This window comes from Macaca thibetana, chromosome 4 (assembly GCF_024542745.1).
Source record: "Macaca thibetana thibetana isolate TM-01 chromosome 4, ASM2454274v1, whole genome shotgun sequence".
Classification (NCBI taxonomy): domain Eukaryota; kingdom Metazoa; phylum Chordata; class Mammalia; order Primates; family Cercopithecidae; genus Macaca; species Macaca thibetana.
Genome location: NC_065581.1, coordinates 11508128 through 11569075, shown reverse-complemented (window position 1 = coordinate 11569075; position 60948 = coordinate 11508128). Strand labels below are relative to the sequence as shown.

General features: G+C 37.4%; 1 protein-coding gene across 1 annotated transcript; it reads right to left on the bottom strand.

The window, feature by feature from the left end:
* Positions 1 to 1080: 1080 nt before the first annotated feature.
* TMEM170B (transmembrane protein 170B) lies at positions 1081 to 37860 on the bottom strand. Its single transcript, XM_050789610.1, has 3 exons — positions 37710 to 37860; positions 12230 to 12400; positions 1081 to 2682 (listed from the first exon to the last, which is right to left on the bottom strand). Exons 1-3 carry the CDS (start codon positions 37804 to 37806, stop codon positions 2552 to 2554), a joined length of 399 nt encoding a protein of 132 aa, XP_050645567.1. The 5' UTR covers positions 37807 to 37860; the 3' UTR covers positions 1081 to 2551.
* Between the last annotated feature and the right edge of the window lie 23088 nt (positions 37861 to 60948).

Sequence of the window (60948 nt, the reverse complement as noted above, 5' to 3'; positions counted from 1 at the left end):
AAAGTGTTCATTGAAAAAAAGCTTTCCAAGTAGACTGTATTCATATATAGCAGCTCTCTATATATGTATATAATGATATATATGTGTGTGTATATATATCATTAAACATTTCTTGTGTCTATAGGAAAGCTACTAACTTTTAAAAAATCTCAGCATATAAATAGCTATTAAGACAATTCATAAACTCACACTATTCAACTGCATCTCAAAACATCAAAAGAGTGACAGTTGCAAAAAATCTCCATGGAAATAACTGAAAACAGCAAAGGAAACAAAAATAACCCCTAAAATTGAAAGTATATACATACACACACAATTCATAATGTAAAGCAACTTGATAATGAGATAACTGCAGGACACTCTACAAACCATTAACCATTCAATTATACTTTCATTCTAGAGTAAAAACAAGAGTTTAAATCTCTTTGGTCCACACATTAGTACATTTAATGTATCCAAGTTATTTTCTCGTTAATTTTGGATTATGAATCGTGCTCCATATTACTTTACCATGATAACTTTCTTAAATCATAAAATAACCATATGTTAAAGTAAGTATTCCTTCTGTAGATCTGAAACAATTTCCACATGCTATTGGTAATTCCTCTAGAAGAATATGAATGCTTTACATTATTCACAGAATAGCCAAAGTAAAGGAAGAACACAATTCAAGTCTGGCAGAAAAGAAAAAATCAGATCGACTTGGAAAAGTTATGCCTATATTTAATTTGTAAAAACAACAGGAATATAAAGAACACATGAAAACAATTTCAGGCTTGTACATAATAAAAATAATCAATTTTAAGATTTACTTCAAAGATCCATGCATAGTTGCTTATTATTTTTTTTAAACGAATTTCCAAGCCAGTGTTAGTAAATCCCCTAAATTGCCTTCCATACTGGGAAAAGTACTGCCTCTCCAACTTCTCATTGATAAGTTGTGGATATATTCTGCGTCTGGCTAGAGAAAAAGTGGTACGGGTAACAAAGTTCTTAAATTTGAATGGAATATAACCAAGGCCTACCTTTACAGCAAATTGGATTAAACAGCAAGGCTACCAGGTTATTTTTTGATTATCCTTAACTTTAACATTCTCTGCAATGTCTCCTTTGAGTTAGCACATTATAACTGTATCTGGTGCCAAAAAAAATCTCATTAGGAGACCAGTTCAACCCTACTTCCTATACTGTTACAATTACGTATTGCCAGAACCTCTTAAAATGTTTTATATAAAGGGCATTTCCACTTTTAACATACACCCTCACAGATTCTTCTAGTAAACTTAAATCATAACTTCCTATCACAAATCAAGAACTGAATAACTGAAATGAATTACTCAAATACACGTTCAGTACTGTATTGATATGCTGAGACTGCCAAATTTTAAAATTACCTACTATATTTCCCAGTTTTCACTTAGCAAAATTATGATGTTGCCACATGTCCAAAGTAAAAGTTTATTACTCTTCCTGTATAACTTACTTGTTACTTATATCTACAAATGAGGTCTTTATTTCCAGAGCCTAATTTAGGCCACTCTCTAAAAACAGTTAATACTCCAGAATGAAAGACTGTTTATGTTTTGTCAAAAATCAAGATATATGCAACACGTAATATAATCCCACTGAGATACTAGTTATAAAGATGTTTTGTCCGTGAGATACAAGGCAAAAACTTTCTTTAGAAGGGTCAAAGAATGCAACATGCATTTCAGACTTTTTTCTTACAAAATTTTTAAGAAAATTTTCAAATTACATTTTTATGACACACAAACTACAATCAATGTGTATGACCCTTCAAGTTTCTGAATTTGTATAAACAGAATATGTATGCGTGAGGGAAGCTATTAAAAGGGTGTTAAGTTAGTGAAAAGTATGCACCCTATAGAGCTACTCTGAGTTCTTAAAACGGTTGAGCTAGTCTTCAGTTAAGAAGACTATCTTCCACATCAATTAAATAACAATAATACCTAAACATATTGAAGCCCTAAATCCCAGAAACGCGCAACATTAAAAACCAAATAATTTCTCTCATATTAAAGAATTCAGTATTTAGCACTCATACGGGATTTAGTGTTACGGAACAAAAATCTTAGTACATTACCTGAATTCATGTCAAATATGTTCACAGCACTCAGCTACATCTACGCTTGCAAATTGTCACATGATCAATGTTAACAAAAAGAAAAGAGTTTGGCACATATATCAATACCTCGAAACGTCCCTGTAACTTAACACAACACTGTTAGGAACGATGATTTCAACACCAATGTTAACCTGATAGGCAGCTAAACAAGGTGCTTTTTCTTGTAACTTTACATAGTGTCTTAATGCACCTTGCCTGAGACAGAGGCACATAAGGTGCAGTGCGGTAGTGCAATCACTTGAACACCAGAGGGCAATCTTTCCACACAGCTCAAGGTCTTCCTTATGCTTTGACCTGCTCAGTCCACATTCTTGCACAATTTCACTTCCACTTGTTAACAACGCCGTTTTCAGGGAATCTATACATCTGTTTCCTTATGTGAAGTAAGACATTCCCACAGAAACCTCAAAGTGTAGCGAGGATCCTTGAAAAGGAGATGATTAATGTCAGTACAGTCTGTCCAACGCCCCATACCAGCGCTTCCAAAGGGGCCATGTTCTTCCCAGCTACTCTGTAAATGCCCGCTACTGCTGCACCTAAAGAGAAACGGGAGAAAAATGAAGGGACAGTCACTCGTTTTATAACACACTGCATGCTGCACCTTAAGAGCTCTTTTCATTTCATCAAAACTTAAGTCATCGTATTTTTTCATTTTATCCACTTTCTATGAGAAACTTTCCCTGTGACTGGTGAAAGTTACACCTTACCATAATACACTTAGCCACTTATTTGAAAAACAGACTTTTCTATTGAACCAAAAGATATGTATTTATGGTATATGCTCCATACTTGATAATAAATACATTCATAAAAATAATTCATTATTGCAACCTCTCACCTGGGCATTCAATTAGCTATACCTCTGTAGCATTTTTGTAAACATACAACATAACATACTGATACTTACAAATGATAATGCAGAAAAATAACATAATTTAATGTAATTTCTAAATTAATATTTTAATATTAAAGGTATCTTTTTTGAATAATATGAATTCTTAAATGTCATGTAAAATATAATACCTGACTAATCCATCTCACAATTCTCACAATCTACCATATAAAATAGTTCATTGCTTTTTAAATAAACCATCCAACTCTAAGTTATCTGGAGACTAGTATCTTGATGTCTAATAAGAATAGAAAATGAACTTGACATCTATTCTAGTGAGGTTCCTATTCTAGTGAGGTTCCTTAGGTAACGTACACTTCCAAGAACGGGAGAATCTCAGCATATGAGGAACCTCAGTGCCCATCTGATTCAACATCTGATCTTCACAGACCATCCACAATGATGTGGTATCTAAGTGGCTAACTTTAAAAGCACATTTAGGAACCAAAAAGGAGGAACCATTTAAATTATAATACGCCATCTCACAGATGCAGATGGCCTGAAAACTATTTTTCTAGCAAAACTGTCTATATATCCTAAAATGGTTAGATAAAAGAACATAAGAAAAAGAAAAGAAGTTATCTGAAGATACTGAATTGACAATTACAATTAAGACTGAAACCTAGTCATGAAAATTCGAATATAATTTTTACTTGTCAACTTAGAAAAAAATTAGCTAAAGATTAATTCTTTGTACTTCACCCAAAATCTTCCAAATAAAAGTTATTGTATTGCTTTGTAAGAGATGTAAACAGGAAAAAAAAAATTATTAACCTAAGTCAAGGACTTTCATATACATGTTTTAAAATAAAAGGAAATTAAAATAGTGTACTTACCATATACTATGTATTTTGCTAGGAACTTTAAAAATATTTTCATATTTAAATATCATACCACCCCCTCAGTATTATAATCTAATTTAAAGATGAAAGAAACAGAGGTTCAGAGAGGTTCAGTTACTAGCCCCAGGAAATACAGCAAGTACAAGAGCTGGGATTTTTCAATCCAGGTTAGTATGGCTATAAATCCCAAAATCATTCTATCACTTCATATTTATACTAAGTGAAAATGAGAACAAAGAATTCAGAAAATGATAAAGTAGCTAATAAGCATCTCAAAACTCCTAGTAGCACCAACATTTACTTAATCAAACAATAAAATCACTTGTATAATTGGTCACATATCCAAATTGTAGAACTGGATGACATTCTTTAAAAATATTAAGTATCCTACAACTTTGTTATCAGAAATTATGTTAAAATAAATTAGAGTAATACTCTTTCTCTTTGGATGCATCCTAGATTTATGTGACTATCTTCCATTTTAAAAACCACCATTTGGCCTCCATCCCTCTGATACTGTTTTCAATCAGGATACACAAGAAGGGGAAAATCAAAGCAATTACTAGCTCAGGCTGCCACGAAATGGAAAACAAATGTATCAATTCAAACGTTACATGCTTACATAAGGTGAGGAGCATGGGTTCTGGAGCTAGACTCCTGGATTAAAATCCAAGCTCCACTACTTAGCAACTGTGTTACACTGGGCAATCACTTAGCCTCCCATGCCTTGCTTCCTCAACTGTAAAATGGGTGGGCATGAAGATTAAGAGATGACACTTGTCAAGTGCTTAAAATAGTGGATGATCCTAGTATGTACTCAACAAATTTTGGCTAGCAGTTGTCATAGTAGTAAAGGATAACGATAATTCCAATCAGTGATTCAGCATTCAATAAATGGTGTTGGAACGACTGGTAGCCATTTCAGAAAAATAAATTTAGGTCCCTGCTTCACACCATTCCCGAAATAAATTTCAGATGGATTAAATAACTAAATGTTAAAAACAAAAGTACATATCTAAACTTTAAAATGTAAGATAATTATATTTATGATCCTAGGAAAAGAGATCTTCTTAAGACCACAAAAAAATAGTAAAACCCATACAGGTTTCACATCAAGGAACAGACTGGAAAGTATTTGCTATATGCAAAACAAACTGATGATTAGTATTTAGAAGATAAACACACACATACACATGCATAAACACATAATCAATACAGCACTTTTGTAACCAAACAAAAACAAATGTCCACCATCAGTTGGAGATAAACTATATGAAGTCCACACCATGAACCCATCCAATTTCAAAAGGAAAATATAGATCTGTATGAACTGAAATAAAAATAACTTAGACATATCATCTATGTAACAAAGAAAATAAAACATAAAACAATACGTATTCTCTACTAGTACATACATACATATGTATGTGTGTATGTATGCATGTATGTATGTAAATATGTATGAGTGAATGTAATGCATCAACAAATATCTGGTGGATATATACCAAACTGAAAATAGGGCTTGCTTGTGAGAAAAGCACTAGTTTGAGAGTGTTGGTCAAAAGGGACTTTGCTTTATCTACAATGTTTTCAGTTTTATATAATGAATATAATCATATATTACTCACGTAATAAAATTTTTTAAATCTAACTTAACTTCTATACCTAACTTGCCTGAAATGTCCCTAAAATTCCAAGAAACTTTCATCTTAAATGTCAGGATATGAAAGATATTTCATTTTAAATGCCAGGATATCTTTCAATCCTATTTTTCAAACAAAAATATTGGTATATAATGAAAAAGTTAAATAAATTCTTGATTTAAAAAAGCAGGGCACAAATATATCATGGAATATAATAAGAAATAACTATATTCCTTGTATGCAGCTATAACTTATTCATTTTCACTGCCATACAGAATTCCAAGTATGAATATACCACAATTTATTTATCCATTCTGTGGCCAACAACATTACTTTGTTTTCAGTCCCTTACAATCACAAACGCTGCTCCTGTTCTTGTCCACGACCCCTAGCACACACATGCAATTAAGAGTTTCTCCATGATCCACGGGTAAAACCGGAATTGCTCAGCCCTGTGGTATGGGCCTTTTCCACTTGACTAGATAGTGCCAAATTATTTTTCCAAATTAGTTGTACCAATGTATATTTCAGTTACTCCATATCCTCAGAGGCAGGTGATATCCATTTTTTTTTTTTATTTTTTTGCCAATCTAGTGAGTAAGACATATTATCTATCTGATTAATTTATAAATCCTTGGCAATTAATGTGATTAAGTTTCTCTTCACATATAATTAACCATTAGGATTTCTACTTCTAGGAAATGCTTAAGTCCTTTATTCATTTTTCTACTGGGTTGTCTTTTTACTTAAGTCACAGGGTTTTTAAAAAATATATAGTCTAGATATTAATCTTTTGACAATTATATGAAGTTATATATTGTTTTAACAAGTATCCAGTTTGTTCTTTAGTTTTCACTCTCCTTAGGGTGTCTTGCTGAACAACAGCTAGCTGAAAGAATACATTAAGATCTTTATTTTCATGGTGATATGAGGCTATAATATATGCAGGCATTTAAAGAAGTGGGATAGGGTGCTTGAAATAAATAATACATGTGGATCTGCCACTATGAACAGTGGCCAACACAATCAATTAGACATAAGGGAAGATCCCAAATGAAGTGGAGAAAGCAATACTGCCAAGATGACTTGAAGGTGAGTAAAAGATACAAAACTACAAGGATGAAGAGGAATAGAAGAGTCAACAGTAGACAGAAAACACTGATACACAATATAAAAGTGCCTGCAAATGGGCATTCCAATAAAAAGTGATGTGATCTGCCCTGCGTATTTCCTGACAGAAAGCAAATGATAGCCTGTAGTCCTAGCGACTCAGGAGGCTGAGTTGGGAGGATCACTGGAGCTCCGAAGTTCAAGGGTACAGTGAGGTATGAGTGTGCCACCGCACTCCAGCCTGGGCAGCAGAGCCAGACCCTATCTCTAAAATGGAAAAAGAAAAAAAAAAAGCAAGCATATCATAAAGGTTAAGTGTGAAGAGACATAAAGAGCTATGGGTAGAAAAACAGAAAAAAAATAGAACAAGGATAAGGGAATAATTAGTTTTAATAATATGTTCATTCTATCCGTTTGCACAGTTAGATCGAGGTTGGCAAACTACAATCCACAAATCTGGCCCACCCACCTATTTTGTACAGCATGTAGGCTAAGAATAGTTTTCACATTTTTAAAGTGATTTTCTAAAATCCAGAGAATAACATTATATGATACATGAAAATTATATGAAATTCTGATTGTAGTATTCATCAATAATGTTTTCTTGAAATACAGCTGCACTCATTTCTGACATTGAATTATCTTTTGCATCCCAAGAACAGCAATTCCTAAGGTTCTGGTGTAGTCCTCATCTTGTTCAGCAACAAGATTCCACTGACCTCTGCAAATAAGCTGTGCACAGCTTTTATTCTATTTTCTGCAGTAACTTGGATCAAATATGAACTAGTTGTTCTTGAAAGTTTGGTAGAATTCTCCTGTAAACCCCTTTCGGCCTGGAGTTTTTTTGGAAGAAGGGTCTGTAATATTGCAATTGGCAAAAATAATTATTTTCCTATTCACATTTTCTCTATTTCCACTTATGTCAATTTTGACATTTTATATTTAGGTACAGCTGTTCATAAAACTATTTTATTATTATAATTCTCTATCTTCATTACTGAGATTTAGTTATTTCTTCTATTATGCTCTGTATTTTACTCTTCTGCCTTAATCCTTTTTTCTTAGTTTGCCAGCAGTCTATTCATCTTATCTCTCCAAAGAACCAGTTTTTTGTTAATCTTTCATAAACCTGACTTACAAAGCTTAATAGTATTTCTCCACACCAATAAAACTAAACAATGTAATCAAAAGATATCCATGCACAATAGCCGTAACAGGTGTTTAGGAATTAACTTAATAAAAAACATACAAACTTCCTATTGAGAAAAGCATTTTTAAACTCTAATAAGAGACATAAAAGATGATCTCAATAAATGGAGATACACTACATGTTCCTGGGTGATATAATATGCCAATTCTTCCCAAATTATCCTCTATATTCAGTTAAATCCTAATAAAAATCATTATCATACTTTTTGAGTGATCCATAGACACAGTCTAAAATTTATATGAAAGAATAAAGCTCCATCAATAGCTATAAACTTTGAGAAAGGAAAGCAACAAGAGGGACCTATTCCTGACAGATATTAAGATATACCACAAAACTACTGGGATAAAAAAAAGTGACCCTTCTATAAGAATAGACAAAAAAAAAAAAAAAACCAATGAATCAGAATAGAGTTCAGAGACAGATCCCTGTACTTTGAGAATGTAATATACAATAAAGGTGGCACTACAAATCATTAAGGAAATGATGATTTTTTTAAGTGTATGGTATGATAAAAACTGATTTACTATATGGCAGTGGGGGAAAAAACCACATAGAATCCTATCTAATACCTAAAACAAAGGTAGACTCTATATGGAGGATAAATTATGGCCTGAATGCCCGATGCCTTTTTTGTAAATGGAAATAAAGTTTTACTGAAACAGGCCATGTGCATTACTGAAACAGGCCATGTGCATTCATCTGCGTATGTCTATGGCTGCTTTTGCACTACCTTGGCAGAACTCAATAATGTGACAGAGACCAGTAGCCTGAGAAATCTAAAATATTTATTACTTGGCCCTTTACAAAAATGTTTGCCAATTCCTGCTACAGGCGAATTAAAGACCTTAATACAAAAGGAAAAACTGTAAAATTAATGGAAGAAAATATATCAGAATATCTTTTGGCACTGGTATGGAGGATAACTTCTTTAATAAAATCTTTATGAACCGTAAGGCAAAAACTCTTTAAGCTGATCACATCGAAATCAAGGATTTCTGCTCTGTAAATGATATCATGGATGAAGGTAACTGATAAAAGACTGAGATAAATTATTTGCAAAGTCCAAAACCAGAGGTCAATATCTCTAATATATAAAAATATCTGTAATTTAAAAAGGAAACAAGAATACCAAAAGAAAACCACAGAATATAAAGAAGTCATCTGTAGAGAAGAAAACCTAAATATATAATAAACATAGGAAGAGATGCTCAAACTCATTAATAATCTCAGAAATGCAAATTAAACCAACAATGAGAACTTACTTTACACCTTTAGACTGGCTAAAATTAAACAGCTAAAATTAGACATTATATAGAAACAAGTTTCTCCCAATTCTGGTATTAACTAAAAATACTATATGAAAAATCACTCTGGTTTCAAAATAAAATTTAAGAAGTAGCAAAATATAATGAACATGTAACTATATTCAGTCAGCAGCATCTTATTGAATATAGATATTTGGCAATCAATAACTAAACTGAAGATACAGCTATGAGTGCACTAGTATTCATAACTTGTATTAAGAAAATAAATATCACTACTCACATTGGCTAGTTTTCCTAACTCACCTGTTTGCAGGTCAGATAATTAGCCAGAAAAAAATTAAATGTTTTATTGCTAATACACACACAAATTTTTACTTGAAATTGTGTCAGACTTATATTTTTAAGGATTTAAAAATATAACACTGCAGTTTCTAAAATCACTGGCTTACTTTATTCTTGACTGAATTGCAAATGGGTTACATATACACACATATCATCAGAGATAAATGGAAGAATTCAATTTCTCATGCTCTCTTTAAAGTTTTACAGTAATATATGCAAATAAATACATATATATACACACGCACACCACTTAAACTTCCAAACAAGCTGCTCCTTCTTCCTTCTCCTCTGTTAATGGTTCCACAATTACAACAGTGGCCATGTCGAAAACTCCTGGCAGCCCCTTTCCTATCTCTTTGTGTGCCACCACAATTAATAACTAACTTAGATTTTTTGTCCTTTGTATAGTTCTCACATTAACTCCTTCCTTCCCAACCTATGGCCATCATTGTAGTTCAGAACCTGGCCTCAAGTATAGATTACAGTTAATGCCTCTTAATTCCTCTTCCTTCCTCTTTATTCTCTCTCCCTATCCCCTCTTCTTTATTTCCTTTCCTCCCTCTCTTCCTCTCTCACTCCTCCTATCCATCCAACCTATATGTTTTGAGTATAAATTATGCTCTAGGTACCGTTTTATTTTTCGGGATCGAGCAGTGATGAAGACAGACCAGGTCCCTGCTCTTTCAGGGTTTTCTCTTGCTTCTATACATTAATTCTGTATTCAACTATAAAACAAAATTTACCACTGAACTGCTTTGTCCCTTGCCAACTGCATTCAAAAATATCCATTTGTTTTCCATGACCTGCAGGATAAAAGCCCAAACTTCCCAGACAGCTTTCCAAGGCCCTCTGGAATCTGGCTCTGTTCTACCTTTCCTATGTGCTTTAGCTAAACCTGAGTACCTGTTTAAAACCCTGTCTATGACAAAGCATATGAGGTACCATTCATATCATCAAATTATAGGTTGAATGCAGAAACAACAAAAGCAATTATAAAAACTTAATACAAGATAACACAGAAAAAAACAGCAACTGAAGAATAAGAAAACAGACTCCTCCCCATTTCCCACAAGTATTTTATGGTTGCCTTATTAGTGCCTAGGACATACCCAGGGGCATGGGAGCAGGGCTCTCCTCTCAAGACAAAGGATGTCAATCACTCTGGAAAGGATAAAGAAGGGAATCCCTTGCATCATAAAGATAAGGTTGCCTTCTTATCTCTGAGGCAAGAATCAACTAGAAAGGAAGAAGAAACTGTCAGAGAGTCCCAAAACAGATTCAGTGGTGGCAGTGAGCTGACCCTAACATATGGGAATAGGCCAGATGTGAAGGGCAACAGACACTTGTACTCTGCACTGGCAGTCACAGAACCGACAGCAGCACAGAGTGGCACCCGGTTTCTGGCACAACCACACTAAGCAAGCAGATGTGGCACACTCCAGTCTCAACAGGGTGTACACCTAAGCTCTGCTCAACCAGCAGCTGTAGAAATTGTTACACTAGGTAAGTTGTCAGCAGTGGAGCAGGAGAGGAATGTCAGGTGACCATCAGGTGATGGTCCAGCAGTTGTCACACTAAAATAATTGGTCACAGGCACCAGGGAAAGGCAATTTTCCAAAGGATAAAAACACTTGAAACTGGTAACCAGTAGCTTCCAATGAAACCTCAGGAAATGGGTAAATGGGCTCGAGCATGTGCATTAAGACAAAATGGTAGAGTATGAGCCTCGGGGGCATTCCACTGGAAAAGGGAAGAAAGCCTCAGATGAGCATGAATACAACTTCTTAAACACACTGCGCATGCTCGCCTCCCAAGTGTAAGGAGGGCACCGCACATGCGGGTGGCTCACCCTAAAGGAAGAACGAAGGAAAAGGGGTGCAAGACACTGGAAATGGGCCAGCAAGTCATAGGACCAAGGTTAAATGGGACACTTGACCTCCAAAGTGCCCGCCTGGGTCTCTTCCAAGTGTACGTTCCTTTCTTTCCTGCTCTAAAGCTTTGAAATTCCACTCCTGCTCTGAAACTTGCCTCGGTCTCTTTTTCTGTCTTACACCCCTCAGTCAAATTATTTCTTCTGAGGAGGCAAGAACTGAGGCTGCTGCAGACCTGTCTGGATTTGCTACTGGTAACTTGGATACCTTCTGCTGATAACAAAACCATAACTAATTCTTTGAAGTCAGGCTGGAGTTTGGGCCTAAGTACAGTGTTAAGCAGAGAAGGCCAGAGGGGATGAACCTGAAAACTTGTCTGAAAAAGCTCATGAGGCAGCACAGCAGGGAACCTGCAAAGCACTAGAGGACACTCTAGCACAGCTTATTTCTAGTAGGCCATAATAATGTGTGCATAAGAAGAAAGTGCAATTTTGTTGTGTAGTCACAGGCAGATGACAGTAAGGACCTCAGGGCTATACTTCTGCTTACGATAATTATCACTGACATATTTTCATGCCTTTCCTTTTTCCTAGAAAGTGAGCAACTTTAAAGCAGAAACTATAATGACTGTGAATTTTCCCACTGAACTGCCTTGCCTCTTGCCAACTGTTATGAATTTTTCTGTTTCCCACAAAACCTTGTAAAAGGGCTCTTCACATTGCAGAATTACAACTATCTGTTCAGTGAATAAATCAGCTCATCTTTATCTTCTAGGTGGAGTGTGTTAAGTGTTGACAAATAATCTACATAAAATATCTCACTAATGTTACATGTATAGTAAGAATGCAGCTACCAAGATGGTAAGTGCATACAAACTTACATCCTCAGACAAAACAAAATCAACTTACTGGTAATCATCGCTCCAGTTACAGAAGCCAGAAATCCAGCGCTGACTGCAATGACCGAGATGACTCTTCCCTGCCTATGCCTCTGCAGCATCACAAACATCAACACTCCTGCAGCGCCGTGGACAAACAGGGAAGAGAAGAGAGCCCAGAGGAAGACCCAGTACCACATCTCTGAAAGGAAAAGCAAAGTGTTAATCATCTGTCGACACACAACTTAGAAAATTCAGTCTAACAAATAGTGAGCGCCTATGGTTTGGGAGGTTACATGACATGATACATAGAAAAATGCCTCACACCGTGCCTGACACAAGCAGCACGGAATACATTAGAAGGTTTACCATCATTGCTGACGCCTGATGGGGAAATATTCCTCCTATGGCTTCAAAAGGTTAATACTATAGTCTAATTTTTTCTAAATGTCCCTATTATATAGCTACCATCCATCAATTTCATATTAAACCTCTGATATATGTGTAAACTTCTTAGGATAAATTATAAAAGCTAATTCCTATTTGAAATAGAATCTTTTATTTTCTACCCTAAATAACAGTGTTAAGAATGTTTTTAACTCCCTTCTAATTCTAATTCAAATCATTCCAGAAATCAGTCAATTATTTTTACCTTTTATTTTTAAGAATTTCAGGCATTTTCTCCTTGTGGCCCTGACCTTGGTATACTAAAAAATCAGTCAGATTTAAAAAAAAAATCATTTGCCTCTAGTCATCTTAGTGTTCCTTACCAAGAACTTTTCAAGCTCCAATATTATCTCCCCAGTGTGACCTCAATCGACTGTTCACTGACATCTCGGCTTAGAGACAGTGGACGAGCGCACTTTTCATTCGCTCTCCCACACTCATTCCCTTTCCTTCTGGCCACCTGACTGCCTGCCAGTCACTCCATATAGTTTCCACAGATGTCCCTGCACTGACTCCTTCTCCCTGACCATACTGTAGTGAGGTATGAAAGAAAGGCAAGGGATCCAAGCTGGGCCAATCGTCCCCTTCCCCTGGGACTTCTGGATTGGGGTCAACTGAGCGTCCTTGCTCTTTGGGTAGCTAAAGCTGAAAGGCTCAAAATTCGTGAAGTTACTTCATCATCGCAGGATGAAAGCCACAGTACAAAAAGAAAAAGATTCATCAAAGACAAGAGAGAATCAAGTCCCCTAATGAGTTATTTCTAAGGCCCTGACACATTACCATCCTTAGATTCAATGTCACATCCCAGTTCCCTTGTAATAAAATCCCTCTTTTTACTTAAACTGTTCAGGTAAGGATTCTCTCACTGATACCTGAAAGAGCTGACTCTAAAATATTTAGATGTTACCTTGAGGGTCATCCTTGATATGCAAAAACATTCCATAACACAAAGTATCTCATCTGTGATTTGGGCTAGGTAGTCACTATCAATTGTAAAGAAAAGTCAGTAAAATAGTCATTAATAGAATTAAAATGGATGAATCAAAACCTATGTATCTAAATATCGTTAAATATGGATATACACTGTTGGTAGGAATGTAAAATGATACAGCTGCTGTGGAAAATAGTATGGAGGCTCCTCAAGAAGTTAAAAACAAAACTACCATATGATCCAACAATTCCACTTTCTGGGTATATACCCAAAAGAACTAAAAGCAGAATCTCAAAGAGATATTGGCACACCCATGTTTATCAGTATTATTCACAATAGCCAAGAGGTGACAGCAACTCAAGAGTCCCTGAATGGATAAACAAAACACAGTACACATACAATGGAAAAATTACTGAGTTTTAAAAGGGAAGGAAGGAAATCCTGTCACATGCTACAACATGAATGAACCTTGAGGACATTATGCTAAGTGAAATAAACCATCACAAATGAATACCATATGATTTTTTTTTTTTTTTTTGAGGCAGAGTCTTGCTCCATCACCCAGGCTGGAGTGCGGTGGCGTGACCATAGCTCACTGCAGCTTCCATCTCCTGGGATCAAGTGATCCTCCCGCCTCAGTCTTCCCAGTAGCTACAACTACACATGTGGGCCATAAAAATATTTTTTGTACAGACAGGATGTGCCCGTGTTGCCCAGACTGATCTAGAACTCCTGGCCTCAAGTAATTCTCCTGCCTCAGCCTCGCAAAGTGCTGGGATTACAGGCGAGAACCACCACACCTGGCCTCAAGTTGTAACCTTTAAAATCAACCAGTAACCATAACCAGTGAAGTGGCTTTCTACTGGTGTCTAAATGGGAGTCGTTTCTGGGACTGTGCCTTTAACTTGTGGGACTGGATGCTAACACCACCAGGTAGATGTCAGAACTAAATTGAACTGTAGGACACTCAGTTGGTATCCTAAATTGCTTGGTGTGGGAAAAAAAAACCGCACATCACTTGTCACAGAAGTGATCTGTGTGAGGGTGGAGAAAACAGTGAGTGCCTTTTTTTGGGGTGGAGGGGGCCTGCAATAGAGTGATCTCAGCTCACTGCAACCTCCACCTCCTGGGTTCAAGCGATTCTCCTGCCTCAGCCTCCCAAGTAGCTGGGATTACAGGTGCCCGTCACCATGCCTGGCTAATTTTTGTATTTTTAGTAGAGAGAGGGTTTCACCATGTTAGCCAGGCTGGTCTCGAACTCCTGACCTCAGGTGATTCACGCGCCTCAGCCTCCCAAAGTGCCAGGATTACAGGTGTGAGCCACCACGACCAGCCAACAGTGAGTGTGTTTCATCAGATATGTTTTTACCAATTTTTTTAAAAAGGTAAAAAATTTAAAAGCATGGATATAAATTTGAAAAATAATTAGGTCAAGACCACAAATGACTAAGAATTTTAAAACAAAACAAAAACTCCTTAAAAAGGAAGGAGGGTATGGTTATTAAAAAGCAACTGAGCGATCTCTGTGGTAATGGATTTCTTCTTTGACTACAGTGGTGGATATACATGTAAGTGATACAATTGTATAGAACTAAATACATATAGAGAAGAGTACAAGTGTACATGAAATACTAGCAAAACCTGGATAAGGTTGGTGGATTGCATCAATGTCAATATCCTGGTTGATATATTATACTGTGGATTTCTGAGATGTTCCTATTGGGCAAACTGGATAAAGAGTACATAAGCTCTCTACGTGTTGGTTCTTACAACTGCGATTCTTACAATCTCAAAATAAAAAGTTTAATTTTAAAAAACGAAAGAGGGAATAGAAAGATTTTTTTAAAAATCAGCTTTACCCTGCCAAATTCTTAAGAATTGGCACATAGAATGGACTCAGGCAATTTGAAATTATTTCAAAGAAGAGACATCTGATATATTTTACAGTGTGTGTTAAGCTACCATGCATGCTTCTCAATGGCATAAGAGATAGAAGCTAGTGATTACAGATAAATAGACAGTGTTTGCCTTTTAGAGGCTTTTCTCTTCCAGCATTCAGGCAAACAGTATTTCAGACCATCACTCTCAAACACATGGCTTCAATTTATAATAAATACATTAAAATTTAAAAACCCCAACTTGCTCAGAAGATATTTGCATATTGAAAGATACAGTTTTCCTAAGTGAACCTAATAAAGTAAAAATATAAGGGAGTATAATATGGGGGTGTATATTTTCATCAAGGGAGCTCTTTTCTCAATTTACCCTGAGACAAGGAAAGGCTCTGCAACAACCACAGACTCTTCAGTACAAAAGTCAACAATCCACCTTGTACCTCGAGCCCATTTAAAAAGTTCTTATAATACAATTAGAGGAAATAATTTATTGACTATATTTAACACTATGAACAGGAGATTATCTGACATTATAAAAAAAGTAGTGTTGTTTGACTACTGAATATGTAGCTATGATCTCAACAATAAATCTACCTAATAGAAGGCAAAGTAAAATTTCAGTTTAATGTTTTATAAAAACCAAAGGCATAAAAATAATCATAAAATTAAAACAGAATCTTAAATGGTCCTCCAATGACCAGTCCAGGATTATTCCTTCATCAGACTCAACATCAACAAAGTACCCTAATGTCAGATTTACTTTTACATTTCTTTCTCTTTTAAAAAATCATACTCTTTATGATGGAAAAAATGGACTACCTTGAGAATATTTACAGTTATGTTAGGTTTTGTGTTATTACTATTATTTTGAATTACCTGACAGATCAACATAACCTCCTGAGTGAACAGGGCCTCTAAAGATTTTGATCAACTCTGGATAAGCAAGACTGTCGAAAGCCCAATCACTATTGGCAAATACATGAAACCTACTGGATTAGTTCAGGTGAAGAGAACTGCAGGATCCTAAGGACTAGAGCAAAAGCAGATGCCTAAGATCCTGGGAAGAAGAACACCTAGTAAAAAGACAGGAGTGGACTATCACAGCCTTTCCTTAAACTGTCTATGCTAAAGTGAACACCCAGAGGCTCACAGTTTTCTCTCTCCACCCGTACCCCACCTCATCCAAGCTTCTAGCAAATGGGTGACAATGAGCGGAGGAAGCCAGAGAGACTCTGCTAGTGCTGAAAAAAACACAAAACAAACATTTAAAAAATGTAATACACAAAACAACAGAAACGTTGAAGCATCCCATGCCTACAATCACCATGATTCTCTGGAAGGGAATATCCCTTCTTTCTGAACATATCTCAGAAATTCCTTTTGTAACAATTCCCCACTCAAGACTATCTACAATCCTCACCTTAGACTAATTTTGTCTGGATTGTTGCAGTGCGTTACCTTTTGGTGGGGTGAAAGGCAGCAGAGTTATGATCTGTTCCAGCCTCCAAACAATACTAGAAATAGCTCTGCTCCCAATCTGTAACTTTCATCAGCTCTGGTTGCCAAGCCACTAAAAAATTATCTTCTGTGCTTTTGTTTTTAATCCTTCAACAACATTATTTATGAGAAATGAATTTCTCTAGATGTCTAAAAAATACTGAGTAAAAACAAGTTAAAGAATGGTACGTATTGTATAATCCTATTTGTTTAAAAAAGTACATTTTCATATCTGTACAGAAAACGTATAATCAAATGGAAGAATACCTAACAATGGCTATCTTTTAGAGATAAGATATGAGATGAACGATACTATTTTATACATTATTTACTATTTTAAACAACCAGTCTGAAATATTTTACACACATTTTTACTGCAAATATAATATTTTTAGAAATTAGCTTTTCATATATATATTTTTTTTTTAAAGAGATAGCAGTCTTGCTGTGTTGCCCAGGCTGAACTCAAACTCCTGGGCTCGAATGATTCTCCTGTCTCAGTCTCCTGAGTAGCTGGTACTACAGGCATGTACAACCATGCCTGGCTCTCATTCTATTCTTATCAAAGGAGAAGATGCTCTACTACACTAATAACCATTAGTTATCTACTACACTAATAACCATTAGTGTAGTAGAGCATCTAATACACTTGGGCTGCTCATGAGAACGACTGCATACTGGGTATGCAGTAGAGACAGAAATCACTACTCTAGGATAAAGTTACATAAGAGGTATTTTTTTAAAACTCCAAAAGTCATTAAAACAACAAAACCTATCTCATGAGACTAATTATTTTTTTAATCCTCAAAAATACAGAGAATCCAACTTCTCTACTAAAAGTCATTAGCAAGTCAATACTGAACACTTACTGTATACTAAACATTCTAGAAATCAAGCTGAAAATACCATTTATATATCTCATATATATTATTTCTTTATACCACAACTTTCTTTATAGAAATGCTCCATATTATATATTTAAATAATCTGTGTCCAAATTGGGTTATTTCAAGCTTTTTGTTATACCAGCAAATCCAGTGTAGAACTTGCTCCCATTTTCTAACAGCAATGACTTCTGAATCTGGGGACACGTCCCACATAGGGGATTAGACTCTCAGAGAGATGATACATTTACAATTTGAAAAAGTGTAATATAGATGAAGGGGTGGCAACATATAGCCCATGAGCCACATCTAGCCTACCACCTGACTCTGCACAGTCTTTGAGAACGGTTTTTAGATTTGAAATGATTTTTTAAAATCAAGAAGCTGGGCACAGTAGCTCACTCCTGTAATCCCAGCAGTTTGAGAGACTGAGGCAGGAGGGCTGCTTGAGCCCAGGAGTTCAAGACCAGCATGAGGCCCTATCTCTACAAAAAAATAAAAAAATTAGCCAGGCATGATGGTGCGCTCCTGTGGTCCTCACTACTCAGGAGGCTGAGACGGGAGAATCACTTGAGCCCAGGAGGTCAAGGCTGCAGCAGTGACCCATGAGCATACTACCACACCACAGCTGGGTGACAGAGTGAAACCCCATCTCAAAAAAAATATATATATATATAGAGAACAATAATTTGTGACATGTAAAAATCAGAGGAAACTCAAATTTCAGTGTTCATAAAGTTTTATTGGAACAGACACACTCATTCATAGTAGTCTATGACTACTTTCAAGCTACAATGGCAGAGCTGAGTAATTGTGACAGAGACTATATGGCCCATGAAGCCAAAAATATTAATATTTACTACATTTTCTATTTAAGTAAAATAAAATACTACTGCTAAAAGCAGAATACTGCATTTACAGAAAAAGTTTGCTGACTCCTGGGCTGGGCTTGGCTGTCCCATCCCCCATTGAAAATTACAGTCAAGGTGGTTTCATATATTAGGAAGAGTTGGCACTTTGAGTGTTCAATTAATGATATTTCAATTACATATGTTCTAATTCTTCAGTTTCTACAGAGTACAGTATGCAGGTTATGCTATGGGGTACATAGCCCTGTGCAAGGATGTGGGTTGTCAAGAAAGGTCCCAAGAAGAGTCATCATCACACATGAATTTTTAAAAAATTAACAAGATTTAAACAAATTAGATAATCACGTTGAAGGTGCAGTAAGAGTGGGGAGTGGGAGGTGGGACTTGGCTGTGTGCTGGAGTCCCCTGGGAGAGCCTAAAATAAATGATGCCTTGATACCACTGGCAGACATTCTGATTTAATTGGTTTAGGATGTAGCTTGGGCACTGGAATTTTTGAAAGTTTCCCAATTTTAAACGTTTCTTATGCTCCTGTATAGCCAAGAATGAGAAACCACTGCTCTAAAACACAATGTTCAAATCATGAAATTGTATATAATAGAGAATATGAAATTGCAAGAACTCTGGGTTTGACTAAAATCAAAAAATATGGAAAGATGAGGCTGTAAATTACAGTGGTATGAATTTCTCTAGATGTCTAAAAAACACTGAGTAAAAACAAGTCAAAATTACTCTGGCTAGAGCCAGTAATTTTGGCGAAGAAAGAGGAGAGGCTTATAGACCATACAGAATGAAGAATTTTGGTGAAAACTGAAGACCATGAGGACCCAATAAAGGCTTTAAATAAAGAAGTTATAGAATCATATCTCCTTTTAAAAAGATGACTCTGGTAGATATGGAAAAGTGGGACTGGATGGAGATGAGAGACTATAAGAATATTTCAAGAGTACAAAGAGATTAGCCAGGTGTGGTGGCAGAAGCCCATAGTCCCAGCTACTCAAGCAGGAGGATTGCTTGAGCCCAGCAGTTTGAGGCTGCAGTGAGCTATGATCGTGCCACTGCACTCCAGCCTGGGCAATGGAGAGAGACCCTGTCACTATTAAAAAAAAAAGTAATGATAATAAATGAGTAAATAATAACAATTTTAAAGAGTACAAAGATAAATTAAGGCCTGGATTTCTGTACTGGACTTGGGATTGAAAATAATTTGAGAAATATTTAGAACTTGCAGATGGCCTGGATGATAGAGATGAGGGAGGTGTGATGTCTGGCCTCCCAGATTTCTTGTGTGAACACCTGGATAAATGATAATTCCATTAGGTTTGGGAGTATAAAAACGTACGTTTAGTCCATCTACCAAACAGTTCAAACGTTGGTGAGAAGCAAGCAGTAAAGAAACTTAAAGTAGGAAAATAACAAGTACAAAAATGTGAAGATTACCTGCACAATTACATTACTGACCATGTTCTAAAAATATCTAAATTTCTTTTTAAAATTATTTTATTTTTTTAATTTCTGGGGTACATATGCAGGATGTGCATGTTTGTTACATAGGTAAACGTGTGCCATGGTGGTTTGCTATACCTAACAACCCATCACCTAGGTATTAAGCCCAGCATGCATTAATTTCAGGTTTGTAGTGTCCCTGATTTTTTCTTAAATCCATGATTTTGTTGAATTTAAAATCTATGATTACTAAAACAGTTCAGTTATTCTATTTAAATTTTAATATAAAAAGTTGCAAAAAAGTCACTCCCATCCAATGAGAAAAAGATAAAATTATAAAATCATAACTTTTCCTTAGCTCATTAGTGAGGTGAGGATGCAAAAGAGTGGGGGACACGTGTTACCTGGTAAAGCACAAGAGCAGGCAGTGGGCAACATACAAGTGTGTAAGAAGAAATCTGCTACAATTTTTACAGATTGTTAAAGACCAAGCATGGGTTAACATACCAGCCTTGAGTTAATGACACAAGTGACACACACAAATGCACACTCGCTTGCAAGTGCTTTTCCACAGGTCTCTACTGGGTGCTCCCTGGAAAGACTGGATCAGAGGCCGGGACTGGAGAGAGCCACCACTGGCAGTGTAGGCCTGCGGGAGGTGACACTGGCTGCTGGGGAAACAGAAATCTTGCTTCTTGCGACCCTTCTCTTATTCAAGGCAAAAGTCTTAGCCATTAGGGGAGGGCAGCAAATCCTGTCACCCTAAAGGGACAGGCAAAGCTATAACAGAACTCCAGTTCAGGGAAGGGGAGAAGAATAAAACCTCTATTCCTGGGGGAAAAGCAGAAAACCATCCAGGATCCAGGACCCAATTCCAAGCAGAGGTCTGTTACTGCTGATGGAAGAACGGGAAACTCCTGCCTAAGAACAATCACGAATGTAAGAAGAGTTTGGCCACCATGGTTCAGAAAGGCAGGAATGCTGACAAAGCTCCCCACTTCCTGAGATCCCCATACACAGAGCATGCCTAACACAAAAACAGGACAGCTCCCCTCAGGAGCCCAGCAGCAAGTAACAAGCATCAGCATTCCACCACTGGGGGAGGCCCCTTCTGAGGCACAGTTGTGAACAAATGGCTAAAAGCTACAATGGAGCATGGCCACCGAGAATAACCCTGCAGTACAGAGCTCCCACCCTAAACACAAGGCAACAACAGCAACCTTCAGAGAATGTGAAGCGTGCGGTGCGCTGAAGGTAACCACAACCACTAAATTCAAATTCGGCTCAACTCTTAAGTAGATTAAATCAACTGTCACACTACTGGTCTAACAGAAGCAACAGACCATCTCCAGACATAAACACTATGTACCTCAGTCTTTAGTGAGATTTTTCAATTAAAAAATTATAAGAAGCACTCAAAAACAGGAAAAACAACTCACTGTTGAGAGATAAAGCAATCTATAGAACCAGAGTCAGAGATGGCCCAGTTTGTAGAATAACCAGACATGGACTTTATAATAATTATTGTTAATACGTTAACGTCTCTAGGGGAAGAAGCACACAACACACAGGAACAGATGGGGAATCTCAGTAGAGATGGAAATTCTAAGAGCCAAATGAAAATGCCAGAAGTTTAGAGAAAAAGATATGGAACAATTTCAAATGGTTTAACATATATGTAATTGGGGTCCAGAATAAGAAAGAGACAATGGAGAAGAAAAGACACCTGAAGGGAAAGTGGCTAAAAATTTTCCAAAAATAATAAAAGTCATCAAACCACAAATCCAAGACTCTCACAGAATCCTAAGCAAGATAAATACCTCCCACTTCCAAGAACCAAAAAACAACAAAACAAAAATAAACCACACATACACCTAGACACATCATAGTGAAATGAGTGAAAACCAAAGATAAAGGGAAAATACTGAGGGTAGTCAGAGGTTAAAAGACATATTACAAACGGTGGAACAAATATAAAAAGTAAAGGAAACTTCTCGTCAGAAACTTCTGAGCCAGAAGACAATAGAGTGACATCTTTAAAATATTGAAAGGGGAAAAAAAACTATAAAGCCAGAAATGTATATCCAACAGAAATGTCTTTCAAAACTAAAGGTGAAATGAACATTTATTTGTCAGAAAGAGAAAAGCTCGGAGAATCAACTGTCAGAAGATCTATGCTACAAAATATATTGAAGGAAGCTCCTTAGACAGGATTATGATACCAGATGCAAACTTTACACCAAGAAATAATCAACAAAGAAGGCTAAAATGAAGGTAAACATAAAAGACATTTTCTTCTTATTTTTAATCTAACGTTTCAACCAGATTTAAAAATAAATTGTATTTATCAACTGCAACCACATTTAATACATAAGGTAAAGCTACTGGAGATATTTAATAGTTTTCTACTTTTGCCTCTTGAGAGCAGAAATACTAGCTTTTAAACTTAATTATGACACCTTCACAAGAGCTGCTTTAACATAGTGCCCATCTTAAAATTCATGGCGATACTGTTTATTACCCACTTAAACTAAAATACCCTTTTGCTTGCTAATTATATAATTTCAAACTGTAAATAACAATAGCCATAATTAAATAGAAGACGATCCTTAGAAAAACAGGTTTTTAACTAAAACCAATCAAAATATCATTTGCTTTAAAGAAATCAGGTTAAAGCTATTTAAAATAGTTCAAAAATTGCTCTATATTTAAGCCACAGCACTATCTTCCTAAAAGATGCCATTCAATTTGTTCTTCCCCATAACTGATTAACTGAATAATTAATCAATTATAATTCCAGTGATTTTTACTCAGATAAAAAGTGTCAAAATCTGAAGCTAGTATGAAATTATAACAGTAACTATACAATGGTTTTAATTGTTATTGTGTGCCCTCAAGCATCTTAAATTATATGTATCATACAAAAAAATATTTTTTTTGATTCATGGTTTTTTGAATCACTGACCTAAAAAATCTTCTCAATGAAGAATAAAATGTTTTACAATCTCATGATATAATATTTCCATGGGATATTTATACTAAGTACTGAACATTAAACTTTTTACACCGATGAGCATAACTTGTAATGAAATTCTCAATATAATACATTCCTGAAACTAAATATAAATAGGTGACCAAATGAATGACAGATCAGGAAATACAAGCATAACCAGGAAAACTGCAAATAATGCAAAGTAAAGTCACAGTAATCACACCTTAAATATCATTCTGACTAATTGTAAGGAAGTAATTATGCTGTACTGGGATTAAAAGAGAGAGAGAGAGAATTTCATAACTGGAAGGAATCTTTAAATATTGAATCAAGTTTCCTAAACCATATTTCAAGAAGGCCTAAGTCTAAGAGGTCAGAGGTGTTCAGAGAGCAAAGATTTTCTTGGTTCTAAACCTTACCCTACAAATAAGTATATTAAAAGTCTGAAGAAGTCCCACTTGAAAAAGAAAGTTGCTTAACTTGAAAGATTAAAGAAACAAGTTTAAGTACAAATGCATACATTTTTCTTAACTCCTAGTAAAACTTCTAAACTTTTTTTCTTAACTCATAACATTTCTAGATCAGCTCTCCTTTAATCAATATGAAAACTGTTTACATTAGATAGTATTATAAGTGAGGAAACAGGCCTGGGAAATACATGACTTTCAAGGATTCTATTACTTCTTTAAAATCTTTATTTTTAGGAAAAAAAAAAAAATAGCGGAACTCCAATTACCCAAGAAGGGAGGTGGAAATTCCAATAGCTGCTCACCTAACATTTTTACATCAACATTTTTAACGTTTGATTCTCCCATATACTTCAGATTTAATATAACTAAAATGTTTAGAATTTTTAAGATACAGTAGACCCTTGAACAACACAGGTTTGCACTGCACGAGTCTGCATACATGTGGAATTTTTTTTTTCAATTAAACATGGAGCAAAAATACTCTCAGGATGCAAAACCCGCCTACAGGCAGGGTCGACTTTTCACATCCAGGGGTCCTGCAGGGCCACTGCAGGAGTTTGGTATACGCAGTGGTCCTAGAATCAATCCTCCATATATACTCTGAGACCAAAATAGACACCTCTTTATCAACTAAGACTGACCCTAAGATTAAGGAAGCAAAGTTACCTACAGGTCAAGGGTTCAGGGCCCAGGTGGCATGGCAAATTTCTAAAGTCCTATGGCTCTAAACTCCCTGACAATAGGAGCTATCAGACCACCCCTAACTGATTTACAACCCAGACCACAACTCTGATTAGACACAGGACCAGCCTTACAAACATTCTTTTCTGATAAGCAATTGTAGACCTTAAGCCAGTCTCTAACAGTTACAGCATGCCATAGAGACTGCGCACAGACTGCCTTTGCGTCCCATAGTTCACCTTTTGATGTAGTCAAATTCTACCTTATTTTAATGCTAAAACCTTGCCCCAAAGTTAACACAGAATGTATGTTACACGTTTACCCACTGAGCATGCACTCAGCTCCTCTCATAAATATGTATAGCTTTTCCCCCAAACCTGCTGAATATGTATGACTCTATTGTGTAACACAAACTCTGAGAGGCAACAAAACCCAACTCAACTTCCCTTCTATGAAGAGAGTGTCTTCTGCACATGCACATGCACATGGCAGAGACTGTCTCCTCCTGGTTTGCAAATTGATACTGCTGATAAAACTATCCTTTCTACTACTCAGCCAGCCCAGGGGTCTTTTGGATGACAATACTGAGGGATAACTGTATTATAATTTAATAAGGATAATTTTCTATGGCTAATACCACATACAAATGAAGAAAACATTCTCAAAAGATAAATTTAATATAATCTGTTAAATGACAGTCACTTTTTTAAACAACTGGGTTATTATATGCTCTTAGAAATAAGTGAGTCATTTATACTGAATTTTAGTAAGTCTCAATCGCCCATATTGACTATTATACACCATAAGATAGCTATAAGTCTGTTACAAAAAAAACTTTTTTTAAAATCGGGTGTTCAAAACCCCTAAGCTCTCAATAACAAAATCTCCTCAAGAGTTGGTTTACAATGCAGCATCCTAGGCCTTGTTCTAAGATCCTAATTCCACATATATCGACTGGAGCCACGGATCTGTATGAAAAGCTCCAGGTGATTCTGATACGTAGGCCTGGAAACCACGACAGATTCAAGTAATTCATGGGTAGGGAGTGATAGAAGGAAAAAACTGTATAATGAAAATCCAGTTTCATGTTACTGATGAAAACATCTTTGCTATCCAAGGCACCCAAGAGCAGCAACATAATCATGTCCTGGTAGTACCAACCCACAGGCAGTTCACATCTCCTGCCTCTCTACCCTCCCAGAAACAGGTTCCTCCTCCACCCTCTACCTCTTCTTGTGCTGTCTTCACAATTCCATTGCCTGGTTCTTCTGAACTCAACAAGCCACAAAAGAACTACTCAATCTAAAGGTTAGCTTCTCCAGATCACTGAGCTCCTTACTGATGACTGACATTTTCACTTCTGTTCATCAGTGTTTACCACAGAGACTGGCATATAACTCATAATCAAGAAATATCAGGATTAATCCTTGAAAATGCTAGACTGTGCTATTTAAACATGATTCTACCTATCAAGACAGCTTTTTGCTTTTCTAACCACCTTGTTTTTACAGACACTTCATCCCCTCACCTGCTATGATGTCCCTAGTCTTCCCTTAGCCTCATTCCTTTCTCCCCATACCCACCTTTAACACTGTCTTAGCCAGTGTTGAGCAGGCCCCCAGGAGTCCCCACCACACCCTTGTGCAGTCTGCTCGCACAATGTTCCAGAGCTGGTCTGCGTATGACCAACAGAATACAGCAGACAGGATGGTGTATCACTTCCAAGATTAGGCTATCAAAGACTGTGGCTTCTGTTTTGGTTTCTCTTCCTGTGTGTTTGTATTCATGTGTGTGTGATCTCTCACTCTGAAAAAACCATGTTGTGAGTAACCCTATGGAGAAGGCCTCCCACCGCCTGCCAAGAGCCACAGGAATGCACCTGGGAGCTGACCCCCCAGCCCCAGGTAAGTCTGCAGAGAATGCAGTAGTCCTGTCTGACAGCCTGACTGGACACAGTAAGACCCTGAGCCAGAACCAGCATTCCTGACCATCGGAGACTGTATGAGAAAATAAATGTGTCTTGTGTTAAGCTGCTGAATTTGGGGGTAATGTCATTCAGCAATAGATAACTAATACGAAGATGTGTAAGTTAATACTCAAGAATATAAGCTTCTTGCAAATAGTCACCATGTATTTATCTTTGTATCTCTGACATCACCATGTCCACTGTAAAGTTACTCAAATGTTTGCTCAACTGGACTGACAGTGGTAATTTTTCAAGTCACGGCTTAGATACTCTGTAAGCAAGGGCAAAATATTCTCTGCCTGTTTCCTCACTTTTAAAAACCGAATTAATAATAGTGTCTATCTTGTGGGATTATTGTGAGGCTCAAATGAAATAATACATGTAACATTCTTAGAACAATGCCCAACACATTAAAAGGTGTTAAAGAAATGTTAACTACTAAAAGTAAAATTTCTAAGAAGGAAATCACTTTCGTTCCTTAGTACTGAAACCCTGGGTATATATTTTTTTATATAAGAATCATAAAATCTGTCAGGGTAAAGTGTTGGTTTAAAAAAAAAAAAAAAAAGATGTGGCTGGGCACAGTGGCTCACGCCTGTAATCCCAGTACTTTGGGAGGCTGAAGCGGGTGGATCACCTAAGGTCAGGAGTTTGAGACCTGCCTGACCAACATGGTGAAATCACATCTCTATTAAAAATACAAAAAATTAGCCGGCCATGGTGGTGTGCACCTGTAATCTCAGCTACTCAGGAGGCTGAAGCAGGAGAATCACTTGAACCCAGGAGGCACAGGTTGCAGTGAGCCAAGATTGCGCCACGGTACTCCAGCCTGGGTGACAAAGCGAGACTCCGCTTCAAAAAAAAAGAAGAAATTATATAAGCCATGGCAGGATTATGAAAAAAAATTAGAGGCGGGGTACAGTGGATCGTGCCTGTAATCCTAGCATTTTGGGAGGCCAAGGCGGGCAGACTGCTTGAGTCTGGGAGTTTGAGACCAGCCTGGGAAACACAGTGAGACCCCGTCTTTATTTCTAAAAAGTTAGAAAACCTGATGTACATGTAACTATATGGGATAACATATCAAATGAAGGGGAGTAATGGAGTATGTTAATAAGCTAATGTTAATTGATCTAGTAACCTACATTCCTCAAAACTATTTTCATTTTTTTCAAGTCCTACTACAACAAGTAGACAAATGCTCTTAGATTATATTCCATGATTATCATAACACAAGCAGCTGGACTCCAGTTAGAAATTGTGTTCTTCCTATTTGCATAAAGTTTGATGAAAAAAGTCTGTTTCTTTCAAGGCTTAATCTACTTAGCTAAAGTCAGGAAATGGAATGTGACAGTCTAATGAGGCGTCCTTTAAATGTGTTGCTACTGCCACTGTTTATTCCATGATTATTTTATTGTGCATGTAGTCATTAAAAACATAAAATTAACTTATCACACTTGATATAATCACATATATTAAATAATAAATTATATGCTCACTTTATAGAAAATTAGATGCATGCAAAATGCTTTATAAAGTGTCTGATACATAGTGAGGGTTCAATAAATATAGCCACCAGTAGAATTATTCATCTGATACTATAGTAAGTTCAACACGCTACACTCTCTGGGCTCTCCTCTTACCTCTGACCACTCTTAATTCCAATTTCCTTCCTTAGTTTCAATTCCTTGTCCCCATCCCTACCTCCTCCCTCTTCTGTTTAGGTTTCTTTTCCATAGAAAATATATCCCTAGAAATTGTGACTCCTCTTCATGAACTATCTTACTTTCTTAGACCTTCCTTTCAATCACTAAGCAAAGATAAATATATTTTATTATCATAGTTAATATTAAAGAATCAAAATTATAACTCAAGCAGTCCCAATACTTATCCAGAAAATGGTTCAGATCTAAGAAATGTCATGTGGACCTTGCACTTGGTATTGCTAGAGGATATGAATTTATGATTCAAAAATAATGAGACAGAAATTAAGAAAATAAAAACTTAATGACAAATGGTAAAAACAAAAAACAATCTCTAATGACAATTTTGGTTTTTAAAAATTATAGCATCTTCATTCTCAATAAGATATATAGGTAAGCCTCCTAAGAAGTTAAATCCTATGAAGGACATATCATACTGGTACTTATTATTTGACTCTGTACCATCAAGGGTAAGGACTTTTCACATTTTTTTTTAAAAGTAAAATGGAGGTCTGACACAAATACTGAAAAGTAGCACATATCTTTAGGGCTACCTTTACAAAACATAAATAAACTCTAAGTAGACATTTGAGGTAACTTTACCTACTTAAACTCACCTCCTATAATAGGGCATCGAGGAAGAGGAACTTAACCTAATGGTAAGCTAGAATACAGAGTAACCCCGAGAGAAGCATGCCTGCTTGGGAATACTACTGAAGGAAGGTGCTGACTATACCAGTATGAATGTGAACAATTCCAAATACATATACCAAATATTCACTTTCTTTTATTTTTTTCTTTTGACTGATACTAAATATTAAAACAAAAACGGCTTAGCAACTATAATGCCTCAAAGGGAACTCTAATGTAGTATGTATATGTGCATGTGTATACACATCCTAAATATACATATATACAATACAATACTCCCCGTTTATCTGCAGTTTCACTTTCTGCAATTACAGTTACCCACTACTGACTGTTGTCTGAAAATAGATGAGTATAGTACAACACAGTATTTTGAGAGCGAGACCATATTCATATAACTTTTATTACAGTATATTGCTATATTGCTCTATTTTATTATTGTTGTTGTTAATCTCTGACTCTGCCTAAGTTCTAAGTTAAACTTTATCATAGGTATACACGTGTAGGAAAAAACAGTACAGGCATGTGTTGCTTAAGGACGGGGATACATTCTGAGAAATGTGTCATTTGGCCATGTCATTATTGTACAAACATTATACAGTGTACTTACACAAACCTAGATGGTAGAGCCCAACATATATTCCTTTGAGGCTATACGGTCTAGCCTATTGCTCCTAGGCAACAAACCTGTATAGCATGTTACTTTACTGAATACTGCAGGCAATTGTAAGACAATGGGAAGCATTTGTGTCTCTAAACATAGAAAAGGTTCAGTACAAATATGGCATAAAAGATTAACAAATGGGATATCTGTATGGGGAAGTTACCATGAATGGAGCTTGCAGGCCTGGAAGCTGCTCCAGGTGAAACTGTGAGTGAATGTGAAGGCCTCGGATGGACATTATCGTACACTGCTGTAGACTTTATAAACACTATGCACAGGCTACACTGAATTTACTTTTAAAATATTTTTTGTACTTCAATAATTAACCTTAGCTTACTGTAACTTTTTTACTTTATAAACTTTTAAGTTTTAACTTTTTAACTCTTTTCTAATCACATTTAGCTTAAAACACAAATATATTGTACAGCTGTATGAAAAATACTTTATATTCTTATTTTATAAGCTTTCTTCTACTTCTAAAACAAAAAAAATTTTTGTTAAAAACTAAAAACCAGACAGACATATTAGCCGAGGCCTACCACAGGGTCAGGATCATCAATATCACTGTCTTCCACCTCCACACCTTGTCTCGTGGAAAGTCTTCTGGGGCAATGACAGGCAGGGAGCTGTCATCTCCTAAGGTAACAATGTCTTCTTGTGGAATTGCTCCTGAAGGATCTGCCTGAGGCTGTTTTACAGTTTTGGGTTTTTTTTGGTAAGTAGGGGTACATTCTAAAATAACAATTAAAAATCTAGTAAATATATAAACCAGTAACACAGTTGTTTGTTACCAAGTATTATGTACTGTACATAACTACATACACTCTACTTTTATACAACAGGCAGTACAGTAGGTCTGTTGACACCAGCATCACTATAAACATGTGAGTAATGTGTTGCACTATGACATTAGGACGGCCATGATCTCAGTAGGTGATAGAATTTTTTTAGCTCCATTCTGAAATTATGGGACCATCATCATATGAGGTCCTTCTTTGACTGGAAAGTTACATGGCACATGACTGTATATATGCAGTTCAGAAATATCCATGGTTTCAGGCATCCACTGGGGGTTTTAGAACATATTGCCCTTGAATAAAGGGGACTACTACTAGTACTACTACTACTACCACACACACACACACACACACACACAGAGAGAGAGAGAGAGAGAGAGAGAGAGAGAGAGAGAGAGAGAGAGAGAGAGAGAGAAAGCCTTTTAACCTTCATTCCAGGTTGAATTCCCAGCCTCCCAATGCTTATTACCAATAAAAAGAAGGGAACACCTGCCCCCACATTGGCTGCTGACACTGGGAGAGACCAGCCTGAAGCAGCCCTCATCTTTTTCCCACGGAGCAATTATCCCTTTCCTAACACCAGCCAAGTTTTGTATTTATACTGGGGTTTACAGACCCTGCCCTTTTCTAAATAAAAATTCTTCTCTAAACTCTTAGCAACCAAATTTGGGTCAGAACACTAAGATGGAAGCCAAAATAGTTAAAGAAAATAAAAGTAAAGCAAAAAAAAAAAAATTAATTGTAGATTTTTTAAAAGTCTAGTTACCTAAAAAACTGTATATACAATATTGACTCTCGTTTTAGATTGGGGTTGGGAATTTAGAACATATTCAAAGAAAATCTATTTGAGAAAGAAAGGAAGCTATTTATCTCTCTACTTTAGAAGCATATAACTGATACAGTTAAACAATTTAGGAATCTTGTGAAAAACGCACTTAAAGAAGTGATATATACAGAAAGATAATTTTGGCAATAGTTATTAAGTGATAGATATGGGGTTTCGAGGGATTAATATGCTCGATATGGAATCCCCATACAAGTGTCTCCAAGGTAGAGGAAATAAATAGCAGGCTGAACTTGGTGGGAGTTCTAAAACTGGCTAGATGATAAATATGGATCACTAGCTTTTACAAAGGCAATGGCAACTTAAAATTTAGAAAGCCTAATGTATTACATTTTCCAGTATATTTTATTTTCTGGACAAATTAGTTCCATTCATACATATTCAGGCTCGCTGATGCAAATACTTACCAGGGTACCCTTAAGTACAGGATGAATATCCCTTATCTGAAATGCTTGAGACCAGAAGGATTTCAGACTTCAGATTTCGGAATATTTTCATGCGATTTACTGATTCAGCATTCCTAACTTGAAAATCTGAAATCTGAAATGTTCTAGTATTTCCTTTGAGTGTCATGTTGGTGCTCAAAAAGTTTAGGGTTTTGGAGCATTTTGAATTTCGAAATTTCAGATTAGGAATGTTCAACCTGTACTGTAATATTTATTCTCTCTTGACCTGCCTGAGTTAACAAGCTATGTAGGAGAACAAGGAAAGGCAGAGAACAAATGGCCAGGAAACTCTGGTTCCAGTCCTGCCTCTGTCATTAAATAACTGATCTCAGCCATGTCACTTCACTGATGGAGTGATTATTTCAATATTTCTGAAATTAAGTCAGAGTTCTGGCTGTAAAATGTTAAGATGTTTGTAGTTCTCATGATTACTTTTTAAGAATTTATTTTTGTTAAAGTGGTACATAAACAAGACTACTTTCTAGCGGTCAGTCTCCAAGATAAAAAGGTCAGTATATTTTCCCACTTCACCCATTGGGATAATACAAAAAGTGAAGAATCACATCACATCTCTTTGTTTGTACATGGGAAAAAAACACTAGTGACAGCATATTTTCCTTTCATTTGGTATTTAATTAACCAGAATGCCTATTAAGCAAATTTGTGCAAATCCTTCACACAGTTATTTCTTAAATCCAAGTAGCCCTGGTTCTACACTACGCTCCTTTCTCTTAGTTTCATTTCCAAGTTTATAATGATGATAAAAATGCCTTCTGACTTAACAGTATGTGTTATCATATTATGAAAAAAGATAATGACTTTTTCATTTATTAGCTATCAGATCTAAGCAAGTTACTCTTTGCTTCAGTATCTGAATCTGTAAAATAAGAACAATAATCTCTCTCAGGATTGCTGAAAAGATTAAACAAAATACATGAAAACATTATGCCCAGCACAGAAAACTACACTCAATAAGCATTTGCATGTTTTAAAGGTATGTATAAAAACGATTTACGGCCGGGCGCGGTGGCTCACGCCTGTAATCCCAGCACTTTGGGAGGCTGAGGCGGGCGGATCATGAGGTCAGGAGATCGAGACCATCCTGGCAAAAACGGTGAAACCCCGTCTCTACTATAAATACAAAAAAATTAGCCAGGCATGGTGGCGGGCACCTGTAGTCCCAGCTTCTAGGGAGGCTGAGGCAGGAGAATGGTGTGAACCTGGGAGGCGGCAGAGCTTGCAGTGAGCGGAGATCGCGCCACTGCACTCCAGCCTGGGCCACAGAGCCAGACATCGTCTCAAAAAAAACCAAAAAAACAAAAACAAACAAACAAAAAAACGATTTATACGAGTTGCTTAACACTTCATTCCTCTTAAACAGCATATTCACTCCAAGAGATGCAGCTGAGCAACAATGCAATGTAGAATGTTTAAATCATACAACTGTTAAAATTTTTAAAATTCACCTCAATAAACACGTATTTATCATTTACTATGTGCCAGGTACTATAATGCTAGGGTATAAGAATTCAAAGGTGAGGCAATGGATGGACCCTCAAAAAGGTCACAGTCTAGAATCGATAAATACAAATTATAACGTAATTGAAAAACATAAAAAAGGTATGTACAAAGAGCAGAAGCAGCAAGATAAAGCAAGAAACTCATTTTGCTTGAAGAAAGTAAGGAGGAAGTAGCTGAAGAAGCATGGTAAAGAAGAAAGAGGAGTCTAGAGGCAAAGACTTGGGTCTAAAGCCCAGCTCAGTCATATACTGGCTATAAGATTTGGGACAATTTAATTTACCTCTCTGAGTTTCCTTTTAAATGTACTTTGAAGAGTTACTCTGAAAATTAGAAATAATATATGTAAAGTGCCTAACACATAGTGGTCATTCAACAAATGACAGATGTTTCAGAAGTTGTGTTTACTTGCCTCTTTTTAGTAGACTAAATTGTAAATGGCACTGTAGGCAGCATCTGTTAACTAATGATTAAGATACACATGGGATCACTAAGGTCACTAGCATGGAGAAAGCCACAATGAATCCCATCAGAATATTACCACTTACAGACTGCCACTGTTGAGATGTGGTTCCTAACATGTTGTACACTCAACCACTAGTGAAACATATTTCTAATCTGGTTTTTTCTGCATTTTTACCCTGACGCCTAGAATTTTACATATTCAGACAATAGTTATTTCCTAGTAGAGGTTCCCATGTTCCTCGGTCCCACCGCAGTCCAAGTTTGGGATGTTCGGCATATCCTTTATGAAATGGCAAGGTCCAATGAGCAACTGGCAAGTATTAAGATCATATTGAAAGACAACTGGAGCTAACCTTGGATGAATAACTACAATTATCAGCTTCATGGCTGACTTGTGGAACTGGCGGCAATTATAATCATTAGAATCTTACTTATTTAAAAATATTGTTGAAGCTGGCCAGAAGTTAAGTTACATTTACATTTACTCTATGACTCCCAAAGCTAACTTTCTCTAAAAGCCCTTTGATGAGCTAAGCCAGTGACTAACATCTACAGGCATACCTTGTTTTATTGTACTTCACTTTATTTTGGCTTTTACAAATGGTAACTTTGAGGCTACCCTGTGTCAAGCAAGTCTATCAGTACCATTTTTCCAACAGCAGGTGCTCACTTGGTGTCACATTTTGATAATTCTCACAATATTTCAAATTTTATTATTGTATCTGTTATAGGGATCTGTGATAAGTGATCTTTGATGTTACTATTGTAATTGTCTGGGGGTGCGACAAACTGCGCCCATATAAGACAGGGAACTTACTCGATAAATCTTGTGTGTGTTCTCCCTGCTCCACCAGCCAGCCATTCCCCAGTCTCTCTCCCTCTTCTCAGGCTTCCCTATTCCCTGAGATACAGTATTGAAATCAGGCCAGCTAATAACCCTACATTGGCCTCTAAGTGTTCAAGTGAAAAAAAGAGTCAGATATCTCACTTTAAATCAAATGCTAGAGATGATAAAGCTTAGTGAGGAAGGCTCGTTCAAACATAAGTTAGGCTAAAAGCTAGACCTCTTGTACCAAACAGCCAAGTTGCAAATGCAAAGAAAAGTTCTTAAAGGAAATTAAAAGTGTTACACTAGTGAACACACAAATGATAAGAAAGCAAAACAGACTGCTCTCTGATATGAAGAAAGTTTGAGTGGTCTAAATAGAAGACGAAACCAGCTACAACACTCCCTTAAGCCAAAGCCTAATCCACAAAAAGGCCCCAACTCTCTTCAATTCCGTGAGGAAGCTGCAAAAGAAAGTTTGATACTAGCAGATGTCGGATCTTGAGGTTTAACAAAAGACACCTCTATATCATAAAAGTGCCAGATGAAGCAGCAAATGCTGACGTAGAAGCACAAATTATCCAGATGATCTAGCTAACTGATGAAGGTGGCTACCCCAAACAACAGATAGATGTAGATGAAACAGTCTTATATCAGAAGAAGATGCCATTTAGGACTTGCATAGTTAGAGAGAAGTCAATGCCTGACTTCAAAGCTTCAAAGGACAGGCTGACTCTTCTTAGGAGCTAATGCAGCTGGTGACTTTATATTAAAGCCAACGCTCATTTACCATTCTCGCGCCCTTGAGAATTAAGCTAAATCTACTCTGGCTGCACCCTATAAATTAAACAAAAAAGCCTGGATGACAGTACATCAGTTTATAGCATGGCCCACTGAATATGTGAAGCCCGCTGTTGAAAACTGCTCAGAAAGAAAGATTCCTTTCATTCTAATGAGTATTTTCTTCACTGACAATGTACCTGGTCAACCAAGAGCTGTGATGGAGATGTCCAACTAGATCAATGTTGTTTTCATGCCTGCTAATACAACATCCATTCTGCAGACCATGGATCAAAGAGTGATTCTGACTTTCTAGTCTTATTATTTAAGAAACACACTGTGTAAGAAAGCTAAAACTGCCAGAGATAGTGATTCCTCTGATGGATCTGAGCAAAGGAAATTGAAAACCTTCTGGAAAGGAGTCACCATTCTACGTGCCATTAAGAACAATCGTGACTCATGAGAAGAGGTCCAAATATCAACTTTCATAGGAGTTGGAAAGCAATTAACTCCATTCCTCATGGATGACTTTGAGGGGATCAACACTTCAGTGGAGGAAGTAACCACAGGTGTAGTTGAAATAGCAAGATAACTACAATTAGAAGTGGAGTCTGAAGATGTGACTGAATTGCTGCAATCTCATGATAAAGTTTGAATGGATGAGGAGTTGCTTCTTAGGGATGAGCAAAGAAAGTGGTTTCTTGAGATGGAATCTACTATTGGTGAAGATTATGTGAACACCAGTGAAATGACAACAAAGGATTTAGACTATTACATAAACTCGGTGGATAAAGCCGCAGCAGGGTTTGAAAGGATTGACTCCAATTCTTAAAGTTCTACTGTGGGTAAAATGCTATCAAACAGCATCCCATGCTACAGAGAAATCTTTCATGAAAGGAAGAGTCTATTGCTCTTCCTTAGTGGCAAACTTCATTGTTTTAAGACACTGCTGTCATCCCAATCTCCAGCAATCATCACCTTGATCAGTCAGCAGTCATTAACACAAAGGCAAGACCCTCCACCAGGAAAAAGATAACATCCTTGCTGAAGACTCAGATGATCATTAGCATTTTTCAGCAATAAAGTATTTTTAAATTAACGTCTGTACTTTTTTTTCAAACAATGCTATTGCACATTTAAAGATTACAGGTAAAATGTAACTTTTACATGCACTAGGAAAACAAAAAATTCATTTGACTCACTTTATTGCAATATTTGCTTTCTTGCAGTGTTCTGGAACTAAACCTGCAATATTTCTAAGGTGTGCCTGCACGAATATATGTTAAGTCCCTACTTTTCATTTGACTTCAACAAAAATTGGTACAGTTCAAATACCAAACAGTGGATAAATGCAAGAAAAATCAGAAGTAAGATAAAGCAGTCTACTTCTAAATTCAATTGAATCATGAGATGGTCTTTATGTCCATTTAGTTTTCCAGAATTATAACAATATGCTCCTTACCGGCAATCAACACGTACAGTCAGTCTGTTTCAAGTTAAATAACCACAGCTTAAAAGTGAGGATAGCATCAAGCAATCCAGAATCTACTTTAACTGTATAGTTTCTATTCAAAGAAACCAGTGTCCTTCAAGTTGTCTTTTGTGGTATATAATTCCATAAAATTTTCTTCTATGAATGTATTCTATACCATGCCAGACTTTATATCTGTTATATATATGAACACATGTTATATTTGTAAAATACTCATAACACTCTTAACCAGTTTGACAAAATGCATTTTGAAATACTAACGTTCTATTGAAATTAACTGCCTTACACATTTTCAAGAATTAAATCCTGAGTATGTTTTTAAGAATTTTTTTTCTCTGAAAAGCAGGCACTGAGGAGTCACCAAATCGCAACTGAATCTCTTTCTCGTAAATTCTACTTTAGAGAATAATTTTTAAATTCGGAACTCAACGTATAACGTAAGCATTTCCACACAACAAAACCAGAAGTTTCTTCATAAAGCAAATCTACAGACTGAATAAAAATACTGTGTGTATTATCACCCACTTTTACAAACAGAAATTGATGTTGTAAGGCCAATTCCTGACAGCCTTAATAAATGAACGGAAATACACAAAATTATCAAAAGTCTCAGAAGCAGCAGCTGGAGGCCTGAGGGAAAGAGACAGACAGACAAAAGGAAATGGGAGGAGAAGGAGATATATGAAGCTAACATGCTTAGACTGCACTAGACCTTAGCTCAGCCCCGATCTACTGTAATTTGCTCAGTTATCTACATCGCCCAAAAAAATTAGCGGTTGAAAAGCAAATCGACCATTGTGGGCAGTGATTTTAGGTCCTACATTTGGCTTGAGACTTGCCAGAAAGAAAAAGAGCTAAATCAGAAAAAGATGTAAATAGCAAGAAGCGATGTGTGTGGAAGGGGGAGGGGAAGAGGGTAATGGAATAAAAGCGAACCGCGCTCAAGTCTCAGCACTAAAGCTACTCCGCGCTTACTACAGAGGCCGGGCCGCCGCCGGGAGCTCTCCCAGTGCAGGGCAGGAGCGGGGGTCGCGGATGCTCACCCCGCGACTCAGGGACGGGGGTGGCGGGCGCCGGCGCCCCCAGGACACGCGCGAAGTGGCTCCAATTAACACCTTCCTCGCCGTGACCTGGAGCTCCGAGCGGGGCGCGCACGGGGGTGGGGCGGCGAGGAGCGTGTCCCCTCCCCGGGAAGGAGAAGACAGGAGAGGGGAGGACCGCATCCCCGTCACCAGCCCAGGCGCGTCAATTACCCGTGAGGTTCCTCAGCACCGTCCCGTGGGCCCAGAGGCTCAGGACCTGCTGCACCGACAGGTTGATCATGGAGTGGTCGCCCCCCTCCGCCTTCATCTTCCCCGAGGGGCGCCCGCCGCCCTCTCCTCGGGTGCCGGGCGGCGGCGGCGGCGGCTGCGAGGCTTGGGGGGCGGCGGCGGGTGCGCGGCTCCTCCAGGCCGCCGCCGCCGGTGGAGGCTGCGGGACGCCGGGCCGGGCGCTGCTGCTGCTGCAGCCGGAGGGCCTCCGTGGGGCGGCCGCTCAGCGAGTCTCCCAGGCAGCCCCCTCCCCGCCGGGGAGACATTGAGGACGGCGGACGGAGGAGGGAGGGGAGGGGGCCGGGCGCCGTCCCCGCGCGGCCGGACTCGGGGCGGAGGAGGCCGCCGCCGCGCCCTCTCAGGGGCAGCGCCGCGCCGCGGGGGCCGGACACGCGAGGAGGCCGAGGTCACGCCGGGAGGCCGGTGCTGACGGGCAGCCGGCAGGTGCAGCCCCCGACAGGGCCCAGCTCATCGCCGCCGGAGGACGAAGAGACGCGGGACCGGCCGGAGGCTGCGGCAGCACCTGCCGCCCGCCTGCCCGCCCTCGGGTCGCCGACACTCGAGGAACCGCCCCCTCCACCCGCAGCCGGCGGCGGGCCGCTCGTGCGCGCGCGCGCGCGCGCCTCTCAGCGCCGGTCCCTCCTCCCCTACCCGCCCCGGAGCCGCTGCGCATGCTCACTCCCCCGCTCCCCGCGACCCGTCGCCCTCCGACAGCCGGTCGGCCCCAAAGCCCTCCTCCTCGTTCTCCCCTCGCGCTCCAGCTCGCGTGGCTGACAGCGCCGAGCGTCGGCCCGCAGTGGGGCGGAGGGAAGTGCGGTCTACGTCACTGGCGCCACCGCCGGGCCTTACTGCTGATTGGGCGCTCCAAGGGAACCGCCTCCACACCCCCCACCCCCGGACCCCGGGCGCGCGCCCTGGGAGACCTGGAGACCTGGAGCCCTCGCCCTGGCCCTGCTGGGTGCGCGCTGTGCGGGCGGCGTGGGCGGTGCGGGCGGTGCAGGAGCCCGCGCTGCAGGGGCAGCCCTGACCCAAGGTGGGGCTGCTGAACTCGGTGAGGTGGATGCTGTGACAGTTCACATTTTTGCCTTAAAATGTAATGCTTTTGGTAAAGATGCTTACGTGTAACTTTTTAAAAGGTATAAATATCTCAGCATTTAGATGTATTAATTTGCGGGGTTTTTTTCTGAGCCTGAATCGAATGACCTGGATAGGTCACTTACTTGCAGAATGCGTGTTAAAACCCCTAAAACACAAATAGACCCGCGTTATCATTCTGCTAATCCCTCTTCCCGCAGCAAGAACTTGGGCCTCCCAGAGTTCCAGGACCTGACATTACCTGTTTACTCCAGGCTCAGCAGGTGTCCTAATCCTCAGGGCCATCGCCGGCTCTAGTCCCCCGCTTTTTTGGTGGTAGTATTCTTTTATCTAAATTGTGCCTGTTATTTTTTTCCCTCGAATTTAAACTCGACCTCTCTCCCCATCATTTGCTGTCTTTCTTCATGTCCAGCGTTAGCCAGAGGAGCATCTAAAATCCTACTACAAGTTAAACTCCTCGAAATGTGAAACTTTAAAAAATAAAGATTTAAGTTTTAGCAATAACACAAATATGCAGTAGCCAGCCCCTCCTCCCACCTTTTTTCAACCCCTCTGCCATCTGGATAAACAAAAATTTACAAAGAGAAGTGAAGAAATACCTGCTATAGCTAAATCATCAAATATATTTGACAAAGCACTGAAGGGTTGAATTACCTGTCAAATGGTGCTCTTGGTGGTCACTTTAAAATAATATTTACCTACACACATTTATTTATTTGTATTTTCTTTTTGATGTCACAACATAAGAGAAAATTTTGCACCATTAATAGGAATTGAGCCAAAACTCATAATGTAGAATTTATCTTCCTCCTAGAATTTAGACTTAATTAGATCTATTAAGATTACAGAATATCAAACCTAAAAGAGGCTTTAACATTTTTTATAGTTTTATTTTACAGATAGGGAAACGGATTCTGTGAATTAAGTGACTTGACAGAGATGACAGCACTTCAGAGCCCAGTTTCTGAATTCCTGGTCTATTATTCTTTCTAGCAACCCCATTATCTTTCTTAACCCACTATTAACTCCCTCACTTTAAGATTCTCGATGGGGAAGTGCAGGTTACCTAATAATATTCTTAAGGGACTTGGCATTACATAATTACTGATGTTAGGGAATGTGACCACATTCAGTGAAGGGTTCACAGCAAACTCCCTGAGCAGGGACTCATTAAACTCTCATATCAGAAACCTTTAGTTAGTTTAAGTTCTTTAGATTGCACACTGTTATTTAAAACACAGTAGCATGCAGTGAAAATATTCAGAACTTGGGACAGTGCCTGGCACGTGTACCACAAATATTTGTTGAATGAATCACTGAGTGATCTTCATAGAAAATTAAGCATTGTTCCTGTTCCGAATAAATATTTTTTACAGAATCCAAGTGTTCATGTCAGGAAATGAGAAAAACACAGCAATGAAGCCTCAAGTCAGTAATGTTCTTTGCTACCCAACAACTTCTCCCCTGCTGTTCAGTTCAATTTAATTGGCGTCTATATTTTTTTGGCATCTACTATCTGTAATGTTCTGTGCAAGGTGTTATCTGTAAGATTTGAAGATAAGGTCTCTACTCTCCAGGCTATTTAACTCAGGTTTGCGTTGATAAAGGTAATGATCTTGGATAAAGGTAAAGAATCTTAAAGTTGGAAGCTTATATCCTTAAGAGAATTAGCCATTTTCCCAACAGCCAGAGTTATGAAACCCAAAACTGAGTTAATACAAATGAAAGTTATGGAATTTATTTCCTACAGATTTTTGATACTGAATAATATGCCAATTCAGGAATGGTTTAGTCACCATCCTGTTGGAAATCAGGGAACACCCCAAGTGAATCCAAAAATTTCCTTTCAACTCTGTGCCCTTCAGCATGAAACAATTCACAAATGTAGTTCATAAACCAAAATTCCTGGTTTATTTCTCACACATAGGTGAGGGAACACACATTAGCCTTAGTCATTTTAAAAACTGTCCAGAGACAACCTAGAGGAAAGCTCTTAAAATCAATTAAAATATAAAATGATATTGATCCTTTGAGAAAAACATTTTCAGGTATCTTTTCAGCAACACCCCACTCTACTGGTATCAACTTACCGTATTAGTCCATTTTCACGCTGCAGATAAAGACATACCTAAGACTGGGCAATTTATAAAGATAGAGATTTAATTGGACTTACGGTTCCATGTGACTGACGAAGCCTCACAATCATGGCGGAAGGCAAGGAGGAGCAAGTCTCGTCTTACATGGATGGCAGCAGGCAAAGAGAGAATGAGGAAGATGCAAAAGTGGAAACCCCTGATAAAACCATAAAGAGTCAATATCATTCCTCCCCTGGCCCCTGCCAAACCTGATGTCCTCACATTTCAAAATCAATCATGCCTTCACAACAGTCCCCCAAGGTCTTAAGTCATTTCAGCATTAACTCAAAAGTCCACAGTCCAAATTCTCATCTGAACCAAGGCAAGTCCCTTCCGCCTATGAGCATGTAAAATCGAAAGCAAGTTAGTTACTTCCTACATACAATGGTGATACAGGCATTGGATAAATACAGCCATTCAGAATGGGATACATTGGCCAAAACAAAGGGGCTACAGGCCCCGTGCAAGTCCAAAATCTAGATTGATTCAGCCTGATTCAGCTCAGTCCAGCTCCACGGGTCTTCTTATTTCATACCTGAGGCTGAGGAAGATGTCACGCTCTGAGTATGTGCCATTCTCATGGTATAAGGCTGGAACCAGGACTATAATGGGACACTGGCCTTGCCTGCAAGTCTTGATAACAGACTCTGAAACACTCTGTTATCAAGATAAATAATACACTAATGTAATATTTTTAAAAATAAAAATTCATGCAAAAATCCATGATTAATGAAATACCAAAATTGTAAATAAACACAGAATCTGACCCTGCACTTGCAAGACCTTGTCTCACCCATCTCATCCTTATCACAGCTCTGGCATGAAAAAGAGGGGCAGGGCTAAACTACACAGGTGCACTTAAAGTTCATGCTTAGATATGGGGTCCATGTCACATACATGTCACATGTCCACATTCCCTTGTTTGAAGCAAATTGCATAGTTAAGCCCCTAAGTGAATGGGATAAAAAAGTATATTCTGCCTACAGAGAAGGATGGAAAGAATGAATGGGAAGGGGCAACAAATGATAGTGAACAAATAATGCAGTCTAACACAGGCTGAGTGAGGTAAAGTCTTCTACAAATAATATATTTCAGCGTATATTTCTGTGTACTTTTTGTAGTTTGTGCTTTATGAATTTTGATTCTATGTGTTTTAGTGAACACATATGTATGTAAGATTTATGATTTTGTTTTTTTAAATTAAAAATATATTAATTTCCATTATAAAATGCTTTTAAACTTTAGGTGAATCTTGTCTGATGTTAACGTCCTGAGTCCTGCTTTCTGTTTGTATTTGCCTGGCATGTATTTTTCCATTCTTTTTCAACTTTTGAATAATTTTGTTATAGGAGTTTGACATCGTAATCCAATATGAAATTTCTAATTTAATAGAACTTCTAGATAATTTCGAGTCATTGATATGATAAATATGTGGTATTACTTGTATCATAGTTATATTATTCTTTCTATTTTTGTTGCTTCTTTTAAAAAGGTATTTCATGGGTATGGTTTGTGTTTCCTTTGTTTATGTGTTCCTTATAATTTGAAAGGATTGATTTGGTTTTTATATTTTATAGTAATCTCTGTTACCATAACCAATACACACTTTGTCCTCTGTTTAGAATGTATCTAGTGACCATTCACTCTCAGCAATCCTAAAATCATATGACTCCACTTCCTTATAACCTGCTCTTCCTCCCCTTCTCCATCAGATTATAATACAGTATATATTTTTTTCTATTTCTTACTTCTACAGCTAACCTACCTAAGTTTTAATCCTGATTTTATTGCTTTACCAGGAGTGAATATTCAACATTCAGGAGTTACTTAACCTCTGTAACTTTCGGTTTTCTCCTCTGTAAAATGTGAACTATAATGTTCCATTATATGTATAATATACATGTTATGCATTATAGATAGTGTATATTTAATTATAATATTTCCTTGAGATATTTTGAGGATCAAAGTACTTAGTATTTAAGTGCTTAGAGTGGAGTCTGGAGCAGTAAATACTCAATGAATACTAGTTTTTATTACTGTAACATTTAAATGTTAATAGATTTTTTAGAACTGTATGGGAATGGCACTCTTCTAAATAATTATTTGTTTTAAAGAACAAGCAGAAAGAACTTGTGAAAGATTCTCTTGATGGGCAAGAATCTACCTCTTTCCCACCTTTTTTTTTTTTTTTTTTTTTTTAAGAGTGATGAATTCATATGACTGTAAACTCTCATGATATGACATGTGATCAGTGAAAAGTCTCCACCAACCCCTGGCCCCCAGCCACTTAGGTCCATGCTGCCTGGGAGTTACTTGCCCTTCCTGGGCCATAACACTGTTTCCTTTAGTAAAAGTGTAGAAAGTGATGTTTGGGCATGAAGAAATAATTTAATGTAGGATGGAAACTGTAGTATTAATAGAAGGTAAGTGATAAAATTGAGAATACAGGAGAAATGCAAGTTTAGTGACAAATGTCCATTAAAAATAGCCCTATTCTGCTCCCAAACCTAGACCGTTTACACAATATTGGTAAGAAAATGGGTTTTAGGGGCTCCCAACTGTATGCAGCATTTTAGTTAGGGAAAGAGTATTAGTCAGGATTCTCCCAGAGAAACAGAACCAATAGGTTGCATATGTATAGAAAGACATTTATTATGAGGAATTGGCTCACATGATTACGAGACTGACAGGACCCAGTATCTGCAGGGTGAGTTGGCAAGCTGGCAACCAAGGAGAGCCAATGGTATAGTTCCAGTCTGAGACTGCATGCCTGAGAACCAGGAGAGCCAATGTTTCCATTCAAAGACAGGGAAGAATTCTCCCTTACTTGGGGGAGCCTTTTTACTCTATTCAGGTCTTCAGCTGACTGGATGAGCCCCACCCACATGAGGGAAGGCAGTCTGCTTTATTTCATCCACCAATGTAAAATTACTCTTACCTAAAAACACCCTCACAGAAACACCCCAAATAATGTTTGACGAAATAACTGGATATTCCACGGCCCAGTCATGTCGACACATAAAATTAACCATAATTCTATTTAACACACAAAATTAACCATCTGAGAAATTCAGGAGATTTGAAGACACCTGGGTTATACAGTATGTTCAACAAGGCATGACCCTCCTATTATTGAAAGAAGCTTTGAAACGAGAAGTGGAGTTGTCATGAACAGCTTGAAAACCATCGTTTATTTAACACTTTCTATCTTTCATATACCAATCTGTAAACTGTTAACCGTCACAACACCCTTTTAAGGTTGTGCTGCTATTAGCTTCACTTTTCAAATAAGGAAATTGTGACTCTGAGCAGCCAGTAACCTGCCAAGGTCACATAGCCCAATACTGTCTGAATCCAAATCCCCAAAATTTAACCATTACTTCCTCAATTTGCCCCTTGTTTTAATAAGACTTCTGAGGCTCAAAACTTACAGGAACTTTAGATCTGCTTGTTGAATGACTTTTGAGGCAGAGATATTCACTGTTCACTAAAATCTCTTCTTCCTGGGCATACAACCTGATACATTTCCCAGCCACCCTTGCAGGGAAGTATGGCCTTGGAACGTGCCCCGATGTGATGTGTGCCACTTCCATGCCTGGCATATCAAAACCTCTTTTAACTGTTGCTCCATACTCTTATTACTTTTCTGACTCATTGGGATGGTGACACTCCAGTATTTTTGAAAGTCACATATCAAAGATGTCAAAGCCAAAGATATCAGCCTGGGTTCTTGAAAGAGTGCATAGAACAGGACACGGAACCTCCAGCTGATCTGGAATCCCCTTTGAACTTCCTTAGTATAGAGCTTATAAAAGAAAATAAAATTTTAAGACCCTGTGAATTTATTATGCCAACAGGGAAGGTAAGCCCTGGAGACTGAGTCATGTCACCTGTTTGGAATTCTGCTTCTTAGGTTGTAGCTTAACTCTCTTCCTCATTGTTCTTGTTCTGTAAATGACTAAGAGAGCCCAGAGCCCAGATCTTCCCTTCCAATCACTGATCTTTGTTATAGATTAGCTGCCTCCTTTATTGTCCTGTGTCTAACTTAGACCAGATGGTGCTCAAGACCCCATAACAGTTACATCTTCCATGTGGAATGTTAAATGTACCTTTCCCAAGGGAAAAAGACCACCTTTTGCTAATCAGATCATTGTAACTATGCATTAAAGCTTAGATAACTTCTACACTTTGGAACACTGGGTTCCGTTCTTTGGAATCTGTACTTCCCAGGTGGGCTATCCCCACATTGTACTTGAACACACTCTCCTTAAACTAGATTTTGACCATTTTGATTATTTTAGATTAGCAAGCTATTGTATTTTCGGACTTTTCCTTCAGTGGTTTAGCTTCCCTAATCAGTATTCCAATACTGCTCTGATAAGAATGCATTATTTTGTATTCCAGGTTTCCAGTGATTCTATTTTTGAAGTCAGTTGGTGAATTCAGCTTGCTAATCAAAGCTAGATGATCCAAATTTTCTATAGACACAAACAATTTGAGCATATCTTGTCTACCCACAAAATCCTGCCACCTTGCAACTGGCAAAGGCTGTTTCCTAGAGAATTCATCCACACTACCTTTCTTCACTTATATGACTTTCTAAGTTTTTATATAATGTACATAATAAATGTTACTCCAACACCCTTCTCCATATTAAAGTTCTGTCCAATTGGGTACCTAACCCAATCCATCATAAATTGAATTCAACTAGAAATATTAGTTGCATTAAAAAAATTGAAACTCTGAAAGTAAATTTTCCCAATGGTCTTTTTTTCTTTCTTTTTTAAAATTATTTTTTAATTTTTTAATTATTATGAATACATATTACAATTATTTTTAAATTAAATTTTAATTTTTAAATTATGGGTACATAATAATTGTATTGATGGTGTACATGTGAGTTTCGATACAGGCATACCATTGATCATGACCAAATCAGAGTAATTGGGATATCCTTAGTCTCAAGAATTCATTATTTCTTCGTGTTAGGAACATTTCGATATCACTCTTTCAGTTATTTTAAAACATACAATACATTTTTGTTAACTATGGTCACCCTATTTTGCTACAGAATACTAGCTCTTACTCATTTGATCAAACTATAATTTTTGTGCCTGTTAACCATTCATTCTTTATCTTTTTTTTTTTTTTGAGATGGAGTTTCACTCTTGTCACCCAGGCTGCAGTGCAGTGGTATGAACTTGGCTCATTGCAACCTCCACCTCCCAGGTTCAAGTGATTCTCCTGCCTCAACCTCCCAAGTAGCTGGGATTACAGGCATGTACCACCATGCCCAGCTAATTTTTGTATTTTTGGTAGAGACGGGGTTTCACCATGTTGGCCAGCCTGGTCTCAAACTCCTGACCTCAAGTGATCTGCCTGCCTTGGCCTCCCAAAGTGCTGGAATTACAGGCTTAAGCCACCAGACCCGGCCTGGTAACCATCATTCTAATCTTTATCTGCATGCAATTAATTATTTAATTTTTAGCTCCCACATATGAGTGAGAACATGTGACATTTGTCTTCTGTGCCTGGCTTATTTCACTTCACATGTCTTCCAGTTCTATCCTAGTTGTTACAAGTGACAAGATTTGATTCCTTTTTATGGCTGAATAATATTCCATCGTGTATATGCATCATATTTTCTTTATCCATTCATCCATTGATAGACCCTTAGGGTGATTCCATATCTTGGCCATTATGAATAGTGCTGCAACAAACATGGGAGTGCAGATATCTTGTCAATGCTTCATGAAAAGCATTCCTTTGGAAATATACCAAGCAGTGGGATTGCTGGATCATATGGTAATTCTATTGTTAGTTTTTTGAGGAAACTTAATGCTATTCTCCACAGTGGCTGTACTAATATACTTTCCCACCGATAGTGTACGAGTGTTCCCCTTTATCTGCATCCTCCCCCAGCATTCATTATTGCTTGTCTTTTGGGTAAAAGCCATTTTAACTGGTGTGAGATGATATCTCGTTGTAGTTTTGGTTTGCATGTAACTGATGATTAGTGATGTTGAGCATTTTTTCACATACCTGTTGCCCATTTATATGTCTTCTTTTGAGGAATGTCTATTCAGATCTCTTGCCCATTTTAAAATCAGATTATTAGACTTTTTTCTTATTGAGTTGTTTGAGCTCCTTATAAATTGTGCTTATTAATTCCTTGCCAGATGAGTAGTTTGCACATATTTCTCCCATTTTGTGGGTTGTCTCTTAACTTTATTGATTGTTTCCTTTGCTGTGCAGAAGCTTTTTAGCATGATGGGATCCCAGTTGTCCATTTTTGCTTTAGTTGCCAGTGTTTTTGAGGTATAGCTCAAGAAATCTTTGCCCAGATCAATGTCTTAGAACATTTCCCTGATGTTTTCTTTTAGTAATTTCATAGTTTGAGGTCCTAGTTAAATTTAAGTCTTTAATGTGTTTTGATTTGATCTTTGTATGTGGTGAGAGATAATGGTCTAGTTTCATTCTTTTGCATATGGATATCCAGTTTTTCCAGCGCCATTTATTGAAGAGACTTTCCTTCCCCCAATGTATGTTTTTGGCACCTTTGTCAAAAATGAGTTCACTCTAAATGCAGGGATTAATTTCTGGGTTCTGTATTCTCTTCCATTGGTCTGTGTGTCGGTTTTTATGCCAGTACCAGACTGTTCGGGTTCCTATAGCTTTGTAGTATTAATATAATTTGAAATCAGGTAATATGATTTCTCCAGTTGTGTTCTTTTTGCTCAGGAGAGCTTTGTCTATTCAGGGCTTTTTGTGGTTCTATATAAATCTTAGGATTTTTTTCCTATTTCTGTGATGAATATTGAATAGTCATTTTTTTATGCCTTCTTAGATAACTTTTTCAAGCTCATATTGTAAATATCTGGGTTAATTGGGAAACTAATGACAATATCTGGCCTATTGTAAAAGTATGAGATTGAATACAAATTTGTAATTTTTATCACTTTCATTTCATTATACTAATTATGTGTGTTAAAAAATAGAATACTTTTTTCCTACCCTCGAAGACCTTAGCATCTATTTAAGGGAGAATAAAAGATACATTAGAAACAATAAAGAAATAGGTAACAAACAGTTACTGAGAACAGATGTATATATGTATATGTATCATATCAAATATATTTATATAATACTAATAAATATATTTGCATTCTATAATCCATATCACATTATAATTGAACATATTGTATGCAATATATATAATATGTATGTATTATGTTTTATTTGTATAATGTATATAGTCATGCATCACTTAATGAGGATTCTTTCTGGGAAATGCATCATTAGTCAATTTTGTCATTGTGTGAACATGGTGGAGTGTATTTACACAAATCTAGATAGTATAGCCTATTTCACACCTAGGCTAGATGGTACAGCCTATAGCTCCTACGCTACAAACCTGTACAGCAGGTTACTGTACTGAATACCGCAGGCAATTGTAACATAATGGGAAGTATTTGTGCATCTAAACATATCTAAATTTAGAAAAGGTACAGTCGCAATACGGCATAAAAGATAAAAATTGGTAGAACTCTATAGGGCACTTACCATGAATGAAGCTTGTAGGATTGGAAGTTGCTATGGCTGAGTCAGTGGGTGAGTGGTGAGTGAGTGTGAAGGCCCAGGACCTTACTGTACACTAGTATAGACTCTATACACACTGCACTCTTAGGCTACCTTAAATTTATTTTAAAAATGTTTCTACAATGATAAATTAGTCTTAGATTACAGTAACAATTTTACTATATAAACTTTTAAATTTTAAAAATGTTCTGACTTTTTGTAATAACACTTAGTTTAAAACACAAACATATTTACAGCTATACAAAAATATTTTCATTATTTCTGTCCCTTTTCCATAAGCTTTTTTCTGTTTGCAAAACTTTTTTTTTTTTTTTTTTTTTTTTTTTTTTTTTTTTTTTACCTTTTAGATTCTTTTGTTAAAAACTAAAACACAAACATACGCATTAGCCTAGGCCTAAACAGGGTCAGGCTCATCAATATCACTGTCTTCTGCATCCACATCTTGTGGCATGGACAGTCTTCGGGGGCAGTAACACGCATGGAGCTGTCATGTCCTATGGTAACAATGCCTTCTTCTGGAATCCCCCTGAAGGACTTACCTGAGGCTGTTTTATATTAACTTTTTTTTTTTTTGAGACAGAGTTTCACTCTGTGGCCCAGGCTAGAGTGCAATGGTGCAATCTCGGTTCACCGCAACCTCCATCTCCCGAGTTCAAGCAGTTCTCCTGCCTCAGCCTCCCAAGTAGCTGGGATTATAGGCGCCCACCACCACACCTGCCTAATTTTTTGTATTTAGTAGAGACGGGGTTTCACCATGTTGGCCACGCTGGTCTCGAACTCCTGACCTCAGGTGATCCACCGGCCTCGGCCTCCCAAAGTGCTGGGATTACAAGCATGAGGCACCGCACATGGCCCATAGTTCTTTATTATCATTCTTTAAATACAATTGTGTATTATATGTAATTGTATGTGTTCTACTTTGATATGACTGGCTCTAGGGGAGGTTTGTTTACATCAGCATCACCATAAACACATAAATAATGCATTGTGCTATGACATTAGGATGTCTACAATGTCATTAAGCGATAGGAATTTTTCAGCTCCATTATAATCTTATGGAACCACTGCCATATAAATGGTCCATTGTTGACCAAAATGTCATTATACAATGCATGACTATGTATTATATGTAATATATATGTATTATTATTTGTATTATAATATATATGTGTGTGTATATATATAGCACATATAATGTGTTTACTCAGCAAATGTATTACATTTATTACATAATATATATAACATATATGTGTGTACTCATAATATATATATAAATGTGTACCCAGTCACTGATATATATATTGCACAAATGCTTAGGGAATTATACAAATAGAATAAGATGAATGGCCTTCCTCATAGCCATGGTCATGTCACCTAATTTCCAGTTTGAAAAAATGCTTGTATCAGCTAGAGCAGACTGTCAACCATCTTGGTTTCTTCATCTTTCCAGATGACCAAAGGAGTTTAAGACAGTTGTAAAAGTCAAATTAACAAATATCTCTTGAGTAAGACACTGAGTTAGGCAATGGCTGAATAGATGTCATCTTTCAAAATTAGGCCAAGGGTTGCATGTAAGGCAACAAGTTGCACAACAAAATGTGACTTCCTGCCTGCAACCAAGGAGGGTTGCTTGCTTCTGAGTCTGGCTGCCAAGGGAGCTTCCCCTTTAATTTCAACTTCCTTATATTCGTCCTGGATTTTCAACATCCAAAGTGCAGTTTAGTATTTTATTGTAAAACACAATACACGAAGTACAGTAGAAGGATGAATAAAGATTTTAATTGACTCCAAGGTGAAGATTAGGCCCTGACAAATTCCTGGTCCATGTGTAAAGAGAGGCCCATTTAAAGGATCTCATTGCTAAGAGAGCAGATCTTATGTTAGGTTCTTACCAAAGTTAAAAAAAAAAATCTCATTGTGATTTAGTTAATGACCTTCTTTTCTCTTTCTCTGGAACCTTTGGAAAAGTTACTTAAAGAGAAGACAAAAAGGCCCTTTTGCCTTTTGCCCATCTTCCTTTCCTTCTGAAAGTTCGAACATGGTGTGAATAGATAATTAAACATTTTTGAATTATTGTTTATTCCTTTCTATTCTTTGTAAACCTTTGAAAAGCAAGACCATTTCCTTCTCATATATACTGAGGTCTAAAATATAAGGAAAATAATAAATCCGTGAGTTTAAATTGATCACTTACTTTGAAATTACGGAGTAGACGTCCACCCCTTAAAATAGAAATACACTCCTTGAAAGTCTTATTATTGCTCCAGTCAGAGTAGCCTGTTAGGGCTGTTAATGACTGCAGAAAGATTTATGTATAATACATAACTTCAAAAAACTTATATTGAAAAGCTTGCCTAGTTTGAAGTCATTGGGAATTTAAGCCAACAAGGTTGATTTTCCATTTAAAATCAGAATTTTGTTTTTCATATTTAGGTATTTTAAAACAGCTTTGATAAATATTTGGTCCATTTTTAAAAAAGCCCTCAATGGTGTGAATGTGTATAAAGTGAGGGTAGATTCGGTGTTTGGATATAGTCAGAAGTTGTTTGGTGTTGTGTCAGTTAAGTGACCAGCCTGGGAAATAGTTATTTTGATCAAAACTGAGGTGTGTCTTAAGAGGTAAAACCTTTGAGTAATTCATAACCTGGTTTTGAAGAAAATTTCAAAAATGTTTGAGCTAGGCCGGGCGCAGTGCCTCAAGCCTGTAATCCCAGCATGTTGGGAAGCCGAAGCGGGTGGATCACAAGGTCAGGAGTTTGAGACCAGCCTGGCCAATATGGTGAAACCCCGTCTGTACTAAAAATATAAAAAAATTAGCCAGGAGTGGTGGCAGACGCCTGTACTCCCAGCTACTCGGGAGGCTGAGGCAGGAGAATCGCTTGAACCCAGGAGGCAGAGGTTGTAGTGAGCCGAGATCGGCCATTGCACTCCAGCCTGGGAGACAGAGCGAGACTCCATCTCAAAAAAAAAACTATTTGAGCTAATGGTAACAACATTAGAATAAGAGTCATACCTTCCAGAGTGTCTTCTCTGAAGGGTAATATCAACTGGGAATTATAAATGATACAAATGTGACTATAAAGTAAAATACTAACTAACTAAAAATATTTTACTTCACAGTCACATCTCTTGAAATCTTTCATTTGCACCAGATTTGGTCTTTGATAAAGATATCATATCATCTCCAAATTTTTTAGCTATTTTCCTCTCCTTGGAGATCTTATTTATTTTCTGTGTTTAAATATACACGAATAACTCCTATTAAAAGAGAAACAAAATCAAAAACAACATTTACTTTATTGTTTACCTGACTCATCTAAGATCACTTTTTCCTTTCCCCTACAATAAAAATTCTTCAAAGAATAACACAGTATATTGCCAACATTTAACTGAGTTCCCTTTTTTCCCTGGTGATGGGGGGTCCTGCTCTGTTGCCCGGGCTGGTCTCGAACTCCTGGCCTCAAGCAGTCCTCCTGCCTCTGCCTTCCTATTGGTTGGGATTACAGGTGTGAGCCACCGCACCTGGCTTTAACTGAGTTCTTTCTATGGGGCAGACACTGTGCTAAGCATTTTTCATGTTATATTCAGCCTGCCTATGAGCAAAGTGTTATTCTCCTTACTTTAAGGATGAGTATATTAGTTTCCTGATGCTGCCATAATAAAATACTATAAACTGGTGGCTTACAATAGCAGAAATTTATTTTCTCATAGTCCTAGAGGCTAGTAGTCCAAAATCAAGGTGTTGGCAGGCCCCCTCTGAAGCCTCAAGGGGAGACTGTGTTCCATGCTTTTTTCTTAGTTTCTGGTGTTGCCAGCAGTCCTTAGCGTTCCTTGTCTTGCAACTGCATAACCTCAGTCTCTACCTCTGTCATCACATTGAGTGTCTTCCCTGTGCATGTCTCTCTCCGTGTCTCTCTCTTCTTCTTATAAGGACACCAGTCATATGGATTATGGAGCCACCCTTCTCCATTATAACCTCATTTTAACTAGCTATGTCTGTAATGACCCTACTGCGAAATAAGGTCACATTCTGATCTGGGAAGACATGAATTTGGGGGACCACATTCAACCCAGTGCACTGGGACTTAGATAAACTTCTACCTGTTAAGTTGTGCAGTTTGGGTGGAATCAGGATTCAGGTACTGTGGCCATCAGAGCCTGTCATCATAACTGCTTCACTATGTGACCTGACCACTGGCCCATCGCCTTTCCTCCTTCATCCATGTGATGCCGTTTCCAGTCCCAGATTGCCATTGAAACTCTTCTCCCAAAGGACCTCACCTTCTGGATCATCTGATTTCTTCCTGCCCTGGTGGTGACATCCTTCTCCTTAGCAGTCTGCTCCCTTGGTTCTCTGGCCACACTCTGAGCCTTATACTCCAGACCGAGTGTTCCCTCTTGCGCTTGCTCATCTTACTTAGCCTATGTCCTAAATGTGGGTGCTTCCCAACTCACATTTCTCTGTCCTTCCCTTCACATTCTTTCTTTCTGAAATCTCTTCCATTCTCAGTTTCAGTTGTAACTGCTATGCCATTGGCTCCCTCATCTATGTCAGTCTGTTTCTGCCTGCTGCCCTCTCCCCTAATCTCTAGCCCCATACCTTCAAACTCCTGTTGGACAAGAAGTCCTACCATCATCTCTAGCCCAGCATGCTCAAGCCAGGTATTTTTCTTCCTTGAAAAGCTTTCATCCTGTCTCACCATGTGCACTGACACACATGTCCTGGCCCAAATCTTTGCCGTCTCATGGAAGGAACACTACAGCAATGCCCTAGTTAACTGACTTAATGCCAGTCTCCACCCTTCCAGTGTGTCTTGCATAACCTTGACCAACTAATCTCTCTAAACCCAATTATTGTTATTCCCTGTGCTCAGCCATTCCCTATGTTCTGCTGCTTCATGTTTACACTCCTCTGACATCTCTTTATCCACCATCTTCACCTAGTATAATTTCCCATGGCTTCAACATGCACTTGTAGTCTAGTTAGGCATTGCTTCTCTGCAAAACTGAGCATATTCTCATTTCTATGCTTTGACTTATGTTATCCACTTGACCTTTTATCCTCTCCAATCTTACCTCTTCCATCAGGCCCTGGATCAAATCTCACCTCCTCTAGGCAGTTCTCTCTGACCATTTCAGGTTTTATTCATTTCAGTGGAGCCTCAAGGAAAGAATAACAGAAAAGTAGTCAGAAATGCAGGATGGACTTGCTCTCTCTGTGTCCTCTGTTCTTGGCTTCTATGTTTATATTTGCTCCATCTTTCTCTCTCTCATCTCAGAACTTCTAAAAATCAGCATACACATTACTCTGAGCTGTCCTGTTTTATTAATTGTTGCTTTATGTCTCTTCTCAACTATTTTATCAGACAAGTGAGGGCAAAGGCCACAACTCATCTTTTTTTCCTTAATGCCTATACCACCTAACACGATATTGAATATGTATTAAACAGTTTTCACTTAATTTACTTAATAAAATTTCACTTCTTACAGAAGTGCCAAAAAACTGTTTCCGAAACCTAATGTGTTCTAGACACTAGTTTTCTAAGCCAAAAATATTTCACCGAAGGTAGACAGAGTCTGTAATGTGAAATGTGAAGATAATTTCCTCGATTGTATAAGCAAAAATTAGTTTTCAGGATATTTTAGAGTTGTGTTAATTCTCTGCTATCTTCAGTTTTCTAGAAAAATCCTTAAAGCTATAATAAACAATATAAATTATATTGGTAATACTGGAAAATTTTTATTCAGCAATGTTAGTGAATGTTATTCTTTTTGTCTTAATCACTAAATATATGTCACATACATTTATGCTGAACCCATGCCAAATTTCTGAAAATGGAACTCATTGACATTCAAAAGACAAAAAATACTCAAGTGCTTCATTCCAACAGTGTTGAAACTATTGTCTATATTGTAAATAATAGGCAAACAAAACCTGATTTCTTTTCCATGAATAACATGAAGGGATTAGAACTTTTTGAAAATGAATCTGAAAGACTGGGCACAGTGGCTCTCACCTATAATCCCAGCACTTTGGGAGGCCGAGGCGGGTGGATCACCTGAGGTCAGGAGTTTGAGACCAGCCTGACCAACATGGTGAAATCCTGTCTCTACTAAAAATACAAAAATTAGCCAGGCATAGTGGTGGGCGCCTGTAGTCCCAGCTACTCGGGAGGCTGAGGCAGGAGAATCACTTGAACCTGGGAGGCAGAGGTTGCAGTGAGCTGAGCTTGCGCCATTGGACTCCAGCCTGGGTGACAGAATGAGACTCCATCTCAACATCTCAAAAAAAAAAAAAAAAAAAGAAAAGAAAAGAAAAAAAAAGAATCTAAAGAAGTCACTGAATGTCAAATCATAATCATTTTCTGGTAATCTACTCTCTCTACTCAGGAAAATATACGTAAACGTTTGACACTGAACTTTTATGAGAGCAGAGATGGTCTAAATAGTTCTACATTCAGCACTTTGGTGAGTGTGCAGGAAGCACCATAAGTTTACAGCTAAAATGGACCCTAAATTTACTATCCAGAATCGGTAAGGAACTTGAAACAACTCAGCAAGAAATAAAACAAGTAACCTCATTAAAAAATGGGCAAAGGACATAAACAGACACTTCTCAGAAGAAGACATATACATGGCCAACAAACATGAAAAAAATGCTCATCATCACTAATTATCAGAGAAATGCAAATCAAAACCACAGTGAGATACCATCTTACTGTACTGTACCACCTGAATACTGTACTGTACTTTACTGTACCATCTGAATAGTAGCCATTCAGAATGTCTACTATTAAAAAGTCAAAAAATAACAGATTCTGGTGAGGCTGCGGAGGAAAGGTAATTGCTTACACACTGTTTATGGAAATGTAAATTAGTCCAGCTGCTGTGGAAGACAGTTTGGAGATTTCTCAAAGAACTTAAAACAGAACTACCATTTGACCCAACAATTCCATTACTGAATATATACCCAAAGGAAAAGAAATCATTCTACAAAACAGACACATGCACTCTTATGTTCATCACAGCAGTATTCACAAGCACAAAGACAGAATCAACCCAGATGCACATCAATGGTGAACTGGATAAATAAAATGTGGCACATATATACTAGGAAATACTATGTAGCTGTAAAAAATGATAAAATCATGTCCTTTGCAGCAGCATGGCTGCAGCTGGAGCCCATTATCTTAAGAAAGTGAATGCGGGAACAGAAAACCAAATACTACATGTTCTTGCTTATAAGAGCTAAACATTGAGTACACAGGATATAAAGATGGGAATAGTACATACTGGAGACCTCTGGAGGGAAGAGGGAATGGAGCATGTGTTGAAAAATTACCCATCGGATACTATGCTCACTGCCTTGGTGATGGAATCATCCATACCCCAAACCTCAGTACCATGCAATATACCCATGTAACAAGCCTGCATTTATACCGCCTGAATCTAAAAGTTGAAATTATTAAAAATAAATAAAATGGGCCCTCAGATTGAGGGAATAGATAAAAGAGGGGCTATCACCATGGGTGAAGCCAAAAATATATGGACTATGATTAAGGCTGGTTGGTTGTTTATAGGAGAAAACCTCCCACAAGCCACATTAATTTTTGTATTATTTGAGCCTTTTTAACGGAAACTCAACTTGACCAAAAAAAAAAAAAAAAAAGAAGAAAGGTTGGGATTTGGGTATTATTATTATTATTTTTGAGATGGAGTCTCTCTCTGTCACCCAGGCCAGAGTGCAGTGGCACAATCTCGGCTCACTGCAACCTCCGCCTCCCAGGTTCAAGTGATTCTCCTGCCTCAGCTTCCCAAGCAGCTGGGACTACAGGCGTGCACCACCATGCCCGGCTAATTTTTTGTATTTTTAATAGAGATGGGGTTTCACCACATTGGCCAGGCTGGTCTCAAACTCCTGACCTCGTGATCTATCCTCCTCCATCTCCCAAAGTGCTGGGATTACAGGTATGAGCCACTGTGCCTGACCTGGAGTTGGGTATTATTAATCATTACAATGATTGAGGGGTTTCACAGAATCAAAAGGCGGGAATGAAACTGGAGTTCTGGAAGGAAGTGAAACCAGCAACTGACAGCTGACAGAATCCAGGAAGTACTGTGTGTACATCTTTGCTTCTCCTTTTTGCATCTTCTCCTATCTTCCTTCTCCTTAAAGACTTCCTTTCTCTGGTCTTCAGGCTTCACAGTGGGCTATGGCTACAGGACACATGAAGAGATAAACTTTACTCTTGGACTTAATTTAGAAATTCTTGGGTGACAGCCTAATTGCCCCAGTTAAATCAGATTGCCTGAACTTGAACAATCAACTGTGGCCATGGAACTGATTATCTACTATAAATTTGGTTGCCCGGAGACTGCTTCTGTGGTTTTAAGCATAATGTTGAAATGTTCAGTTTTGTGACTTGCCCTAAATTTCATCAGGGTCAAGGGAAGAAATGAGCATACAAAATAAACTTAATGTAACAGTAGATGACAAAAACAAATTTGTTTCATAATTAATTCCTTGAATCATGCTTGTTTAACATTAAAGTTACATTTTGGATAGGGGATAGGGAATAGAGTTATTTTCATTAAAAAACAGTCATTATAAGTTTGGCAGATACTTCAGAAATAGATGTCTATTGGAAGTACAATTTGGATATAACTTAAAATTAGAATTTATGTCTTCAGTAAATAGAAATGCAGAAATCATGAAATGAAAGCTAATATTGCTGTAGTACATGAATACAAAAGTAATTGAATCTCAAGGAGTCTTGAAAAAAAATTACATGCAAGTTAACATTAGGTTGAAAAATGCATTATCCAAATGTTTTCTTCCCCCATCTCCTATGATCTTGTATGATATTATACAAATTTTATGACATCATATTCAGAAGATTAGGAAGACCACCGGAGTAATATACTGTGGGCAAAATAAAATATTGTGGGAAGACTACCTCAAAATGTCACTTTTGGTGATTCCTGGGTTGTGTGATGATGAGTAATTTTTTTTTTTAACTTTATATATTATTTTTGGAGCTGTTAGTGAAAATCTGTTGCTTTTATAATTTAAAAATATTATTTTTATAAAAAGAAAAAGAGTACCCTGCAGTAGAAATATCACTATATTCGTGGAAACAGTGCTTTGATTAGCTGATATTACATTACCAATATAGAAATAGGAAAGATAACACATCAAATTACCATACCAGACAAAAGCACTGCTGAACATTCAGATTCCTTTTGCATAAACTTTTCCATTTAAATATGCAATTGTTTCAGCACCTTTTGTTGAAAAAATTTTCCTTTGTCCCCAGTATAATTACTTTGGTGCATCTGTTGAAAATTAATTGACTGTGTAAGTGTGAGTCTGTTTCCAGGCTCTCTATTCTGTTCCATTGACATTTGTTAGATCTTATGCCAATACCATATACTATCTTGATTAACTTTAGCACATTTTGAATTCAGATAGGGTAAATCTTTCAATTTTCTTCTTCTTTTTCATGTTTGTTTGGGTCTTTTGGGTCTTCTAATCTATGAACATAGTATATATCTTCATTTATTTGGGTTTTCCTTAATTTATCTCAACAATGTTTTGTAATTTTTAGTGTAGAAATTTTGTATGGTTTTATTTAATTTATTTGTAAGTATTTTACATATTTCTAATTGCTATTGTAAGTGGATTTTTAAATTTTTTTCAATTGTTTGCTGCTAGTACATAAAAGGACGATTGTGGAGTATTGGCCATGTATCCTGTAATATTGTTAAATTTGCTTATTAGTTCTAGTGGTTGCTTATACATTCTTTAGAATTTTCTACATCAACGAACATTATATTCTTTATTTCATTTTCTTGCCCCATTTCATAGGCTAGGACTTCTATTACAACATTAAGAGGGTACATCTTTGCCCTGAGTCTAATCTTGAAGGGAATACGGTTAGTCTTTCACCACTAAGCATTATATTAACTGTAAGAATTTCATAAATATCCTTTATCAGCTCAAGGAAATTTCCATCTTTTCTTAGTTTACTTAGAGTTTCTTAGGGTTTTATGTGTGTATGAACTTAGATTTAGAAGATACAAGTTCAGTTTTGTTACATAATTACATTGCATAGTGGGGAAGTCTGGGCTTTTATTGTACCTGTCATCCAAATAGTGAACATTGTACCCAATAGGTAATATTTCAACCCTATCTCCCTTCCAGCCTCCCACCTTTGGAGTCTCCAGTGTCTATTATTCCACTCTGTATGTTCATGTGCACCCATTGTTTAGTTCCATCTTATAAGTGAGAGCATGCAGTATTTGACTTTCTGTTTCTGAGTTATTTCACTTAGGACAATGGCCTCTAGTTCAATCCTTATTGAGCAAAAGACATGATTTCATTCTTTGTTATGGTTGAGAAGTAAAAGATATGTATATATAATATGATATCCTCTTTGTCAAATCATCCATTGATAAATACTTAGGTTGATTATATAACTTTACTATTGTGAATAGCACTGTAATAAACATATGAGTGCAGTTGTCTTTTTAGTATAATGATTTATTTTCCTTTGGGTAGATACTTAGTAGTGGGATTGCTGGATCAAATGGTAGTTCTATTTTTAATTCTTTAAGAAATCTCCATACTGTTTTGCATAGAGGCTGTACTAATTTACGTTCCTACCAACAGTATATAAGTGTTCCCTTTCTATTGTATCCTCATCAACACTTGTTGGATTTTTGGCTTTTTAATCATGGCCGTTCCGGCTAGTGTAAGATGATATTTCACTGTGGTTTTAATTTGCATTTCTCTGATGATTAGTGATGTTGTACTTTTTAAAAATATGTTTCTGGGTCACTTGTATGTCTTCCTTTGGACATGTTAAGATGTAAACCCAACAAATGAATGTAAACAACCAGATGTGGAACATCTTTGGATTACTTTCTATTCAAACTCTAATTCTGTCTTTATGGCCACATAAAAAAGATGAAATCTACATTGAAATCTCGGTTTGGTGAGTTCACAGTTTCTGCTGCTGGTTGGTAATTTCCTTAACTACCCATTCCATATTTTTAACTATACTAAAACACCCATTAGTCAATGATCAATCCTGTGCTTTATTGTAATATTTTACAAGATATATTCCTTCTCCTCACACCTCCTTAACATTTACTTTGTGAAAGAACTGGTAACTAATAATACCTGATAATTAGATTCATGACATTATGCTCAAAATTACTTTACTAAAATATCCCTAGCTTGCCAACAAAAGAAATAGAATGTTCTTTTAATGCTGTATTCTGAAAGGAAAAGTCTTCAAAGAAGGAAAGGTCAAATAGTGGCCACTCAACAGCAGATTTTTAGTGTTTAATATATTCAGTGAAAGGTCTGTGGGTAAATATTCAGTGATTAAGTGGCCTACATACAACTCACAGCTTTTCCTCTAAATATCAAATATAAAAAGAAAAACTATTAGGCATTTTCAATAGTTTTTAGGTACTTGTAGGAAGTTCTGGCTTTATGTATAGTTTTTTAATATATGTGTCTACCGTTAAATTAAGATCCTATTTTTATATCAACATTTATGTTAAGCAGTGCAAAGTTACTTGACCTCTTGTCTGTTGAAGTGTTTCTTAGTTATGGTTTGAGACGCTTTCATCCAATTTCATAACTTTCATTCTCAAACTTCATCAAAAGGAAGAATACACAGGACCTTCAGTAACATGTAAACAGTAAGAAAAAAAAAAACTTTAAGTGAGATAAATAGGGAGTTTTATATGTGGTAGGTGGAAGCTCTTTGTCTTTTTTTCTGCGTTTTGGCCTTAACCTCCAACATTGAAAGTTGGCAGAGAATGTATCAGGATTGAATAAGTCAGCTCAGTACACATTGGCGTGGTGTTCAGTGTAAGCTATTCTATGACCGAGGCCACCAGTGAACTGCTTTTGACTGTTGAAGAACATTTAAGAACTGTGAGGTACTGTTCTAAGAAAACATGTTTAAGGTCCTGGATAATGTGCCTCATTGTTGGAGCACATTTCTTTATAGTAATTCTCTGTGGTTCATTGAGATTCTAGATTATCTTGCGGAGCCTTGAGGAATTTCCCAGCATGTTTCATTTCAGCATCAAGTATGGTTGTCAACCCTGTGGCTTCTTCAAATCAAAATTTACAATAAATATAAATATCTTCAAGCTCTTTCTGTAATGCAACACTGCAGTCAAACTGCCTATTTTTAAGAAGACATTGGAGGTGTGGCCCTGGAGATTTTTTCCAAATGGTCTTTCTGAAAATAGGACACTTTTATGAACAACAATGATTTATAATTAAATCAAAATGTTAATGCACTACAGAGAACAAAAGCTCAACCAGC

What these genes read in the sequence shown, in the direction of transcription:
- TMEM170B (XM_050789610.1), bottom strand. Translation starts at nt 37,806, where the DNA reads ATGAAGGCGGAGGGGGGCGACCACTCCATGATCAACCTGTCGGTGCAG. An exon ending in GGTGCTGAGGAACCTCACGG is followed by an intron (nt 12,401 to 37,709) that starts GTAATTGACGCG and finishes TTTTCCTTTCAG; the next exon opens with AGATGTGGTACTGGGTCTTC. An exon ending in AACTGGAGCGATGATTACCA is followed by an intron (nt 2,683 to 12,229) that starts GTAAGTTGATTT and finishes GTTTCTCTTTAG; the next exon opens with GTGCAGCAGTAGCGGGCATT.